The sequence below is a fragment of the Pholcus phalangioides genome, unplaced genomic scaffold, assembly GCF_987345545.1.
Source record: "Pholcus phalangioides strain wild (caught in Gottingen) unplaced genomic scaffold, Ppha-v1.0 ptg000010l_1, whole genome shotgun sequence".
Lineage (NCBI taxonomy): Eukaryota > Metazoa > Arthropoda > Arachnida > Araneae > Pholcidae > Pholcus > Pholcus phalangioides.
The window spans coordinates 4,552,398-4,606,568 of NW_028301603.1; the positions used below are offsets into that span (position 1 = coordinate 4,552,398).

Consider the following 54,171-nt stretch of genomic DNA (forward strand, 5'->3'; position numbering starts at 1 on the left):
AAGATAATTTCAGCATTAATGAAAGATAATTTCAGCATTAACGAAAGAAAATATTCTAGAATTAATGAAAGAGATAATTTCAGCATTAATGAAAGATAATTTCAGCATTAATGAAAGATAATTTCAGCATTAATGAAAGATAATTTTAATGAAAGATAATTTCAGCATTATGAAAGATAATTTCAGCATTAATGAAAGATAATTTCAGCATTAGTGAAAGATAATTTCAGCATTAACGAAAGATAATTTCAGCATTATGAAAGATAATTTCAGCATTAATGAAAGATAATTTCAGCATTAGTGAAAGAGATAATTTCAGCATTAATGAAAGATAATTTCAGCATTATGAAAGATAATTTCAGCATTAATGAAAGATAATTTCAGCATTGTGAAAGATAATTTCAGCATTAGTGAAAGATAATTTCAGCATTAACGAAAGATAATTTCAGCATTAACGAAAGATAATTTCAGCATTAATGAAAGATCATTTCAGCATTAGTAAAAGATAATTTCAGCATTAACGAAAGAAACTATTCTAGAATTAATGAAAGAAAATATTCTAGAATTAATGAAAGAGATAATTTTAGCGTTACTGAAAGATAATTTCAGCATTACTGAAAGATAATTTCAGCATTACTGAAAGATAATTTCATCATTAACGAAAGAAAATATTCTAGAATTAATGTAAGAGATAATTTCAGCATTGATAAAAGTGATAATTTCAGCATTGTGAAAGATAATTTCAGCATTAGTGAAAGATAATTTCAGCATTAACGAAAGATAATTTGGAACAGCTTTGGTATAAGGGACAGGTTGGCGATTTTCGGCGACTTTTTTTTCCCGGCGCCAAATATGTCAGACGGCCCGAGAAAAAGCCGCCAGACACTATGTGCGCCAGAAAAAAAAAGTCGCCAGCATAGAAAACAGTAAAAACCAATGGCATAAACAAAAATAAGCTGTGGGGTATTTAAAAAATAAAACTGGATAAAAAAATATAAATATCAGGGTTTAAATAAAACCCGGACCGTTGTGAATAAATAACGGTCCTGCTGTATAAATAAAAATATTCTATGTATTATAAATTAAAACCCGGACTCTCTTTCCGAGAATCCGGGCTCTTATAAATAATCAACGGTCCTGCATGTTGTATAAATAAAAATATTCTATTTATTATAAATTAAAACCCGGACTCTCTTTCCGAGAATCCGGGTTCTTATAAATAATCAACGGTATAAAATAAATAAATAAAATAAAAAGGATGTAGGGGCATCCTGCATGTAGAAAAGAATAAATATTGGAAAATATTAAAGGTACAACCTGAGGGAAAAGATGTCCAAAATAATTCCAATTAATCCGACACACACACTACATCATATATACGGAAGGAAGAGAAAATATGAAGAACTATCCCAACGGTTTTTCAAAACGCCGCGGCTATTAAGTGACGTCATTTGGAAGAAAAAAAGAGAGAGGATAGAATGAGAAAAAGAGAAAACCAGTTTGAAAATGGCAGTAAAACCCGTTTGAAAGACGCGCTAGGACGCTAAGAACACGGAAAAACAACAGTCAGCGCCACCGACTGGCAGAATTCTACGAACATTCTGGAAGAACGACAACCCAGCAGAACAACAACAAACCAGAGCGCGCCAACGATGGCAACTTATCGCCGGAAAAAAAAGTCGCCAATTTGGCGTGTCCCTTATACCAAAGCTGTTCCGATAATTTCAGCATTAATGAAAGATAATTTCAGCATTAACGAAAGATAATTTCAGCATTAACGAAAGATAATTTCAGCATTAACGAAAGATAATTTCAGCATTAATGAAAGATAATTTCAGCATTAATGAAAGATAATTTCAGCATTGTGAAACATAATTTCAGCATTAACGAAAGATAATTTCAGCATTAACGAAAGATAATTTCAGCATTAACGAAAGATAATTTCAGCATTAATGAAAGATAATTTCAGCATTAGTGAAAGAGATAATTTCAGCATTAATGAAAGATAATTTTAATGAAAGATAATTTCAGCATTAACGAAAGATAATTTCAGCATTAACGAAAGATAATTTCAGCATTGATAAAAATGATAATTCCAAAATTAATGAAAAAGAGATAATACCAAAATTAATTAAAGAGATAATTCCAGAATTAATGAGATATATCAGAATCAATGAAAAAAATAATTTCAGCATTAATGAAAAAAATAATTTCAGCATTAATGAAAAAAGTGGTTTCAGCATTAATGAAAAAAGTGGTTTCAGCATTAATGAAAAAAATAATTTCAGCATTAATGTAAGAAACAAATCCAGAATTGATGAAAGCAATTATTCCAGAAGTAATGAAAGAAATAATAATTATTAATAAAGGAAATAATTGCAGAAGTAATGAAAGAAATAATAATTATTAATAAAGGAAATAATTGCAGAATTAATGAAAGAAAATTCAAAAAATAATGAAGAAAAATCCAGAAAAAATAATGAAGAAAAATCCAGAAAATAATGAAGAAAAATCCAGAAAATAATGAAGAAAAATCCAGAAAATAATGAAGAAAAATCCAGAAAATAATGAAGAAAAATCAAGAAAATAATGAAGAAAAATCCAGAAAATTAATGAAAGATATGATTCCAGTATTAATGAAATAAATAATTTAATCTTTTTTCACCTTTAGATGAGTTCTCTATCCTTTTTTTCATCTTTAAAACCCAATATTTAGAGCCCGAACTGTACATTTATATGGACAAATTGTCAGTCGGGAACTTTGTTTCCACCGAGTCACGCGATTTCCTTGCATTTGATGTCGCTGCAGTCGCGGTGGCTGGATTCTCCCTCCAGTAATAAGTCCGACCAGTAATGTCGTCTGCTTCTCTGCAGGTTACTTGTTTCGGACTTCTCCTTGTGTCCTTAAAAAATAACCGAACTGGAAGTTCAAACTTCCAGTTCTGTTTGTGAGCTTAGCTTGTAGGGAACCGACTTCTTGTCTGTCGTCTGCTCATTAAGAGGTTCTTCGTTTCGGACGTCTCCTCATGCTCAGATAAAATAACCGAACTTTCAGTTTGAATTTCCAGTTCAGTTTATGAGCTTTGTTTATAAGGAACTGAGCGGAATAAAGAATATAGTTTTTTATTTTAAACTTCATCATCACCACATGAGTCACTTTTAAATTTGAGGCTAGATGGCAGCACATTACTAGAAAGTGTTAGTGTGGAAAAATTCATTTTTTACGATCTTACCAGTCGTCTGCTTGTGTGGATAGTGTTTTTTCCTTTGTTTTGGATGTCTCCTTGGGTCTTGCAAAAATTACTGAACTGGAAGTTTGATCTTTCAGGTGAGTTTATAAGCTTTATTTATAAGGAGCAAAGCTGAATGAGAGAAGGATTTACTTACTTTTTTTATACCTGAGCTTCGTCATAACCACATAAGGCGCTTCTGATTTTGAAAGTACATAGCAGCATCAATAATATTTTTAAAAATGAATGCCTTAAAGTATTCTGGAGTATTAAATTAATTTTAATTCCTTGTGTGAAAATTGTTAGTGCCGTTGTGAATTCGCTGCAAATGCTACAAGGCAAAAAAAAAACTGCTATTGGTGGACTGTGTAACGTTTCGAGTCACCTGGTATGTACGGGACTCATTACTTCCTAGATATAATATCTATAGGTCGTACTGGCCTGGCGGGAATATTGGATGTATTCATCACACGTACGTCCTGCAGCATGGGTTGCTAAGCAGGGATCTTTGTTGGGGGCCTTAGAGGCCAGATTTTTCACTGGTCCCTCGATAAACAATATATGGTATGAAAAAAAACAAAAATTATAAGAAACTAGGATGAAGCCTTTCAGCTCCCACAGAGGACGTGCGACCTGTGCAGCCACGTGAGGCACCTCTCTAGTAAAGGGTGCCAAATCCGAGTTGGAAGATAAAAGGAAATTGTTGAGCTGAGAAACGTCATCGGGGGCACCAAAAATGGATCTCGCACGGGCAGAAATTCATTTCTCTTTTCTGCCCTACCCATTTGTACATCAAGGCTGCCTTAACACTCCAGAGGACAGTCGAAGTAGCCTCGCTCCGGGGAAGTTATCATCTAGAGAAATCCATGCTACAGTCTACTATGGAATATCAATAGTGGAAGCATCGCCGAATGAAACTACAAACATTCACCTTGTGTGCACTATTGGTACCTCCAGACCAGATGGTAACTAGAGGAGGTTTCAAGGGGAAAAAATTGCTAGATATCTTTTCTAGTTTCCATTTTCGTTTGATGCTCTAAGTATGTTTATTTTAGTAATGTTTTTTTTTAGTGTTTGGTTAATATAGTCCTGTTATTCTTTAACGGCAGAAAGAAAGGACAGACTTTTTTAAGAAATACAGAATGCGACCACCTGCATAACATACACTTTTTCTTTTAGAAATAAGCTACTGCCATCCCTAAGAACGCTAAAAATAATATTGTTCGGGCTTTAAACTGAAAACCTCCTTTCACAGTCAATAATAGTTTGATGGGAAAAAAATTAAATTTTAATCAAAAATTTCCAAAGCATCTGCCGAGAAAGGAAAAGGTTTCTTGTGAAAAAATTGCGGCTCCTGAAATTTTACGGCCCGGTGGAACCGCACCTTTCGCACCCCCTCCCTCAAGTCTGGTCCTGATCGGAGACAAGTTGGGAAAGAACAGCTTAAATGAGGGAAAGAGGCTTGTCCTTTAGTTTACATGTTCTTTCCCAACTTTTCGCAGGTTTTTGTATTTACAACAATTTTCTAATTGGGTTTTTAGGACAGGGTGTCCATGTAAAATCAATTTTTTTTTGTGACACACTGTATTTTCATTCTCAAAACTGAAACAGAATAGTTTCTGGACACATTTTTAGCATTTTTCAAACTGGAACCTTACCTCTATGACAAATAGTTGATGAGATGAAGGGCGAATTAACAGAGGCCACCCTATATGGTAAATCCATGGTCCATCTTCGTCCAAAACATGAAAAAATTCGAAAACGTGCATTTTTGGCAATTCAAAACAAAAGGTAAAATTGGCATGCATGTCTCTTATCTTGCATAATTTAAAAAATTAATCTTTTAATAAATTTTTCATAATAATTTTTAATCAAGAAAAGTTGTGGGAGAGAGATTATTTCAGATCAAGCTGAATTTGGCGATGGAAAAACCAATAAAACTTAACATTGTAATTTCGAAGCCAGAATCAAAACACTAAAAGGGAAATTTAAAATGCGTTAAAGTAATAATAACGAAAAGTTAAGAAGCAAATAATGTGTTGAGGGTCCATTTCCCCGACTAAAGTATGTAAAAATATATGATGGCTCATCTCTCATTTACCTTTAAGTATAGACACAAATGTGTGGTAAGTAGCATTAGTTTTAAAGATGTTATCAAAGACTTTGAGCTAGAAAAAGTAGGAGAAATCTTTTAGATAAATAAAGAGAGTGCTCAGAGAGAGAGAGAGAGAGAGAAATATATCCAGACCATATATTCAACCTTAGACACAGTCACGGATCCACAGGATTGTCCTGTATTTTACGGGACAGGTCAAGTTTTACCATATCATCCGGAGTTTGGGAGGGGTGATTACTCCCCACCCTACTTCTGGGTCCACTGCTGGTCTTAGATTAGTTACTTCTGAAATACTAAGTTTCATTCAATGTTTTTTTTTCTATTGATAGATTCAACATTGCGTAAAATATACGTATAAAAGGAAGGGGCACCAAAATCATTTAAGCGCTTAGGGCCTTCAAACATCTTAATCCGGCCCTGAATACATCTCAGCAGTTGCGTACAGTACTTCCCTTTCACCACCATAATTATGCATAGATCAAATGGTTGCAAAACAGACGGGGAGGTAGGAGGCATGTATTCGATGTGAATGCACTCCAATTTTGAAGATGTGTGCCGTACAATTGGCGATAAGAAGCAGGATCTCTTTCTATTTTTTCGCTTCTCTATTTTCCATAAAACTTAACTAGGCCCCTCATTAACAATTATTGTGGTCATCACCCAAGCCCTTCGACTTGATTTCTAATTACAAGGCAGTGATTTCACGTTCTTCAAGCACCATGGATTCGCAAATTTTCCAATAACCATAACTTTTCTTTTTTCGATTCCGTTCATGTTGCAACGAAACAAAGTAGTTAAGGGTTGCTTGTAGTTTTTGCCACCAATGCACTTGTCCTTTTTAAATGTCAAAGTTTTGTTAGGTAGCAGTTGGAAAAACTTCCAACTTCCCAACTTCAAGGCGCAAATGCGAGCCGATCTCCCCGTTAAAAAGTCTCGCCACAGAGAGCAACAGTCCTACAACGGTAAACCATTCAACCATAACACTTCACTCATAGTTAGAAAAACTGGGGACAGATGACAGCACTACACATAACAAGCATTACACAGAAACAAACTTTACGTCAGGTTGCACTACACGTACACGCACATTCCCGCAAGTACCGATTCGTTGGGGGGTTCCGCGGGGGGGGGGTGCATGTGTGGTGTAGCAGTAGTAGGTAGGGCCTCCAAAAAATGGCTCGGGGATCCATGATGTTCTTAAGTCAGCCACCTCGTTGGGCAATTTGCCTGTTGTGGCGTCGTATTTGTATTTGTATAAAAAGATTCCGGCTTTGTCTGAGTTCAATACATCGGAAGGATCATATGACTTTATCACTCTCACTATTTCACCAGCTTTTCATTCATTCACATTTTTCATATCAACTGAATTTTCTTCCCCGCAATTCTGTTTTGCTACCACACCATACCGTTCTTTGAAACGATTCAGCCAGCTGACACTTACTTGAAAGTTTTCGCATCCAAAAGCACGTGCGAATTCCAAAACCTTTTCTCCTATGAGTGGACCGGTAACCACCACATTTCGGGAACCAATGTCCTTAAACCAAGTAAAGACAGCTGCATCCACATCTTGTAAATTCCAAAGTTGGATCTTTTTCCTAGGAGATCCTATAATCGCTGTTTGAATTTGCAATTTCAATTTCGTCCGATTTTTTCAAAAGCGTTGAAAGAGTACATGGAGATTGACTCCTTTGTTTTTCGGACACTTGTTTACGAGTTCGTTATACTGGATTTTTCATTTCGTTATACCGTAATTGAACAATATATTGTTGCTATGTAAATTGATTTGAAGGATTGGAAGAGCATTCGTTACAACGGTATTCGTTATAACGAGTTCCGACTGTATTTAAATTTTGGTTTTCTTTCCCCAGCCAGATGTATTTTCAAGGCAACATTATGACAGAATGACTTTTTTTTCATTACGTCATTATTATTAATTATTACTTTATATTATGGATATTAATTATTACTTATTACATTGCAATCTATAATTTTCTGAGGAAGTTGAACTTAATGATTTTTTTAAATGTTCGACATATATAACAATCTCTCAATACAGTCTACGTCGGTTATAACAATCCCGAGCGGAGGTCACGGTTGTTCTGGAGGAGGTTATAACGACCCCATCATTCCAATGAAAACGTATGTGATATTGGGAAGTCGTTATATCTAACGTTTAAAAAATCATAAAGTTTAGCTTTTCCAAAAAATTGTATATTCTCTAATGTAATAATTATATTTATAATATAAGTAATAATTAATAATAATGACGTAATAAAACATATTTCATTTTGTAAAAATGTTGCAATGAAAATGCTTTGGCTGAAAAAAAATTCAGTGCATATTACAGTACGAACATTGTATTTACATAAATACTGTATATGGCCAAAACCTGCATTTATTTTTAACTACACGCAGCGAAATACATGAATACATATTTTAAGTGGCTTCTAAAATTTTCCCGATAAGCATTATAACTTCCACATTGGAAATAAAATCGTACTTTCACTGCGGAATGTAAAATCACGGCCCTGAGCATTTTATAGTCCCATAACAAAACACATTGGCCGTGATGCCACTTGGCATCAAATGCCGGCTGCAACAAGACAATGGCATCACCCGCAGTGAAAGTCAAGAACCCCAAGATATTTCGGGTTGACCTGAAGCAGATCATGTTCGACGAGGTGACTCAGGATTTCCCCTGTAAAGGCTAATTATCAACCAGAGTGCGTCATGGCATTGAAAACGAAACCCTCTGAGAATTTTTCTTGTATTATTCGACTCTTGGGAGGAGAGATAGCACCCCCCCCCCCATTGCCCCTCACCCCGAATCCGTGTTTCCTCCGAACCTACCACACTCTAATTACATTTGTGAAAAGACCGTAACCACAGTGTCCAACCACCTCTTTTCCTGAAATATTAGAAAATGACATATACAGTCGAGGCCGTCTTTCAGTCCCCGAAATTTCATAAAATGCTGATATATATGAAATACTATGCATAATATTGTTTCATCACTTTGGTTCCCTCTGAAATATCAATTGTCCTCCCTCCGAATTTTTTTTTTTTGGCTACGGCCCTAATACAGTAATCTCGAAGAGGCATTTGCTTGCTTGCTTGTTTTTTTTTTATTTCGGCAGAAAAGGTTTTCGCACAGTGATTGGCGTTGTTATCATAATTAAAAATATATATGTAGTTATATCCTCACCTAATTAGTCACCTTTAATCTATATATAAAATAACATATCCTAACTGACTGATTGCGTGATTCATAATCGCCGAGCCGAAACCGCTGAAGCTATAAATTTGAAATTTGGTCAGCAGTTTTATAATATGATTCAAAGACCAATAAGAAGGGTTTTTCAAAATTCGACCCCTAAGATGGTCATAGAGGTACAAAGGTTATATAGAGAAATCACGCCAAGTCGAAACCGATGGAGCAATAAATGTAAAATTCGGTCAGTAGTTTTACTTCATGATACAAAGACTCACTAAGAAGGCTCGAAATTCGAAGTTCAAGGGAGTTATGGGGGGGGGGGTTATTTAAACCCCCAGTCTCACACCGATTTAGAACGACGAAGAGATTTCGATACCGTTCGACGTAGAAATGGCATACATTTGTCGACGTAGTTCGACATAGAGAAATTTGGATTATTTCAGAAGGGGATCAATTATCGTACAAGATATTCTACTTCGAAACGAAATGCTGTAAAAATGGGAGTAAAACTATTTTAGAAGAAAAAAATAAGATATTTTGGAGTTTATTGAGTGAACACATTTTTACTACACTGCTCAAAACAATTAGGGGAGCACATGGTTTTAACAAAATTACGCGAAGATGTATACCGATAAGTAACATAAAATGAATCATCCATAATTTAAAGCCTAGCAGGAAACGGAAGAAGAAAACTTCATATGCAAATCAAAGTTCATGACGTCAAAAACCAGAAAAAGGAGATAAGGGCAGAAATCGGGATGTTGCAGAAACGTCTGTTTTACTGCCGTAACTGTGAAATTCGATTGCGCAGTATTTCTTTTTTTTTTAGACAAGGTGACTTGAGGATGTCTCAACAACGTGATTTACCGGAATCCATGGCATGGCGTGTTATAGGCAGACTGGAATCCGGGCAAACACAACGTAGTGTCGCGGACGCTGTTGGAGTCGCCAGAAGTGTTATTGCAAGGCTGTGGAATCGATTCCAAGAAACAGGAAATGCTAGACGTCGACCAGGGCAAGGTCGGCCACGCGCCACTACAGCAACTGATGACCGGTATGTACGATTAACAGCCGTCGAAACAGAACAAAGAATGCTACGCAGCTGCAAAGACGGTTGCTCTTGGCAACAGGACGAAGGGTGTCCAGCCAAACAGTACGTAATCGGCTTCATGAGGGAGGGCTCTATGCACGTAGGCCAATGGTCTGCATTCCGTTGACCCCACGCCACCGTGCGGCCCGAAGAAGATGGGCTGCTGAACATCGAGATTGGGAGCAACATGATTGGAGCCAAGTGCTGTTTACAGACGAGTCCCGATTCAGTCTGGAGTGTGACACCCGACGTGTTCTGGTATGGAGGGACAGGGGCATTCGAAATAACCCCGCATTCGTTCGTGAAAGGTCACAATACAGACGAGCTGGTTGGATGGTATGGGGTGGAATCAGCATAGGCGGACGTACGGACCTGCATATCATTCGGAATGGCACTTTGACGGCCCGAAGGTATGCAGACGAGATACTGCGACCTCATGTCATCCCTTACGCTGGAGTCATTGGAGATTCCTTTGTTTTCCAGATGGTAATGCCCGACCGCATTGAGCTCGTCTGGTGGAGAACATGCTTGAAGCTGAAACAATACAGCGTATGGAATGGCCAGCGTGCTCTCCTGACCTGAATCCAATCGAGCATGTTTGGACGACGCATTGCTGCGCGACCAAGGCCGCCTGTTACTGTCCGAGACTTGCAGATTGCACTTCTTGAGGAGTGGAACAGTATTCCCCAAAGTCTGATCGATAACCTCATCGCATCCATGGCAAACAGGTGTGCAGCAGTCTAAGCTGTTCGAGGAGACCACACGCCCTATTAAAACTCATGCATCATGTCTAAACAGTACTTTTTTTTATCGTTTACATGTAACCAAATTGTTGCCCTAAATCATCTTTTCATGTTTTTTCCATTTTTTCAAAGAATTAAAGCTTAATTCCAAATTTTTTTGCGTCTTTTTTCTGTATTGCGCATTGATACGCGTGTACTATCCATTGTATGCCAATACGTGGCTGTCTCGACGGTTTTCTTCACTTTTTTGCTTGCTCCCCTACTTGTTTTGAGCAGTGTATTTGATTTTTTCATGCTCTACTGCTTTTTTACTTGCTCATGTGTATTAATATTTTTACGCAAATTTTTTAATACTGAATAAGATCGATGGGGAGGGATTTCCGATTTGCTGACTTTTGATGACAAGGGGGCAGGGAGGGGGGGGGGGAGGGTTTGGATAATGCTTGCGTCATCAACCTCTGAACTTGTCATCCAGTTCAATTTGCGAGCATCTTTAGTAATGAACTGAACAGAACGAAAATCATATTACCCTTTACAGCGTAATCATAGTTTTAAAAAAAGACCAACTCACCACTAAAGGAAAAAACGAAAAGGAAAATAAAGGGAAAAATCGCGAAATTCATCTGAATTTCGACACACCGTGGGCAGGGCCGCAAGTAGATGCTTGGTTACCCGGGGCAAGCACGCATTTTGATGCCCACCTACTAATGTTGAAGTAGAGATTTCAGAATGAAATTTGTTCCTCCTCGGGTCCAGCGCCTGGAGCACGAGACCCGCCTGCTCGCATCTAGTTACGACCCTGACTATGGGTACCGTCTTCAGTATAAAAATTTGACCACTATAACCAGGGCCGTCTTGACAGCATCGTCAGACCCCGGGCTAAGTGGTTTTTCTGAGGCCCTACCTTGTGAACTCTAGAAAATTTCAACCAGATCTCATTTTTGTGAGGCCCCTCTTCCTCTTCTCCCGAGGTCCTCGGACCGTGCCCGGGTAGGCCCATGCGTTAAGACAGCACTGACAGTCACGGTGACCGGGGATCCCACTTGGGTTGGGTATCCGACTTCCGATTGCTCAGATGAAAACCCACTTGGGTTGGTTACACAATCTTAATTCCCGATTGCTCAGCCGAAAAAAAAAAGTCTGTTCAAGTTAAACGAAGTGGTAAAAAGTTATTTACTCTTCCATAACGAATTCACGATTCAAAAATTTTTAGAGTGTTACTTCTAGCAAATTCAACAAATAAATAACGTAAATATTTTAATTTTTTAGAATTTTTTTCTTCTTCTAGAACTACTACACCCTAACTAAAATAGTTGGAGATATTGTTAATAGATGTCACAGGTAATCTCATAATTTGAAAGTGTTTCCCACAAACAACTTTTCAGCTGTCACAAAACGGTCTTGTGGCATCACCGCTCGCCGGGTCGTCAACAACTGTCATGGCCTCCGTCATGAGATTTCATGATTGATCATTTTGATAATGGCCATGGATTGACGCGGTCGTTTTTATTATTCAAAGCATTTGTCGGTAATTTATTGTAGTTCGTAATTTCTCCCACGTGCTCTCACTTGCATTCAACAGTATGTATAGATCATGTTCATGTCATAATCATGTTGGAAGACATTGATGGAAACGAGTTGCTAATTATTTAATTGAAACTTTAAATGTTTTGTTAATCATTCATTCGTTCAAATGACAATCTATTAATGAGAATTACGAAGCATTGAATGAATTTGTGCATTGTAGTCATGATCGCATATGTGTTCATAGCTTGCATAAATTACCATATATTAATGCTTCCCATGTTGTTGTTTGACATGTTTTCTTTATATGCCGAATCGAAACACTAAAGTATCTCAAATGCTCTCTAAGATGTATAAAGTTTGAATATTAATGTAATGAAAGTATGTGTATTTGATTTCTATTCCCTAGCGCTGAAGATGGTCTAGCTGTTGATTTGATTTGTGATATCTGCATTGGTGTTCGTGAACTTGGGTGTTGAGAAAATTGAAGGGAAGTGATAGCATTGTATTAATTTGAAGGGAAGCTTTGTTCGTTGTTATAGCAATGGCAGCACCGTCGAGGAAGTTATCGTGAGTATATTAGTTGACTTCTTTAAGGTTTTTTAAAGACAAGCTTCTTTTTTTTTTTTTTTTTTTAAATCTGGCCACAGTGAGTGATAGACCTTAAAAAGTTTAAATTCAGGTGGCAGTGCAGCAAAGTATTATGAAAGCATAAAGTGTGTGTACGATTTCATTGAATGTTATTCAGCTACCAATTCCCAGTATATGGATTACTGTTCTGTTGAATTAATTTTTTGCCGCCTTTGTTCATTGGACCTTGGCGATGGAAGATGCTAATAGTAAGCCACTTACCTTGTTTGAAGCAAACTCCTGTTGTACCTGAGAAGGATTTAAGGTGTGAACAGGAGTCAGTCTCTTATTTCAGAAGTTTCTCCAGAGGACTTCAACGTGATACGGTGGACTCTCGATTTTACAAACTTTCAATTTACGAGCTGGACATATTTACAAACTGATCTTTCGCTCCCAAACAATTTAATATTCGTTTGAACACCTTTCTCATTTACAAATAATTTTTCACTTTCGTATAGGTTGACTGTAGTTACATAACATGAAAATTCAGGTATTTACCATCTTCAGTTAAAGATATGGAAGACAGATAGCAGCAGGCTGAAGTTGGTTTTCTGTGGTTCCCAACTTCAAGGCTTGAATGCGAGCCGATCTCCTCTTGAAAGTCTCGCCACAGAGAGCAACAGACCTACAAACAATACAAATGTATTTCAATCATAACACATCACTCACTTCACTTCTGAAATATAGATGGCAGCACTGAAAAATCAAACACAACATTACATACACACTCAGACTGTTAGGTACACACACATCCCAAAGCAGAATATGCCGAAGAACAATCAGTTCTACTGCAGAATAGTCTGGAAGAATTTTAAGAAAACACTTATGTAAAAAACACTATTATGGGAACTTTTACTGCAGAACATTTCCAGTCAGCCGACGGCTCGTTGCAGAACTGCAACATTCTGCTTTGGGGCACACACACAGTTACACTTCCGGTACAACTCACCGGGTAGTAAATTGCCCATAAATGGTGATAGACCTGAGTTGTACTCTGTTTGAAAAAAAGAAAGGTAGCAGCAGGATGAAAATGTAGTTTAATTACACTTATAGGCTATAGGTGCCAAGACCTTGGGTTGCAACTTAAGTGCATCTTGAGGTATACCGTAGAGAGAAATAAAAAAGTTTTTTTACAGCGCGACTGTTTTGCCAACCTTTTTCCTGCATGGCAGAGCAGGAAAATGCTGTGTTTAATTCAAGTTAAAAATCAGAATCTGAAAAAAATACTTACAGGGCACACATGACACGTGTAATAATCCACAATGCACATTATAAATTGGAATAATCGACACAGAATTTAACGAACACGATATGAATACTAGCATAATACTAGCAAATTAAAAATTGTGAAAATTCGAAATTAACATTTTCCGGAAAAATGAACTCGGCTGCTTTTAAAATTGCCGGGCCTCGGCCCAACAGAAGCAGTTTGTTAATAATGGGGAGAAGAAACTGCTGAAATGCCATGGTAAGCGAAGTTCAACAATGCATTAGTGCAGAAAATGTTTTGTCCGATCTCTAACATTCGTGCATGCAAATATACAAATGCTACATTTGGCGACTTTCTAAAGGGTATGTAAAGTCCATGCTACTCAGCACCAGCCGTAGGATATTGCAAAACAAGCAACTTTCAAGATCAATATGTTAAGGCCATACACAACATGTTCTTGCATGTACAGATTCCTTAAAAAATCCACAGAAGAATTTGTACTACAAGATGCATGTCCAGTTATTTTATAAAGGGGGATTATTTTGCGGAGGGAGACGTAGCATGACGATAACTGTGGTGGAAGAGACTGGGTAAATACTGGAAAATGAAAGAAAATGCACGTGAAACAGCATCTACCAAACAAATTAAAAAATCAGCAGGCATTTGAGAAATAAAACCTCAAAAGATTTTTAAGCAAAAGTTTTAAATCAAAATGGCATTTTCATCCGCAGGCCTTTCAGAAAAAGAAATCGCATCATGAGTGCAATGTGATTTCACTTTTATTCTGTTATAAGGGCTCGCTGCTCATGGGGTCACAGGAAGCGCAGATTTGTCTCAACCTGCAGCAAGTGCATCAAGTTATGATCATCAGCACAAGTGGGACTCTATCACAATCAAGACATCAGAAGAATTTTCAGCGAGGAAATTATATCCATTTGATCATTACTGGAAAGGTGGGGAGGAAACCATCAGGGCAAGATTTACAGCATTCTATACCATGGGCTGAGATACGGTGGAGTCAACAGATCTAATGTATATGCGTCTATATGAATTGACAACATCGTTCCTTATCCCCAGACTTCCAAGTCAATCTCCGCCTATGTTCTATAAATTTCACCGTCCAATGGATCAGGAAGTGATAAAAGCACTTTGCTATCATTCAGGTCATAACTGCAAGAGAGCACAAGAAGAAGTGAAGTAGAGCATGTTCAGTGCACACAACTCACATTTAAAGGGAAATTCTGTGTCACACGTGACCACAGGAGCCAATCAACTTCAAGATCAATCAAATTTACATGCTGTATAATAGTATTGAAGGATTGTGACAATCAGAATCTGGCAACACAGATCAGCCGTAATTCGCCAGCACTCGATCATCTGCCCGGAAGCAGAATGTTTTGCATTGTCCTGCAACGAACCCTCAGCTGACTGGAACTGTTCTGCAGTAAAAATCCCCATAATAGTGTTTTCTTGCACTTTTCTTAAAATACTCCCAGATTGTTCTGCAGTAGCGCTAATTGTTCTGCGACGTATGTCTCAGATTTTGGTATATTCTGCTTTGGGGATCATCTGGACCAGTCCAGGAAGGCATGTCAGGGTAAGTATACTACTGAACCCTATACTATGCACCTCGTTCATATTCCTCTTCGGAACATCTAACAAGTTACATGCTGGAATGTGCATTTACGTGTTATGAACCAGATGGGAACAACAGGAAACAAACTTCAGCCGACCACCACCGTAGTGACAGTGGAGTTTAAACCCAGGTCCTCTCGATGAGTCCATCACTATGGCCATTCAACCACCACAGTGGCGGGGTAAGTATACTAAGAAATAACTATAAGTAGATAAGGGCTTCTTCACCAGAGGTCTGTAGATATGTTGCATTGGCAACATTATATGGACATTTCAGCAGTTTGGCAAGTTTGGTAAAAGTTTGTAAAACTATTTATTGGAACAAAGCCAGCATCATTATGAGAAGAAAAAAAACCTCACCAGGCGCATATATATCTGTTCCTAGAAAATATTCATAGCACTGTTGAATTTTGAATTAAATTGGTCTATACTAATATATATTGAACTTTTTTTTTCTTATGTAGAACCACGGGCGAGAGTTTATATCAGGTATTAGAAATCCAGAAGGATTCGAATCCGGATGCCATAAAAAAGTCGTATCGCAAAGTAAGTAGAGATTGGAGAGCACTTTTTTTTTCGCTGTCTTGCACATTAAGTGTACAATAAAAGAGAAAAACATATTTTTTTTTGTTTGTTTGAAGGAATCCAAAAATCGTATGATTTCAATATTCATTACTCATCCTATGCTTAGAATTTCAGCTCAACTTTAAACAAATTGGATATATGAAGTTTATTCGAAAAGTATCCAACCATAATTTTTTGTGTGTGAACCAATAAAAAAAAAAAAAAAGAGAGCTAGGGAGGCGTGGTTTAGTGCACGTCCTAGTGGTAGGTAGCAATTCTAGTGAGCATGCTGAAATTTTTTTTCTGCTTTCAAAAGTAGCTACTTACTGGCAGACTGCAGGTGAATGAGGAAGCGTATGTGAGCAACCTCAAATTTTCATTCTTTGTAAAATGGCAGGAAAAACTTGGAGCAATGCTACTGCATTAATTGTGATTTTGCTGCCAATTGCAACACAGAACCTCTTTGTAGTAGTCCTTGGTTGTGCTGTACGGTGTGTACTCATGATAAACCGTGCCACCGGAGTCACACAAATAAGACAATCAACATTTCTTCGACATTACATATCCTGAGGATGAAATTGTCAGCCAAAATACACTGCTGGCCACCGTAAATGCAACACCCTGAAGGAAGCATGCAAATAATATGAAATTTACAACATGCATTAGCGGAGGTGAGATATGCAAATGATTAGAATTTCAGCGCAGATGCACATCACGCGCGCCTGTGGCGCCACTTCAAAGCGCTATTTAAGGCTTGGAGATTTCGACGATTTGAAGTACGGCAATTGTGTTTTTCTTGTGGTTTTTTCAAAAAAACGATCAATTATGCCTCGTAGAAAACAGCGATCATCTTTTGATCAAGTATCCGAGTTCGACAGAGGAAGGATAGTGGCCTACCGAGATTGTGGATTATCTTACAGGGAAATCGGTAGTCGTGTTGGACGAAACCAAACAACTGTAATGCGGATATGTGATCGTTGGATGCAGGAGGGTACGACGGACCGACGTGTTCGATCGCATCCACCTCAGTGCACCACTTCATGTGATGACAGGCGTATTGTACGTATGGCAGTGACGGATCGCTCAGCCACATCACGAACCATAGCACAGCACATTCAGTCTGAACCGCATCATCCAGTGTCTGCTCGTACCATTCGACGGCGTTTACAGCAGAGTGGTCTGTCCGCAAGACGTCCATTGCTTCGTCTACCCTTGACGCAGAACCACAGACGTCTCCGCCGCCAATGGTGCGATGAAAGAAGGATGTGGACGGCACAATGGAATGAAATTGTCTTTACTGACAAGTCACGCTTCTGTCTGCAACACCACGATGGTCGGATTCGAGTCTGGAGACACCGTGGAGAGAGGATGCTGAACAGCTGCGTTATGCACCACCACACTGGTCCTGCACCGGGTATTATGGTATGGGGTGGTATTGGATATCGCTCTCGCACTCCTCTAGTACGCATTGCAGGTACTTTAAAAAGCCAGCGCTACATCTCCGAGGTGTTGGAGCCAGTTGTCCTTCCTTACCTTCAGGGCTTGCCCACAGCCATATTTCAACAGGATAATGCGCGACCACACGTGACACGCATTGTCCAAAGGTTCTTCGTCAATCGCCAGATTGAATTGCTTCCCTGGCCAGCTCGCTCTCCGGATCTTTCGCCGATAGAAAACATGTGGTCCATGGTTGCTCAACGATTGACCCAGATTACATCCCCAGCTGCCACACCAGATCAACTTTGGCAACGCGTGGAAGCTGCTTGGTCTGCTGTACCCCAAGAACACATCCAAAGTCTCTTTGAATCAATGCCGAGGCGTGTGGCAGCGGTGATCTCCAACAATGGCGGCTACTCTGGCTACTGATTTTGGCAGGAACCACACTTCACAGAAGTCTATAAATTTAATCATTTGATGCTTGGTCAACATGTTATCTACAAAATAAATATTGTTGCGATATCTCTTGTCTTTCTTGGTGTTGCAATTTGGGTGGCCAGCAGTGTAGAATGAACGGATCCAATGCTAATGCTTGCCTTGTTCGCAAGCTGTCGCATCACCAGAGTCCTCACTTGCTCAATAACGATCTCATTTCTTGATGTTGAAGTCCTACCAGGGCACACTTCACTCTCTATTGATGTGCGGTATCTTTTAAGTGGTTGTACCATTCCTTTATCAGTGTGGTGAGCATTTATCATCTCCGAAGGTCTGTTGAATCCTGCAGATTGTTTCCACTCGAAGAATCGCCAAGCTTCATACAAAATTTAATGCAGTAGCATTTTCAAGTTTTTCCTGCTATTTTGTCAAAAATTAAAACATGACCGCACTCACATTTGCTCATTCATCAGCAGTCTGCCTGCCAGTAAAAATTAGAGCATGCGTGTGTGAATCGCCTACATACATACACGAAACCATGCCTCCCAAAGCTTCGTTGGCTTATACATTGAAAATTATGGTCGAATACTTTTTAAACAAAACTCATATACAGAAGAGATAATGTTAGATCCATCATTATCTGTAGGCCTGCTTCAAGATGACATACCAATTATGTTTACTTTTAAAGGTTTAAATTGTTTGCTATCTTTCAAATACCGTATATAACTAACTTTTTTAAATCTTACAGTTGGCCTTGAGGTTCCATCCGGATAAAAATCCAGATAATCCGCAAGCTGCTGAGAAGGTTTGTTATTAATATTCATTTAAAGCTTTTATGTGACTCTATTGTCTGAATTTGACTGATCAATTTTTTGCTGTCAAAACAAGTCATTAACCATCACTCCGAAAATATCCTAGAGGCCTATTTATACTTTTTATTACGAATTACCTTGAAAAAATACAGTTTTCAAGCTAAAAGTATGGAAATGCAATGGTTAATATTGAAAGAACCACACATTCTTAGCTATAAAAGCACTGTGTTTTTCATAGGGTATTTCTTCAAGTTTTTGTATCCAAGATCACATTTGCACTTTTGACAACTGCTTTGAGATGCTTTTCACAGTCAGCATTTAAGCGCCACAGCAAGAGGTTCAGTGCATGCTTTGTTTAGCTGAATTTAAATCAGCTGCACATGTTAACCCTGGAATACTAACTAAAAAAAGGCTGATCAAAATTGTATGTTAACTGCCTATACCCCTACATCTCTTTGATGTAGCATTAGTATTCTAGGGTTAAATGCTGCGTACGAACTGAGTGGAATGTAGAGCTTTTCATATCCATATCAACAACAGTGTGGGGATTTGAATGACACTTCAAATGCTATTAAACACTCCGCAAGAGATCAAGTACCATTTGGGCATCTGCATAGCCACTAATGGTGCTCCCGTTGAACTATATTAACCTAAAAATAAATTTAAGGGGGTTGCCTTCTGTAATTGAAACTTTATCAAATCATTGGTGGTTCTGTCACTATTAGCCAACATTTTAGGATAATTTCAGACTGGACACCCAGTATATACAATTAAATCTAGATTTGCCAAATATTCTGAGACAAAACTAAAAACGTAACAAAAATAATAACTGATTAGTAAAAATCGGTAATATATTGCACTATAAAAAAAAAAGTGTTGAAAAAGAAGGAACGAAGCATCAATATATATTCAGACCTGCCAACTCTTCAGATTTTTGCCTTTTTGGCCTCTGGCTCTCCAGATTTGTAAAAAATTACTCCGGAAAATTTGATTTGGAAGAAATTCTTTTTATTTTAGATCAAAATTTTTTCAATTTTCCTTGAGCCTTCATGATGTCGTGGCATCAATGACTATGGTTACCGTTGGAGAAAACCTATAGAAGGCAGCTGTGGTTCACGCAACCTACCTGTACGGTTGAAGGCATCACTTCCATTGAGCAGCCATAAAAAAAGTATTGGTGACCGCATTTGAGCTAACTGGCAATGACTCGACTTTGGTTGCTGATAAATGCTAAGTAACTATTCATCAGACGATGGTTTTGATCCCTGTATAATTATTGTATTCTATTAACAGCCATGCGGCAAACACAATAATATTAATTTCACACCACGTGATATCTGATAACACTGGAGCTTTTTTCGTCAGCAGCCTTATATTTCGAAGTTTTGTTTGTGTTTTCTCTGATCAAATGTCTTCAAAAAGAAACTATGCAATTGCTTTTGAGAGCTTACATACGTATCAAAAATGCATCACTGATAGCATCCATGATGATAATATTCTGCTCATGGTTACCCAGGACCTTCCTAGGGGTGCGGGCGAACACTTTTTCTCAATTTATTGAGAAGATACCACAAAATTTTTTTGATCTGGTCCTCAGGGGTGGGGTACTCCTCTTGGGAGAATCTCCAGATTTCTGGATTCCAAAAGTTGGTGCATCTGTGTGTCGGTTCTTATCATGGGAATAAAATGACAAATATATGACATGCAAAAGTATGTTTGCCATATTTTCAAGTAAATTGCTGGATTTTTGTGAGAAAATTGCAGGATATTTACCTTTTGAAGGTTTGCAGGTCTGTATCTTGGAATGTTACTGCATTGAATTGAATATGTTTACGACTTTTTTTGTTAATCCGTTTTGATCTTTCCAAAAGTTTGAGCCCTTGAACTCTGAAATTTTCTGTTTATCGCCCCTGTGCTCAGAATTTTTTTCCCCTCATCTCTCCCTCCCTTAACAATCCCATAGGATCCCATATTGTGCCTGTAATTATTATTGTCCCTGGCTGGTAAGTCTTGTCGTTCCCAGGAGTTATACGTTATTATACCCAGGAGTTATACGGAGTTATTGTCGTTCCCAGGATATTACATACTTTGGAACATGTTACTTTTCGTTATAACCTCCCACTTGGCGACGACTGCTCGGACCAATTGATGCATTTCTGTCGTCGAATTTGCACCACTAGTTCGGCTGAGCTTCTTTCCGGGCGAGTTTTTTCTAGGTCAGAGTTTTGTTACTATTTGGTTGAAACCATACTATTCAATCATTACACTTTATTCATAATTAGAAAAACTGATGGCAGATGGCGGCACTACACATAACAAGCATTAAACAGAAACAAACTTCCACCAGGATCACAACACATACACGCACATTCAAACATGTAGGCCTACCAATTCGTTAGAAGTTCCACAGAGGAATGTGACAAGGTGCATGTGTGGTTTAGTAGTAGTTAAAACCATAGTTATTTTCCTAATAACGTAACTTATCTCTGTTGTGACCTTAAAGGTGTTACTTGATTCAATGGAACTTTGTTACTACTGATGTGAAATGAAGTGTCAGCCAAAGGTGTATTATCTTTGATACATCTTTCATTTCAGTAGTGCTGGTTTACATTGAGATATTCTGATAAATTCTGCTGAAAATTTTTTATACCATAATGTTCTTGCTAAATATTGTGCTAAGAAGTCTAAATATTGAATCAACAACCTGGTATCACGACAAACGCGTGCGGAAAGAATCAAGCCAAAATGTGTCAATTTGGTGTCGAGAAAGTGTATGGGTGGTTACAACAAGAAAAGTACCTGGAAAACACTGGTTTACATTTTCAATTGTTTCAATTTCAGATTCGTACTTGAAGGAAATCTTGCGCTGATAGTGTCTTGAAATTTTGAAATATCACTGATGAGGTATTTGGAGGAATGCAGTAGTTTTTGGCTTTTTTTTTAAGATTAGGATTTCTTTCCATTTTACAGATAATTTTTTCCAAATCGGAAGCTTTAAACCTTTCCTTCGAGATCTTTGAAACCTGGGTGCAATCATGGTTTGTACTGATGCTTGAACACTGCATGCACTCATTATTGAAAGAAGCGTGGCCAGATGTGCAGCAAAAGATTTGTAAACATAGGTGGTTATGCATAGCTCACACCTGTAGTGCATTACTGGGGGTAAATTTTATTCCCATCATGTAACTTCAGAGTTGGGGAATTATAACGTTAGAATCAGGGCTTGACAAATCTATGTCGCCATGGTGACATAGATTTGTCGAAAGATATAAAGTTGCCATTGGAACCTAAAATTTTATATGTGAGATTATTGCATTGGAGTCTGAGCATCATATCAGCATCTCTACCAACATCGAGATAGGTAAAGTCCGAGACAATTAAGAAAAAATGATTTTCCATCATTTTTATTGGCGAAAAAAAGTGCTCGTTCCTAAGAAATTTTGGTGCTTAAATTATTTTCAATTTGTCAAGCCCTGACTATGATATTGAAGGTTCGGGGACTATGCGAAAACTTTGACTTAAACTGACACTAGGTTCATCTGAGTTTGACTTCTTGCGATTTGATGTTTTGATATGTACAATCAGACACATAAGAAAAGCACAAGCATGAGTTGGCTATAGCCATAGTACAATGGCCCTTTGATAGGTAATTCTTAAAGATAAGCATGCCGAATGTTTTTTGATGAATTTTTTGAGCTTCTGCATAATGTGGACGGAATGTCACAGTGTATTTTATAATGTGACAAGAAAATTAAATGTTTACATGGCCTATTGCAAAATTTCAAGTATCGGAAACGCTACCAATGTTGTTTTAGAATTTCTAGTGAAATTTCAAATGTATCAAGTTGTAGTTTGATATGTCGGTTTGTTCACTAAATGCGTGTTTCCTCACTATAGTTCAAGGACATAAACCGTGCTCACTCCATACTGATTGATCCAACTAAAAGGAATATATATGATAGCTATGGCTCATTAGGTCTGTATGTAGCCGAACATTTTGGAGAGTCTAATGTCAACACGTACTTCGTCCTTACTAGCGGCTGGTGTAAGGTATGTGATGAATCCACATTCCATTTCTTCTTTTTTTTTGAAACGCTCAATTTGATGTGTTATTCTTTCTGGGAATTTTATCTTTCAGTTACTTGTGATGTATTATCTTCAATCAAATATTGATTTTAAACTAAATGTACTATTGATTTTAGTCATGAGTGTATTTTCATATAAACTGCACATTCTATGTCTCTCTCACACAAAAAAATCATCGCAAGTGATAGGATGTGAATTTTTCCATTCTGCAAGAAAGAATAATACAGTCGACACTCTTCATAACGACCCCATCTTTCCATCAAAAACAGATGTTGTATAGGGTAGTTCTTAGATCGGAAGAAAAACATGGAATAGTAATTATTGAAAAAAAATTTGGGACTTATCCTATTGATAGTTGTAATAGAATGGGCTCTAATAATATGTAACAATACATAATGGGTGATGGTCCTTATAATGAGCATAAACTGTATTCATGTTCAGTTTTGTGCTGTCTACGATTCTATAGTCACAATGCTGGTGGGAAGTCCACAGTATAATCTGTGATTGTGGTACAGTAAAGCCAGGGCCAGTGCATTCCAAAGTTTATCATGGGGCGAGTAGAGTAGCAGCTCCACCATTGACAATGATAGTCAAATGTTGGAGGCTGGAAGGTATTAGAAGGCTGGTCGAAAAGAACCACCAGGACCTTCCGGCCCAAATCAAAGGAGCCGCCTTCTTTCCAGATCTTATCTGATTATCCAATCAGTCTGGCAATGCATTGATCGAACAATGCCAGCAGTCATGATATGCATTGGTGGGTTAAATTGTTCTGGAAGCAAATATTGGCTAAGGAACATTGAGCCAGTGTATAGCCATCTTATGCTGCTGCTTTTTAGGCAAATCAGAGGAATGCAAATATTTGCAAATGACTATTGGGCCAGGCTCCGAGATGGATTAAGGTCGGTTGAGACCTTTGGGTTCAGAAGAAAATATTGATTCCTCTTAATTAGTAAAAAAATATGTAAAGGGAGTTTGGGTTTTGGGGGGGGGGGCCTGTATAAAAGTCGGGGTCCTGTGTGCCCACTGTTAAACCCGCCTCTGGCCAGGCTTAACACTAGTGTGACCTTGGCTTAAAACCCTGCTAATCCAAACAGATTGGGACCAGAAGATATGCAAAAAAATTCAGATTACCTAGGTTCATCTTTCGAGCATTATTTTTTAGATATTTAACGACGGATGTTCATATGAATTAAAACTGCTTTTTTTTTTGATTGAGTTTAACATTGACTGGGGGGGGGGGGTGGTCAATAGATCAACAGCACTTTTCTTTTTTTACTATTAACAGAAAAATTTCACTTTATAGATGAGCAAAAACATGCATGGGGTGGGCCTCAACACAAGTGCACCCTTATGGATATTGTTAATATCAATTACGACAGTTGAATAATTTTTCATTCAGAATTAGAATCAGATTATCAAATCTGCCTACGGACCACAGGTTGAGAAATGCTGTACTAGTGTATTTTCACTTCAAGGGTTATATAGGTCAAATGAGGTTTAAATATATTATGCCATATCATATCATTTATATGTACATATTCGGCTGAGCGATGCTCCTGTCCCATCAGATGGACACTATACAGGGCAGCTGTTTGCAGATCCATGCAAACCACATTGAGTAAACTTGTATAAACATAACTAGTGCTTGATGTTGTAAAAAATCTTTTTAATTTGTTACAATCTATTTTTCATGTGACTCGTAATGATATGGTTACTGAATATGAATTCAAACTTTGGTGGCCTGAAATTAAAAGAAAAAAATTATAATGATAGATTCCCTCTTTGTAGGCTCTTTGTTTGTTTGCGGGTTTGATAACTGGTTGCTTCTGTTGCTGCTGCTGCTGTTTCTGCTGTTGTTTCAACTTCTGCTGCGGCAAGTGCAAGCCGGAACTGCCAGAAGACCTTGATGATGTTGAGAAAGTAGTAAGTTTTTGTTTGAGAAAAAAAATCATACTACATGAATAAATTATCTTGCATTTCGGATGTTTTGAAATCAATTCATAAAATTTTGTAGCATGTAATTCATGTGCCGATAATTATGATCTTTCAGCTTACATATGTCTCAATTTTGTTATTTTTGATTTTACATAGCATTTTATCAGTTAATTTAAAAGCTATTTACTGTTCATTTATACTCAGGATGCTGGAGGAAACGAGTCTGATCCAGAAGAAGGGACCAGCCAGGCTGTCGAAAATGCAGAAGTAAGAAAATTTATGTCTTGTTCCTTTTTTTCTTGTTAAAAATTGATTCAACCCCGTGAGATGTTTTTGTTGCTACATCAGCGTTCAAATATGTATCTTGACTATGTTTGTTTGTAAAGTCTAGATGTACAGTGAAACCTCACTGCAACGATACTCGATATAACGATAAATCCCTCTACAACAACATTTTGTCAAATCTTGTTTGCAACTGCCTGTAGTCTAATGTTAAACACCTCTTGATACAATAATTTCTTCTACTAAGATAAATCACTCTATTTTTAAGAGATTTTGAAATCACTGCAACGATATTTTCTTATACTTTGCTCAAAATCATCTTGAATTAATTATAACTTTGTAACTTGTTTTCGTTCTTCCAAGAGCGTCTAATAGCATCAGTGTTTTGCACCACATGATCACCAAAACTGTTGGTAAAGCTGTTGGTGTTGCCACTTTCTCTGTAAGACACAAAAGTGCAATACGGTAAACTTCTTTAAAGGGCAATGCATCTGGAATGAACTTCATTAAACAACTATTTAATTAGTTTTTTGCGATGAATAAATATTTCAAAAGTGCTTTTTCTGATGGTACTAACAAAGACTTAGGAAAGATGCCAACAACAGCATGAATTTGGTGGCATGTGATAATGTTTTCTCTCTATAACATTAATCCCTCTACAACAATTTTTTTAAGGTCCACAGAATATTGTTATATTGAGGTTTTACTGTAATCAAATTTATGCCCTTGGACTGTAGGATTATATGTAGTTCATGAAGGAGCAAAAAAAAAAAACCCAAAATTTTTGTCCCCACTTTTGCTGCAGCGTTGTCATCCCAATGCAAAAAAGTATATCATAACCACTGTAGAGTCTCGAACACTGAAAGCATGTCAAAAAACATTTAAACCAGTAAAAAGAAAAAAAAAATCATTTGTCTTAAAAATGTGTTATTTTCTGTGATCAGAATATTTTTGTCAGAAAACAGAGTTGTGCACATTCATTTAGACGGGGTGGTTTGGGCCCCCCGTGCCATTAAAACTGCTTGGTGAAACAATGGGGGACAAGTACTTGTGTTTGATATATCAGGGTTTGCACATCCTTACAAACTCTTTAAAAAGTCCTAACTTTTCATTTCCCTCTAGAAGGGCCCTTATAACTCCTTACTTTTTGCAGCCACTCCTTAAAAAGTCCTTATTTTTTTTCTCTGAAGGGATGATCTTTGTTAGAATAATCATTCCCCGTGGTGATGAATAGCATTGCCTAGAAAAATAAGAGGAAGCTTCCCCCCCCCAATATAACGAGGTAGAAAAGAGAAAAAACAACCCCTTCTCATTTGTAATAGGAAATGTGAAAGCAGGGGATGGGATTGGAACATCCAATGGTCGTGCAAACCTGCCAACCGTTAAGATTTTGTCATATTTAGTGCGATTGATTATACGCTTTTGCTTCTAAAAATATGATTTTTTACAGAATCGTTAATTTTGATGTTTTCCTGCCTATGTCACAAACTGGTCAGCTTTGGAAATCAATGGTCTGTTGAACGACATCACTCCGCGTAAACAGTAGCCGAAAATTCCCCCACACCCAGTCGTGAGAAAAATTTGAACACCGCGGGGAGCTTTATTTGCTGGTGTGGCTTATGTGGCGCAACGATGTATTGAGCCACGTATACTGAGTGCAGACCGTGCAGCACTCCTATTTTTCCTACTATTTTCTTACTTTCTCCGCAATCACCCTTTTTTACCGCAATTCTCTCCTACTATTCCTATTTTATCCCTCCCTTCTTTTGTTTACAGCCAATATCTCACTACGAGAATTCCGAGAAACCTCAAAACGTCACTGCTTTCCCCAGTTTTTTTGACGTCCAGTGGGGAAAGCGAATTCGTTTCTTGCCGTAAATAAAAAGGCAAAAAAAAAAAAAGGAGGGAGGAACAGGCTCTATCCACACACCAGAGATTCCGTGAGAGACTAGGTTTCTCTCTCCTTGGATCCGGTAATGAGCGTTCATCCCTGAAGCCAGGTTTTCCTAGAAGTAGGCTTTTTGCGCCTCATGAACCGAACTGGATCATTTTGCGTCTGCAGAAATGTGTTACAAAATCACGTTACACATTTGTGTTTTCCAAGCGTGGCGCTTCAGCTCAGGACAGCTATATATGTAGAATATGACATTGGCGTCAGCTACTCTATCGGCTGCATGCTTCGGTTGAAGGGAAGAGAGACAACACGAAAATGAAGAGAAGATCGATGAAACGCCAGACACACGACGCTTCCTCCAGAAGCAGTCCGCCAATCACGCCCGACGTAAAGCGCTGTCGTGAGCCGTATTGTGCTCTGTAGGAAACTGCTTTTCTTATTGATGAATAGACGGCGTGTCGCGATGGGTGATTCACGTTGCACGTGGCACAGAAAACCTGTTTCTAGGATAACCCAGCTTTAAGCACTACCTCCTATATACAAATACAGTGCTTTAAGTGACACAGCCCGAGCCACGTCTGGTTTTAAATGGGGGGGGGGGGGAAGACATGCCGATCAGCCGCTAGTTGAACCCTTTTTTTTTTTTAACTTTCAGAAAATAACTTTCGGTATCTTTATGTTAGGGGTCATTCAAGTATTAAGTCAGCATCGATGGGGGGGGGGGAGATTTTCCGGAATAGTGCCACAGGTCACTTGAGCGATCTGTAAATGTGTCACTTGGTCCATTTTTACAAAAGTAGATTTGAGGTGGAAAGAGACGGTGTAAAGAGATCACAGGTCGTCATGTTACAACGGGACACATCATAACCCCAGGGCCACATTTGGTCCTCACAGGTCAAATGTTTACTGTGGGTCAAGGGTTACCAAGAGCTTAGAGGTAGGGTCGCAATGAATTTCTTGAGCAATTTTGAGTTCTTAGCCTTCAAATAGCATTGAAATTAACAAATTGATTATAATTAATAACATATAAAAATAATTTATTTCGAAATTTTAATTCTTTTAAAAAAATATTTTTTGCATTAAAAAAAAAATTTCTGATCATCTGGGGCGATCCCTCAACCCAGATTCCACCCAGTATGTCTCTGATCCCACCAATAAGCGTTAGGAGGAAGGGGACAGAGCGATGACGAAATTTTGCTGACTTTTTCTGACGATGGGGTGGGTCAAAAATTGCAGAAAATTTGCTGACGTAATACTTGAACAGCCCCTTATTTTAAAGCATACATGTGCCCATGACCTATATGTGGCCTGCCTCAAGTGGCCCGGTACACTTACAGATAAATTAAGTTTCTCGCGGCAAATTCTTACCTCATTTAAATGACCTGCAGCATATTTCCAGATCACTCAAGTTGCTCGTGGCGAATTCTTACTTCAATTGAGTGGCCCGCGACACATTCCCAGATTTTTTGATTTCCAGGGCCTATCTTTCAAACAGCACTATTTAGGTCTCTCACCATCCATGGGCAATTTACTACCTAGTGAGTTGTGCCGGAAGTGAAGCTGTGTATGTGTACCTAACAGTCTTGAGTACGTATGTAGTGTTGGTTGATTTTTCAGTGCTGCTATCTATATTTCAGAAGTGAAGTGAGTGATGTGTTATGATTGAATTACATTTGTACTGTTTGTAGGTCTGTTGCTCACAGTGGAGAGACTTTTCAAAGTGGAGATTGATCGGCTTGCACTCGCGTCTTGAAGTTGGGAACCACCGAAAACCAAATTCAGCCAACCACCACTGTGTTGACCGGGGGGGGGGGGGGCTGAATGATCTCTTTTTTGTTATATAACATTGTAAAATTTGCAACAACGGAAGCCAGAGATAAATCCAGCCAGGTGGCCCTGGAATTTATTTGTTGTGCAATTAATGCAAGTGAAAAATTTTCGTGACTCTCACGGGGGGCGGGGGGGGGGGGAGTTGATATGGCTCCAGGTCAGGGGGGTCCCCGATGAGGAAGTTGACAGGTTTAATTTCTGGGGCCCTGGATGAATCTCATTGTTTTTGAACTTTAGCAGTAAAAGTTTGCTATAAATCCATGTATCAGGCCCATATAAAAATCTGCATATTGACTTCCCACTCCTTGGTTGGGGCTCTTGGGTTTTAGTCGTTGGTAAAATGAATATGAATTACAATTTTTTGTGGTGCTCATGGGGGGGGGGTACAACAGGGCTCCAGGCTGGGAATCCTCATGGCGGAAGTTGACTGAATTTGGAAGGGTGCTTGATGAATCTCATTGGTTTTTTTGGTTGCTTTAAGATTGTAAAATTCCTCGGTAAGCTGGTGCTTTCACAAGCCACTTTTCATATCCCTCTGATGAAGTGAGATGAAATAAACAAGATATGTGAAGAGAAAAAAAGGTTGTTGCCACCAAAGGGTGCAGGAAGGCTTTTTTTGCCCCCCCCCTCCCGTATAGCTATATTCATTAACTTTTCCCCCAATATTTAATTTTTAATAAAAAAAATTTTGACTCATTCACAAGTGCAGATCATGTGAAGCTGTCATGACTTGTAGAAAAAGAAACTGGATGAGTTTTCTTAAAAATAAGTTTTGTGGTTTTTTTGAAAAAGAAAAACAATGTATATGAAAGGATTTGAAAATGAAAAATGTTGCTAGTTATTTTGTAGCTTATGAGCATATTTTCCTTAAACAGTTTACAGTGATTTAACTCTTATTTGGTTAACATTTGTTATATCTCTATTTTTCATAGAAGTGGCCACGGCTTAAGCAAGATAAAAACAAAATTTATTGCAAACTCAAAACATCACTTCCGATTTCTTTAAATCATTTTAATACTACTATCGTAACTCTCACTCTCTTCTTTCTTACTACACTTCTCAATACCTAATCCCGATCATCATCCTATGTTACTGTTCGAATTTGTGTTCTCAAACAGTTGCTTGTTACTTGTGCATACAGTCAGGGCATATCTCATTTCCAGCAGCTGAAATTCCTACCCATTATACCTTTCATTCTGAAAGTTGAAATCTTGAAATAGAAATCAAAAAAAAAAAAAAATGGAAATCAATCCGCATGTGGGCTTCTTTTGTTTTTAGTCTAGTGGTGCAAATTTTTTTTCTGGAGGGGGGGGGATGTGGCGGCCCCCATGACTCCTTAAAAACTCCTTACTTTTCATTTTGAAAACTTTGTATGAACCCTGTATATACTACAGTGACATCTTGATAAACTGATACTCGACATATGATAAATCCCCTCTATAACGATATTTTTTAAGTCTTGTTTGGAAATGTCTGTACTCGAATGTTAAAATTCTGCCTCTCAATTTAATGATGATTCCTCTACTGCAATATTTTTCTTGGTCTGCATGTTATATTGAGGTTTCACTGTATGTCATTTCATTCTGTGGCTGTTGTTCCGTTTTTACTTAAGCCTCCCTTATACAAAAAAATGATACAGGTGTCAGAAATTTAAGATTAAATCACTTTTCATTTCGCATGTCAAAAACTCAGCAGAGCATTTGGTTGAGAAGCGCTGATTCAAATATTTTCATTCATTCTAATGAAATAGGACAAAAAATTAAAAAAAACTTATCAAAAAAAAAAAAAAGTCTATCGAAAGAATCCAAAAAAAACAACTTAGGGACATTTCTTTACCTGTTAATAAATGAAATATAGTCGGCAATGAAGCTTGTTAAAAATTCATGATGGAAAAATTTAATTTAAATTTAACCACATTAAGAAATTGACAAATCAGACGAAGCATTTTGCCTGTTTCTCAGTATTTAATTTGATATTCTTCAAAATCGCAACATGATCTATGTATTTTAGCAGTTTATTTTCAATATACAAGCACTGATACTCTGAATAATTTTTTTCGTCAATTGTATTTTCATTTTTGTTTCTTGCTCTTTTGTTCATCAATTTTATGGGGACAACAGATTTCTAATTTGTCTCTGTTTTGATGGAGCATGAGTTGCTTCTCAAAGCAATCTTTAGATGAAACATTACTGCAGCTTTTTTGAATGTTGTGCAACCAAGAAATTTGGATTTTGTTTACCTTTTTTCTCCTTAATTTATGATCAAACCTTTCTCCTGGTTACTTAATGTCTGGAGAAAGACATTTTTACATATTTTGCAACACTGATCAAATGTATTATCAAGTTGTTACTTGATACATTTGTTGCAAAATATGTTCTCTACCATCTGAAACACATGGTAGAGTGAAAATAATTTTCAGTTATACATTTCTCACAAAAAAAATAGCCAGGAAAATACATTTAATAAAGACACTCGCCTCTTTTTTCCTGAATGGATCTAATTTGTGAATTAAGTTACAATTGTAATTGATTTAAAACGAGGTTCAAGTGTTTTCTTAACTGTCTCAACACAAAATTAGATAGGTGGCAACTGGTTTTGCAAGAACCAATTTAACCAATGTTTTTCTCAAATCTCACAAATTAGAAAAAAAAGCTGGGGGAAATTTTCATTTGGCTATAAACTATTAATAAAAAATATTTTAAATTGTAAAAAAAGATGAAATATGAACTGGTATTCTGACTAAAGTATATATTATTCAGTTTTTTTTTCTGTTTTATGATAGAAAGTTATTTTAAAATTTTAAAAATGCATTATGGACAGCCAGGAAAAAGAACCCTTTAAGCGGCAACTAGAAATCACCAAACCCCTCTTCAAAATGTCACCTTTTTTAATGAAATAGGCTTTCTTTTGATTTTCAGCATGTGCAAACTAAGGGGGCCTGGGGAAAAGTTTTCCATTGAGAAATCATTTTTACAAAATATCAGCACTGTCAGCTCTAAAATAAGAGGTGTTTATCAGGACGAGATATCTTGCCATTTCTGCTTAAAGGATTAACAAATGGAAAAATTAAAAACAGCAATGACTTTTCAGAAACTGGATAGAGAAAATAGAGAAAAAAAAGTTCTGTCTCAAATGTATTTAACTGCTGGGAGCACACAAATTAGCCAATTTCATGAAAATCACCCACAACTTATTCTTAGTGCAAAGTTAAGAAAGTTATAATACAATGATTTCCCAATTGAAGTTGTATCTAAACGTGCGAAACAATGCGTTGGGTAATCAAGTCCTGCTGCCAGCTCTGCTTTGATTGAAAATACTCCTATGAAACCCTTAAAAAAAGATGAAATATTGAACGTTTAAAGCAACCCTAAGCTGTACAACCTAAGATCAGAAACTTTCAAGTGAGAATAAATGAGTTTAATTAGTGTATTATATAAGAGATGCTGCGTGAGAATTTTTTATTCAGAATGAAATTTTGGGCAGATCAGAAAATTCAAAATGTAAAACCCTTTAATCTACATAAAAGTAAGTTTTTTGTTATTTGACATATCTATCAGGTTATAAAAGACTATTTGATAACATTGACACTAAGTTTTTGATTGGTTTAATACTGAATAAGTTTCCGTGATCAAAAACTTGATCCTGTCATATATTTTGAATAAACAGCTCTCTATTTCACTTAGTAAACTGAGCACAGGTAATCGGAATTTTAGGTAAAATAAACCATGACATTTTATATTATCTGCTCTAGACTCTTTGTATGTTTAAAATGGCAAATTATAGTTATTTTGTTTTAATTATTGTAATAAATTAGTGTTTAAAAGATAAAACATTGTAATGTCCAAAAAAGTAACCACCTCAGCAGGTTATATACCTTCTACTTTACCGCACACTAACTCATCATATCGCGATTTCTAACTAGAGTTTGGTCGGAAATAAAGGCGCCATCGATTGGTGGTCGCCCCGGGTTTGGTCGGTAAAAAAACTTGTTTCTGATGTTCTTTTGGCTAGATCTTGATGGCAACCTTCATAGTGGAACACGAACATCTTACCACAGTACCACTCAGGTTATACACTGAAGATCTAAAAGTCATGAAATACCTCTATATCGTGTGGGATTCCCTTTTACCCAGCAAAGTGCAGCAACTCGACGTGGCATTGGCTCAAGTCGTCAAAACTCCCCTGAAGAAATATTCAGCCATGCTGCCTCTACAGCTGTCCATAATTGCGAAAGTGTTGTCTGTGCAGGATTTTGTGCATGAACTGACCTTTTTTGGACATGTTTCATACATGTTTGATGGGATTTATGTCTGGCGATGTAGGTGGCCAAATCATTCGCTGGAATTGCCCAGAATGTTCCTCAAACCAATGGCGAATGATTTTGGCACGTGGCATGACGTATTGTCGTCCTGGAAAATTCCATCGTTGTTTGGGTACATGAAGTCTATGAATGGCTGCAAATGGTCTCCAAGTAGCTCAACATAACCATTTCCAGTGAATGATTGGTTCAGTTTGACCAGAGGACCCAGTCCATGTCGCGCAAAAACAACCCACACCATTAATCTCCACCAGCTTGTACGGTGTCTTGTTGACAACTTCGGTCCATGGCCTCGTGGGATCTGCACCACACTCAAACCCTACTATCAGCTCTTATCAACTAGAATCGTGACTCATATGACCAAGCTATGTTTTTTCCAGTCATCTAGGGTCCTACCGATATGTTCACGAGCCCAGCAGAGGCGCTGCAGCCGATGGCATGTTGTTGGTAAAAACACTTGAGTCGGCCTTCTGTTGCCATATCCCATCAAAGCCAAATTTCGGTACACTGTCCTCATGGACATTCCTGTCATACGCCCCACATTGCATCGATTGTTGCTGTTATTTGGCGGAGTGTAGCTTGTCTGTTACCACTGACTACGCAGGAGTCGCTGGTCTCGGTCATTAAGTAGACACGGTCGACCACTGAGTTGTCCATGGTGGGAGGTAATGTCTGAAGTTAGGTATTCTGAGCACACTCTTGATTCTGTGGATTGAGGAATTGTGAACTCTAACAATTTCCGAAATGGAATGCCCCATGCATCTAGTTTCAACTAGCATTCCGCTTTCAAAGTCTGTCAATTCCCTTCGTTTGGCCATGATCATGTTAGAAAACTTTTCTCATGAATCACTTGAGTACAAATGAAAGACCTGACAGTGCACTGCCCTTTTACATATTTCTTGGGTGATGCTACTGCCATCTGTATATTTGCATATTGCTAACCCATGGCTTTTGGCACTTCAGTGTATATACCTGTATATCATACCTATTGTGTTTAAAACGTTATCCAAAAGCATTTATAGGCTTTTGGCAGTTTAAACTACTTTTGATGCTTTTCGTGTCAAAAAACCTGATGAGTATGTAACATACTGTATCTGTTTGTGTGTGTATTCATGTATCTATTTTTTTGCTCCCTGCAGACCAAGGCCCTGAATCCTGTAGTCACACAGCCAGCAAGCAACTCATCGAGTGCAGCTTGTGCGATTCCCTTGCCCCCGCCATCCGATGTAGAGCCTTCTGAAAGCACTAGTCTAAACATTGCTCCGCATACAAATTATTCCACAACCGAGAAAAGATTAGAGACAACAGATTAGTCTCAAATATCGGCAAAAAAAAAACTATTTAGCGGAAAATTGAAAATAATGAAAAAAATATGTAACATTTATTTCCACGCTGGTTATAAAATCACTGTGAATTTATCGTAATTTGAATGTGTAATTACTATGTTTGAATGTGTTACCAAAGCAAATCTTTAGAAATATATCGGCAGTTTATATAAATTGGAGGTGGGGGAGTGGAAGCTAGTCTTTCTCTTGCAGTTTTTCCATATCAATGATGAATTATTTCTCCCACGTGTCGCTTATTCTTAACATATGCCGTTATATATCGTGAAAATGCAAACTGTGTTTTTTGACACATTTCTTTGTATCGCAATTTAGCTCGATTAGTTCAGCTTTTTTTGCAATTATTATATTTTATGATTTAAGGCTGTATTTTTTCACTTTATATGTTATACCTTTATGCATTTTTATGGCAAGCTTGCACTGTGATCATATTTAACATTGATTCATTTCTAGCTTTATGTTCAGTGTGCATTGTGCCCGGAATCAGTCTGGTTCTGTAGTTTTGTTTAAAATTTTAATTTTTGTATACATTATCCGCCAAGATATGAAGCTATTGTAATTAAGAAGTGAGACTGTCCAGTTCTGTTTCGAAATTATCATAATTTTGAATTTAGTGTCATTCAGAAAGATGAATCTTGTGGTCGGAAATATTTGAAGAGCGATTAGTCAATCAGTGAGTGTAAATTTATAATGTAAATTGATTTGAATCGTTGAAACTGATTCTACTGATGGGCTATTAAGAGTAAAACACTTCACAGCAGTAGTCTAGTTTTATAATAATGCAAGCATTCTCGATTTCTTATGACAATTTGATGAAAATGCAATCTATATTTTGTTGTCTGCTGTTTTTTTAAATATATTTTAATGCATTTTATTTCGAATGTTTCATGCATTTTATCTATTTTCCGAGATGCCAACTATTTAGCGTGTTATTCATGCATATTTTTTGCTTATCAAACTTGAAAACCTCAGAACTTGCCCAGAATGACTTGTAACTAGTAGCAGTTTCATTCACTCTGGCTCTTTATTGCATGTAACATGAATGACTGTGGCGAAACAACATTGTCATCGCCTCATAGCTCAGATCAGATTAGTAAATAATTCTATTAAATGCATGAGTTATCCGAAATTTCCCTGCAAATCCCAGAGTTAGTACCATAAAACATGTTTGATGTATGGAGTATGTCTTAAGATGAGAGTCTTGTCTAGTAATTTGTGATGTATCGTCAATAAGTTAATGTTTGAAGTTATTGCATGTGTAATAATTTTTCCTGTCTTTGTAGTTGTAAGTTCTAGTTATAATAGACCAGGGGTCTTCAACCCAAGGCCTGTGGTCCAGCCAACCCTTTTGAGAAAAATAGCTGCTTAAGATAGAACAAAAATAATTTACGAGCACTTGGCTGTTGAAATTTATACCGCGGTATTTAGAACTGTGAGACATTTTTCAGGTTTAGTAGTAATGATGTGCATTTAATTCATTAAAGCCCTTTTTACATGTGCGAAGATCGGGTGTTGCTTTGGTGATTATTTACTGCATGGCGACTTTTTTGTCTCACCGTGGAGGAAAAAAAGGAGGGACGGAGATCTGTCAAAAGAGGTCCATCTTTTTTGTGGAGGAATGGTGGGCGAGTCCGACCTCTTCCATAATTTGTGCCACCGAAAACTACTCTAAGCTCCTTTGTTAGCCATCTTGAGCCCAGCGTTCAACCCACATGACCAGTGACGACTTCTGGAAAGAGGTGGGGGGGGGGGATGAATACCGGCATGTAGCGAAAATCCCTTTCGCCAATAACTTCACTGGATGATTTATTTCCCATGTAAACAGGGCATTAAAAAGGCCTTTGTAACGAGTTCGGGGAGGGGGGGGGGAACCTGGAGCCGAAACACTTTTCTAAGATCTACAATTGTGTATACATTATTTCAAGAGAGAAAATTTTGCACCCGAAAGGTATACATAATTACAGAAATGCTGAAAAACACCTCCATGAAAGAGAGAATTTTAGAATTATTGAGTAAATATATCACAGACACACACAGAGTTGTTAGAAGTATAACAATTCATGAAAAAAATTAAGAATTGATGAAATAAATTTGTAATTAACGAAAATTCAGAAATGATGAAAAATTTTAGAATTAATAAAAGAAATAACTAATTTAAAAAGAAAACCATTATCGGTGGAAGAAGTTATTTCAAAATGAATTAAAATGCAAATATATACTGTAAGAAATCATTTTCAGAATTTGCAAAATTGTTCAATAATTTGGGGAACCAATAATGCGGAATACAGTGGCATGATTTGCTGGTCCCTGGTTGGTTGGTCTGAAAGGTTGAAGATTCCCCCCATGATAGACACTAGTGGTTCAGCTAGTGTTTTGCCTCAATTTCTGTTCACGTTTTCAGATTGTAATGACAGCTCTCATATAACTGAAGCATCTAAAACTTTTGCAAGTCATCATTTAGTACTGTCATTTTAAGTCACTCATGTGAGTGCCAGGCATCTCGGGAACTCATTACTGTCAATCATCATGTAAAAAATGAATGATAGCCAAAAAAAGTTTTCTTTTCACCAACTGAGTATTTTGTTAAATATAGCTTGATCCTGTGTTAGCGTTGCTCTTAAGTCGAAATTTTGTAATAATAGGTTATAGCACGTAATAGCAGCGTTTGTGTGAACAAAATGACTGTTTCCAATTATGTATTTTGTAACAAATTGATTAATTGCTTTTTCTGTTCATTTGTTTTCCCCGCTCTGTCAGAATTTTGGTAATGTATGAAATAATAAAACTATTTTATATATCCTGTAGACTAGATAGATAATATGTAATTTGTATACATATCCATGTTATATCGCAAGTAGAAAAGAGAGAATATACTTTGGAAACTGCATCCTCATAAAATAATGGTCACTCCCCAGGACTGGACTTTGGCCAGTGTGATTACTGCTGGCAACATAACCGGAATTTAGTTAATTGGTTGCATGTGCAAGGTTTGTTCAAAAAGTATCTGACCATAATTTTTTGTGCGTGAAGCATGATTTAGTGGAGGTATGTAGGCAATCTTAGTGCCTTAGAAGCTGCCAGGCACCAACAGACCACTAATGAAAGGGAAAGTGTGATCTGTCTGGCTTTTTCGTTTTTCACAAAATGGCACAAAGAACTTGAACAACGCTACTGTATTAATCATGATGGAGCTACCAATTGTGAAGCAGAACCTCTGTTAGTACTCCTTAGTGATGGTTGTGTCGTGTAGTGTATACTCGTGATTAACAGTGTCACTGGAATCAAGAAAGACAGTTTGATATTGCATCTTCTGAAGACCAAATCGTCAGTTGAAATGGAATCAATGGATCCAATGTTAATTCTCTCTTAATCTGCAAGTTTCTTGATTGTGATTCGATGATCCTGCATCACCATAGTCCTCACTTGGTCAATATCTCATTTCTGGGCATTGAGAGCCTACCAGAACAGCCGCTGTTGTGGTCAAGTGGTCATAGTAATGGACTTGCATTGCGAGGACCCAGGCTCAAACCCCACAGTCGCCATAGTGGTGGTTGGCTGAAGTTGATTTACTGTGGTTCCCAACTTTGAGACCCTTATGCGAGTCTAGAAAGTTAAAAAGTCTCGCCATGGAGAGCAGCAGGCCTACAATGGTAAAATCTTCAATCATTACATTTCACTCATGGTCAGAAAAGTTCATGGCAGATGGTATCACTACACATAACAAGCATTACACAGAAACAAACTTTGTTTGGTTCACAACATGGGGATGCGCACATTCCAACATGTACCGATTCGTTAGAAGTTCTGCAGAGGAATATGGACGTGGAGCATATCTTTTTTAATAATAGCCTACCAGAACGTGCTTCACTCTCCATTGATGTGCAACCATTGTGTTAGAAACAAAAATGTGATGGCACTCACACATTTTCTTATTCATCTGCGGTCTGTCGTCTGGAAAAAATTCAAGCATTCTCACTAGGATTGCCTGCGTACATGCACCAAACCATGCCTCCTTAGCTTCATTGATTTTATGCACGAAAAATTATGGTCGGAGATACATTTTCAACAAACTTTGTATGTACACAGTGCATAGAAGTCGTCACTTTATCCTGCAATAACACCAGAACCGTTGATCCTAGAACCATACTTCCACTAGAAAACTACTATCAGATATGTCGTTCATGTTGCGAGGGATTGCATAGTTATTGTGAAATAAGAAAATCAACTTTTTATATGCAGGACACTGTCCATAAAAACCCAATTAAAAAGTTGTTGCCCTGTCTCTCCATAAGCCAAAAATAAAAATCAGAATTTCTATGTGCAATATTCTCGGATATATTTGAATTCAAACATACTAGGAAAGTTCGGAAAGAACATTATGAGCTTTTTGTCAGTGTATACTGTTCTTTCCCTCATTTTTCAGGAAATTTTGAATTCAAATATCTAAGCGAATATTGCACTTTTCAAAATTTTTTTTGTTGTCTGGCTCAGAAAAGACAGACAACAATTTTCTAATTAGGTTGTTGAGGACGACGGTGTCCGTATAAAGTGAATTTTTTTATTAACTATACAACCCTGTGCAAAATGAATGACGTACCTGCATTCTATAATCGTTACTTGGATACTTTTTCTAATTGAAAATATGCTTCTAGGATCAACTATTTGGGAGTTATTCCAGCGTAAAAAGGAACTTTTTCCCTACACACCCTGTATACTAATGGTGCCTTGATTTCCAACCGCATCCCAGGCTTAGACTTAGCAAGCTCGTATTGATTTTCAAACTAATTTGAAAGATTGGTTTTTGGGGCGCCTCCCATGATTTTTACTCCTGTTAGCTTCCGCCACGTACTGCATTAGGGCACAGGTGGTTGCCACTCCAAGAGATGAGCATCAGTTCACTTCTCTTAGTGCCTTGAGCTCCTTGGTCCTGCCAACAGGCTCAAAACGCCAACCATCTTAATTTAGAAATGTGTAAAAAAACTTTTTTGTGTTGTAAACTGAGGCCCTTCACACCTCTGATCTATCAGGTCGAACTACATGTTAAGACAGCAATGCTTACTGAACCCCTCTGAGACAGGGTTTTCGATTTCCTCAAGCAGGTGGTGCTGTTTTAATGCATAGATCAACCCAGGTGCATGCTACAATTTCTGATAGCAAATGCTTAACCTGGCAGGCTGGTAATTCCTAATAGAGGCATCACTAGGCCAGTCACCCACAATGTTCTTGAGATGATCTTAACTGGAGTCCGACCTTTAAGGGGTCCCAGTGAATTGATTTGACCAGCTTGGAAAAAAAAAAATAGTAATCCTATGGTCTAAAGCCGCCTTGCATCCCTTGCTAGGTGGAGCTTGTTTGCATGAAGGTGGATCAAATGAAAACAGAACAGTTATAATTTGGTTTATTTTTATAAGAGTGGCGAGACTTTGTATAGAGATAGAAGAGATAAGGAAAGCAACCCTACTGCAGAATGGACTTGCTCTAGGTAGTCGTGTGGAATTACACGATATGAGCTAGCGGCCGGCTCATAGTATCATCCAACAGGCAATGTTTCTTTTTCATCTGCGTCTGCGGAATATTTGCGAGTATAGAAGAGCAATGTTGTTATTAGTTTTTTAGTGGCAGAAAGAGTTGGAGTTCGCGAAATGCATCAGCAAATGAAGGCAGTGCATGGTGAATATGCAGCGTCATTGACTTGTGGGCAGGACTAGCACAAGCATTTCCACAATGCACTCACTTTTCTGTAGTGAAGTTTCTCTGCAATGATCAGAAACAAAATGTAATCCCACCACCTTGTTGATGTCCCTTATTGTGTGTCGTCTGTTTGGGCTGATTATCTGGTTGACTTCTTCCACCAAAACGTGACCAAGTTGCGTATCATCATTCAAAGATTCTTGTTCCTCATGGAAATGCTTGTGCCAATCTTGCATAAGAGTCAATGACAGTGCATGTTCACCGAACACTGCCTTCGTTCGCCAATTCATTTCGTGAACTCGAACTACTCGTCACTAAAAAAATTAATAACACTACATTGCTCTTTTTTACTTCCTAATATTCCACAGATGAAAAAAACAATTGATTGCCAGTTAAACGATACTGTTAGCCGACCACCAGCTTAGCGCACATCATGTTTGGTGTGACTACCTAGAATAAGTCCATTCCACAGGGGTTGCCTTCTTTACCTCCCGCTCCACCTTCACACAAAGTTTTGCCACTCATACAAAATAAACCAAATTATAACTGAACTTCCATTTTCATTCTCCATCTACCCTTATACACATTTTAGAGAACCGCAAAATAACAGTCCAGCCCTGGGTCACTGCTACATTTACAGGGTCGCAACTGGATACTTGAATGTTCGGTAAAAGCAAGAATGCATTCGGCACACCCCTCCTCTTTTTCAATGTCGAAAAAGAGATCAAAATGTGAAGCATAAATTTGTGGCTAGTTTCGGCTCTGCACGTGCTTAATAAAAGTTAATTAAATTAACTTTCATTATTTTTAATGCGTTTCTTTAATGCTTGAAATTGCAGGAACGATATGGCAGCGGCAACTTCTATTTCCAGATCTATTAGCCGCCTGTATGAATACCCTTGCAATCGCCAAAGCTCAATTTTCATTCTTTGGAAAATGCATATTTTCATTTTGCTTATTCTTGAATCGCTTGGACCCGTGGACCACAATCGGTATATAACAATGTGAACCTCCTTTAACGGATTGTATTTTTCCGAGAAACTTCCTTGCAAAAGATTTATATATTCATACACATTCGTGCATATATCTACTTTTCCGGAAGTACACACTATTGAATCAACATATATATATGCATTTGACTATTTCTCATCCTGTAGCCTCAAGAATATGATGCCATGATTCTTTTTGTCACGAATAATAATGCGGCAGATATATGCTTTGGTTGTAACGCGTATAGACAAGTCAATGGCGATTCGTAATTTGATTCCACACTGTGTAAATACATGTATATTTCATTATTATACAATACAAACATGTATTCTTTTTTATGAGTAATATTTTGTATTATCGTCCTTTACTGTTGTACAATTAATAATTAAAAGAATTGTCTTTTTTATGCATTGACTTCTCAATTTGTGGTGGTCTGGAGTGTATCGCTTTTTATGTGCATCTGTAATTCGCGATTATTTCGGGTTTAGAAATTATAAATCGGAAGGCACTGCCAGTCTGTGGTGGATTCTCGAAATAGCCACAGATCTCTATGACGGAAATGCTTCAAGCTGTTTGGCCACTGTGGATGAGCAGCAAAACACTAATACATCAGTTATGTTAACCGGGGGGGGGGATAATCCCATATTTAAGCAGTTGTCTCCATGCTTGCAAACTCTCTACAGTCATTCCCACTAACCCAGTCCCTCACTCTCTCGGCAGACCTATGGTGGGCTGCACAATTTTTTTTCCGCCTTTCTCCCATTCTACTCATTTTCTTGGCCACTAATTCTTCAAATTTGTCAAATAAGCCCCCCACCCCATAAATACGCCACTCCTCAACAGGTGTTCGTATATATTGCAACAAAATCTTGATAATTTTACAGCTTTCGTAACTAACAGCTACAATGTTTCCTAGATTTCCCTGACTGCTATTGTTAAGGCTTGGGTTCACACATGATGGAAACCTAGCATAGTCTGGGAAATCTAAGAAACATTGTACCTGTTAGTTACGAAAGCTGTAAAATTATCAAGATTTTGTTACAATACATACGAACACTTGTTGATGAGTGGCGTATTTATGGGAGGGGGGGGGCAGCAAGTTCTGAAGAGCGGCAAATTTGAGGGATGAGTGCCAAAGAAAATTAGTAAAATGGGAGAAAGGCGGCAAAATTTGTGTAGCCCACTATAGATCTGCGTCTGCATAGAGAGTGAGGGGACCAGGTCAGTGAGTGACCATAGAGTTTGTAAGCATGTGAATGACGAAAAAAGTGACCTAGACCATGTGCAAACATGCAAATGAATAAAACTTTGCTCATTGACTCAACTAAAAAGCAAGGGACCAGGTCAGCGAGCAACCAAAAGAATGACCTGGAGAGTGTGAGCGTTGGGACTGAACAAAAGAGGGACCGGGAGTGTGTGCAAGCATGTAATGATCAAAAGAATGGTGGGCTCAGGTCAGTGAGCAACAAAAAAAGTGATCAAGTATGTGAGCATGAGACAACAAAAGAGTGACCTAGAGAGCAAGGAATCAGGTCAGTGATCAACCGAAGAATGACAATGTGCAAGTACGCATGAGTGACAAAAAATGAAAACATGCAAGACCATAAGAGTGACATAGAACAGTGTTTCCCAACCACCGGGCCCTGCCATCAGTGTGCTTCTCACCATGTTTTATTTTTCCTTATTTATTTTACATTAATAGCGTGTATGACCGGGCCTTGACTCACGTAAAAGAAATCAACCAGGCCGTAGGATTCTAAATGTTGTGAATCACTGACATAGAGGGTGTATGTGTGAGAGAGAAAAGCATTGTGCAAGCTTGTGAATGACCAAAAGAGTGATCTAAAAAGTATGTGAGTGACCAAAACAGTGAATTAGAGAGACATTGGTGTATTTACGGGAGCGGCGATCAAGTGGTTTATAGCAAAGGGCGAGGAACGAGTGGGTCAAGGAAATTAGAATGGGAAAAAGTCGGCATAACCATAAATCCACCTCTGCTGTTATGACAATTTTGGCATTGCTGTGGAAGGATTGGTCATTTGAGGAATGCATCAGTGCTTGTCGTTAATGTTTCCAGAGAAATATTTGAGTGAAATATTGTGAGAGGAGCTTTTGTGGCAGACATAAGAGATGATAACAGGGTGTTGAGAATGGCCTCCACGCGCTAGTCTAGGAGGCTCAGAGAAGAGGTCAATGTACAGCATTTGATATTTTTGTACGATATAATATCGGGCAATTAAAAAATAATCTGGTTTTAAAAAATATAACTTGAATCATATAAATTTTACTGTTTAATGGCATTAGGAAGCGGAGGTTAAATTTTTATTCCCACACATTCGATATTCCAAAAATGTTTTGGGATGTGGGATATTTTCATAGCTTGTTTCAGTGCGCGCCGAAGAAAATATGGATGACAATCGTCATCCCATCAGATGAACCTTTGTCTTTTGAGCTTTTTCTTTTGGGGCTTTCGTTAAAGAAGCTGTGTACGTGCCTTTTTGAATGAGCTCAAGAACAAAGTTACTACTGCTTTTACGAACATCAATAGGCTACTGACATACAGTGCATATGTGTGCCGCGGAACGAAAAGAGGATACGTAGAATACCTATAAGTAGTGAAAAAAAAAACAAAAAAACTTTGAAATGTCTCTGCTGCTTGCGAAAGTATTATCCATCTTGCTATCTGTAGTACTTTTTGAAATATATTACTTTGAAACTCGATGATTATTTTTCTCAATTACCGAGTAGAATAAGAATAGCAGACAGATTTCTCAAAATAAAATCACAAATAACGAACAATATATGATGTATATATTTCAACAGCCATGAAACATTCATGATAATACATCGAAAATAATAGACTTTTCTTAAATGAGGAAAAATCGTACATAAAATGATTAGAATATTCAATAACAAAGCACCATCAATAACCATGCGTTTCTAATTAACATCCAATTTCTAAATTAGGATCATTAATATAACATTTAATCATGTTTGTTTGGCACACACTCATAAAATACAAATTTAGTCATTGACATGGACAGAAAACATCGAACACACACATTTTATAAGTATGGATATATTTTGTTGAATATGTGAACACATGTAAAACACCAGAAACGGGACAAACAAATTCAGTCTTTCATGTAGGTTATGGCAGGTCACTTTGGACGTTGGCAGTAACATATGAAGGGATAACGCGAAATGTGCATATTGTACGAGTGTATTCTACGGAATTTATACAAGAGAGAATAACGTTGTGGATGACATATCGAGAATATTACGTGATTTATATAATAGTTGATTGATTGATTTATAATGATTGACATAATATTTTTCCATGTTAGAATTGGAAAATCTCAGGTTTATTGTTACTAGGTTTACAAATACCACTAAAATTCCATAATCAGTACTCGTTAAGTTTACCGCGAATTCGTGCAAACACGCTGGCAGCTTCATTTGCATAGTCATAAACTTGGCCGATACCTGATCACAGCGCCCCCCCCCCACAAGGTTGGGGCTGGCAAGGGTCCAGCTCAGTCAAATTTTATTATTTTCAACACTAAAATTCACTATTGAAGGGCCCACACTGAATATCTCAGCCTATGGGACCCCACGTCTTTGCTTATGAAGTCGTATGTAGCCAATTGCAGCGATAAAATTTAAACAGTCAGATTTTTCAACTAATTTTGAGAATGTTATTGACAGATGGCTGTATAACATGCTGAAACACTGCCATATAATAGATGAGTCCGTGCAAATCTTTATACAGTCGAAAAAACAGGAGTATGATAAAATTTTCATGATAGAATTCGAGTAAACTCATTATTTCAATGATAGGATTATGACTGCAATAATACAGATACAAATTTTGCAATATTGTTTAATGTGATTACCTACTTGCAAACTTTTATACATGTGACGACTAACAAACTTCAACTGTTGAGACAATCTTTCAAGTGAAATATTATATGAGGTGTACAAGATGTGTTAAGCACGGTCTCCGTGAGATGAGAGGCTGACAGGATCTGGGGTCTCCTCAGAGGGAGAGCTTATGTACAGTATTCGGTAATGGGAATATATTAGAGTTGATCAATGGTTAATGAGAGTTTCTGATGATAAAATATATTTTAATGAGCCAGTTAAAAGTAACGGCATAAGCTTGTAGGCAGAGATGTCATTGCTTTGTAAGCCAAAGAAAGGTCCAGACTGTAACAGCAATTAATCCTTTATAGGGCAATATTATCAATTGCTTAGGTACTTCTCAGCAAAATTTTGGGAGAAGATTAACTTTGGTGAGCATAGGGATGCCAGATGTCTTGTGATTCGACCAAATGAGGGCATGCTCAGTGTCGTCTGAAAGCATGGGCCCACCTGGTTAAGGCCCGGGAACCTCACAAAAATAACTGGTCAAAATTTTCTAGAGTAAGCGTTTCATTTCCCAGGTAGGGACTCAGAAAAATCACCTGGCCCAGGGGGAAGACCTATGATGCTCTTAAGCCGGCTTTGGGCATTCTTGCATTGCACGTTCATAATTATTGAGGGAAGGAAGCTTGAGTACTAGAGGCACTCTGCTTTTGCATATTTTGTGGTGTACATCCCATGATTGTTACAGCCAGACCCCAATACACCACTTGTAATTTCAGTGTTTTAAAGGGTCTTGTTAGCATAATCCATAGGCAGAGATGATAGACTTGGAAGTCTGGGGGGGAGGGGGCATTATGATGATGATATCAATTCATCTATACAAATATGCATTAGATCAGTCGACTTCACTTTTGATACTGGGGGCAATGCACGCCCCCCATATCTCCGCCCATGGCATAATCAGTCAATTTGGTTTACTCATAATTAAGTCCCTCACCACCCAGTCATTTTTATTTGGTTCATAGAGTGCCATTATACTGAGGTTTGACTGTGTAATCATAAACCTATATTGGTACAATATAATCCCTGTTTACATGTGCAATATTGTGGTAGCATAGGGGAGTTCTAGAACCCCTTGAAGACTTTCTCCCTCATAAGGAATGAAATTGAGAGCAGGAATTAGAGAGAATTCTTGTAGCGGGTTTTAAACCCACTTTTCCACATCCATAAAAATGAGATCCAGTTGAAATTTTCTATAGTTTACCAGGTATGGCCTCAGAAAAATCACTTGGCCTGGGAACCCATTTTGCTCGTAAGACTGCCCAGGTACTTGGCACATATAAGCCCTGTTTACCAAGCACCTGGGCAGTCTTACGAGCAAAATGGGTTCCACGGCCAAGTGATTTTTCTGAGGCCATACCTGGTAAACTATAGAAAATTTCAACTTGATCTCATTTTTATGGAGTCCCTCTTCTCCTGAGGCACCTGCGCCCATGCATCAAGATGACACTGCCAGGGGCATATCACAAATCATTTTTATATTGTACTTGACACACCTAGCAGACGGTTAATATTCTCCCATCCAGGGGTGTTTATTTTTCAGCACCATAATAAGCGAACCCTATGAATAAAAATTGTGAATATTTTTTCATGATAAGCATCAACAACATGGCCTCCACATTTTGGAGCAGAACCCCTAGGGAGGGATCAATCTTTCATGAGCCCTTTTATGGTGAATTTATAGCCAGCAAAAAAACCCCATAAAATGATTGTAATTGTTCTGTGAGCCCCATCAGTCCCACGCTTGTGGAGGCCATGAATAACAAATGCGAGTGATTAAAAGCAAAGTTATATATTGTTTTACATTGGGCACCAATAACTTAGCACATTTAGAGGCACCATTTGTTTCAATATAATTGGGAAACCAGAAAAGCCCTGCTAATCCAAACTAATTATGTGCAAAATTTTTTCCTATTAGCAAAAAGTTTAATCCATCCTTCAAACCAGTGCTTCTGCAACTTTTATGGTCCACGACTCCATAGTCATGATTCATCCACGGCTCCTCAAAATAGTCAGGTAGATAGGTTTGAAGACATATGATTTGGGTTGAAAGGGGAAAAAATTTAGTAGATAATCTGCATCCATAAAAGAACCACTTCAAAAAGCACTGAGAAAAGGAACACATCAACATCCCCCGCACGCCATGACGCATACTTTGAAAACCCCTGTTCCCGAACATTTTTTTTTAAATTCCATCACAGATGGCATCTCTACATGTTCTACAAGACTCACAGACCTGATAGTAGGACAGTCTTTTCTCCCATTCTCTTTGCCCCCACCTTTCTTGCAACTGTTTGGATCAACTAGGTTGGAGAGATGACGTCACTCCCCATTACAAGTGTAGAAGAACTGAATACAAAATGTGGAGATAAAATTTTGGAAGGAAAATTTCCCCGCAGAGGCTTGTAAATTTTCCTTTAAAAATTCCACACACTGCATCCAGTTCTTCTATACCGGATAGGGCTTGACACATCGCAAAAAAGATCTAGGCGCCAGAATGATTTTTTTTAGGCACCACAAATTTTTTTTCAGAAAAAACTAGTCAAAAATGACATTTTTTTTTTTAACTTTTCCACGACATAGTGACTGCCTTTGGCATTAATAGATACACTGATATAAATTCCAAAAATCCTGTATCGTCCACAGACTCCAATCTAGCAAGTACACATAGAAAATTTCAGGCGCCAATACTAATTTCTTTGTTTACCTGGCACCTCTCAAGCCCTGTTCTACACTTGCAACTGGGGTTTGGTTTAGCAGAACTTGTTAAGGTTGTTTTTAAGTAGTATCACATGATATAGTTAAATACTTCCCCAGCTGAAAAAAATATTCAAGAAATTTCAGTACTGGTTTGATTACAGAGACGACAACCAATTGGCAATAAAAGAAACAGCCAAGCCTTATATGTGATTATTTTTCATTTTTCAATTACATAAGCCTTTCTTATGTTGGAAGATAAAATCAAGTCCTCGAAAAGTAAAACAGGTTTTTCTTGAATAAAAACCATAGTTGGCTCGCAAGAAATTTGGTTGGTATCTAATTATTTTTCTGATTTGTTTCAGCTCTGCAGATTACTATCAGCAGCTGTGTTATAAATTGCTACTTGGGAAAGAGCCTTAATGGTTGTCTTAATAGCCAATCAGCACCAAATTTTGCACCAATTTCAAAAGTTAGATAGATCAAGGAACTTGGTGAAGTGAAATTTTCTCCCAAAAACTAAAAGATCTGGCAATAATACGTAATAGTGGTACACCGTTTAACTGCTACAATTTGATAATAAGTACGGATATAATAAAAAGACAAATGAGAATAAATATATATGCCGTCACATAATGAAGATTTGATCATAATCATTTGATCATTTTTGTTGCATTTTGTTTTAAATTTATTGCCGATTCCGAACGGCAGGCTTGTTATGAAGATTTGATAAATACACTATTGTAACATGTATAAGGAACCATTTTTTGCTGAAAATTAAGTTCCAAAAATAAGAGGGCTTCTTATGCAGTAAAACCCCTTTTAACAGATGCCCCTCTATTACGGCCAAAATAATAATTTTCCCTTGTAAAATAAAAGAATGCTTTTCAAACACCTGAATTACGGCCACCCTCTCTTTCACAGACGAATTTCTTTGTTCCACTGGTGTCCACTAAAGAGAGGTTTTACTGTACATGAAAAGATATATTTAATAATACTATTCAACTCTTTTTTTTATCCAAATTTTAAACCCAAAAAATCAGGGGTTCCTTGTATATGTTAAAACATTATATATACAGAAATGAAACTGAAAAATAAAATTTCTATCGATATACAGTCAAACCTCGTTAGTGCGTCACCCGGTTAACATGTCACTCCGCTTACCGGATCACTTTTTGGAAGTCCCAATTGTCCTCAGGCAGGAATTGGCATAGCTATGGCTTACTCCGTTTAACGAGTCATTCCGCTTACTAAATCATATTTTTGGTCTCCCAAGAGTGACTCATTAACGAGGTTTAACTGTATTACAAAATCAGGGAGTAGGGCAACCACTATTTCTGTGTGAAAAGGGATTTTCCCAATCTTCCATTTCTATTACCGATAATCATCTTCTCATTTGAGGAAAAGTATACACATATGAACATTAAAAGATACTTATCAATTATCCATAGTAACATTCTCTTGGCAATTTTTTTGGCCGCCTCCTTTGCATTATCTTCAACACAAGATTAACTTCTTGTTGCCAAGAGAGAATATCAATAGCTAAAACCGCAGCTTCAATGTTCAGGTTACTTCACCATGAGGGAGGGGGGGAATAACTGATAATTATACATTAAAGTATAAGTTCATGAAGAGACCATCTAGCGCCAAGTATATAAATTCAGAACAACGACATTTCACTGGAAGCCCTTATTAGACAATTATGAAACATCAAACTAAAATTGCACAAATAGAAGTTGCATCTCACGCGGAATGCATTAACATGAGCTTCAGTTTTATAAATCAATATAGCATTCTCTCACAACCAAATCATGCACCAAAGACAATACGATTATCAAATACATCATTTAGCAGCGTTAAAGCTCTTCCCAAGATTCACAAACCGGTAAAAACCATCAAAATTCATTAAAAGTCCCTTAATATTTCATTTACACGATCTAAAAATATATTCGCATGATCAGGTCTGAATATCAATGCAGTGCGTACCCGTAGGGTGCTTGTACCGCTGCCACCACAGTGCACACCATTCCTATGCAGCAACTTCACAGCTTTATCTCTCGCTTGAGCGTTAACAAAGTCTATCGCACAGAATGTCCCCCGGCCTCTAGCATTGGAAATAGAGTTCGGGTACTTACTCTGGACATCTTTCAAACCAGTGAGTAAAACATTCCCAGTCACTGCCATGTTCTCCACCAAATTCTGTCCTTTGATAACTTTTATGATAGCGGCCAGTAAAACAAGCTTTGAAGGATCTCCTAACCATGTATTAAAGATCCTATATCCTTCCTTCGGGCGGAATTCATCTCTATAAAAATAACCACCTGTTGTCATCTTCTTACTGAAAGTGACTACATCCGGTGGTGTTTCAAGACCCCAATGTTCATGGGCCCAAAACTTACCCGTAGGTCCACCACCAGTCTGGACCTCATCGCATATGAATGCTACACCTTTTGCCAGAGTCAACTTGCGGAGCTTCCGGAAATACTCATCCGACGCATGATTATCACCACCCTCAGCCTGTATCGGTTCGACAATCAAACCAGCGACCGGTCTACCTTTCTTCTTGTACACATCAATCAACTCCTCGACATGAGCTAGGGATTTCTCATCTTCCTTTCGGTTTTCTGCCACGTTCTCGTCAAGAGGGTACTTGTACTTCGGGAAATGCGCTATCGGCCAATCAAACGAAGGGACGTCCAACTTATGGATCGGCTTGGAATGAGTGGTAGCTAGAGCACCGAACGTACGTCCATGGAAACCACCAATAAACGACATAATACTCAGGTTCGGAGCCCCTGGTGGCATATTCACCATAGAGCTCTTAAGCTCCTCTTCGGTTGGTGGCTTGTTACCCCTCTCTCGGTACATGTACCAGAAACACACCGCCTTGAAAGCGTTCTCATTGGAGCACGAACCACAGGCCATTGTTTGAACCTCTTTCAGTCCTGGTGGGGCCACTGATAGCAACGAGTCACTGATGCTCTCGACAATGTCACCAGGTGGCAATATGCCCAGTGCTGGCCTATTGACGAAAGAGTCTATATTCTGTGGATCCTTCACGGTCTCATGTAGGACTGGGTGGTTGTATCCCAGAGGGAGCGACGATATCTGATTGTAGACATCTAGAAACATGTTGCCATCGACATCGCACAAATAGTTACCGATGGATCTCTTGTAGTCCACGAACAGCTGTACGGTGCTGGTGCTCTGGATCCGGTTCAGGGCATCGAGCAGGGCTGCGGACTTCGGGCCGGGGATCCGATCGGTTACGACTCTCGGTAGCTCCGGCTCTTTGACCTGGGCAGCGGCGGCGGTGGCGGTAGACGTGACGCTCCGGCAACATCTGAACGTCTTTAGTTTCTTGACTCTTTTAACAGCGAACAACATCTGTGTGTTGTATTTTAACAATCCACAGAACCTTACATTCGTGGATACGTAGGCCATTTTCGCTGTTGATAACGATAACACACGCAAATTATCAGAGATGCTGTTCGACAGTCGGCTGGCGGAAGAAAAATAAGTAAAAAATCTCACTCTCTTCTGCGCGTTGTTTACATCCTCTTGCGCGGGCAGGAGCAGACGACAACCAACTCCGGCAGCCAATCAGGATACCCTAACTGCAATGACGTCAGAGATCAGAGCCACTGTTGCCATGCCGATAATGTAAATGATGTCCAGAAAACTTTCTGGGTGGGCGGAGTTTTTTTTTTTTTTTTTTCCTGCATGACATCTATTTTTTTTTCCTTTTAGAATCATCTCATCTTTAAAAAACAAAACAAAAATATAACAGCAATTCTTTTTTTATTCCTATGCAAGGTCATTTCTGTTTCTTTTCTTTGCTCACAAAGTTAATAGACTCTTCACTTCACTTGATGGGGAAAAAATAACACTTCAAATGCAGTATCTAATAAAAGTTATCTTACTGATAACTTGTTAGATGTTAACTTTCCAGAAACAAACACGGGAAGGACGTGAAAGTGTGTGGTAAGAATTGAAGAATTCATGTGAAAATCCAGACGAGAAGTTCGTCAAAGGATCAGTCAGAGTAGCCAGAGTGGTGATTTTCCTCGCCAAATATTGGGTTGGTTTGGAAAAGATTCAGCAAGAATATTTTTTAGCTTTGGCGGATGGTGGTTTTTTATTTTTTATATATATGCAAAGATATTTTTTTCATTCACTTCAGTCCTCACTAATTCGGATTTTTCTTCTGGATGGCGGGGGGGGGGGGAGACCCGTGAAAGAAACCCCATCCCCAACATATAACGGTGTCCTGACAGCGCTCCAGCTCGAAACAATTTTTAATTTTTTTCTTGTTTTTCACACTTTAAATATGCAAGGGCCTGTGAAAAATCTGTCTAGGACCCAACAAAAGTTCACAGATTAGGGGTCCTGCTGCAGGATGCGGGAAGGGGGGGGCCGTCTCAAGAGTATCATGGGCCCCCGGGCCAAGTGGTTTTTCGGAGGCCCTACCTGGTAAATCCTAGAAAATTTCAACCGGATCTGATTTTTGTGAGGCCCCTCTTCTATTGAGGCCCCCGGGCCATGCCCAGGTGGGCCCATGCGTTAAGACGGCACTGGGGGGGGGGGCATGAACAGAGACATCTCGAGCTTACTTGCCTCCCAGTTGCGAATCCTCATGTGCCACTCCCTGAAAGCGACCCTGGCCGAAGACCAACGGGGGGCTCCAATCTAGGGGACCTCGAGATTAACCTATGATTTTTTTTATTTTTTTTTTCAGAAGAAAGCCGCACACCAATTGTTTACCGTGTAAAATATTCGTGATCATACTTTCCTCTTTAAAAGCCAATCATTCGTGTGAGGGAACCAAAATTCATACTTGCCCCTTGGGAAAAATACAGGGGAACCTCTTGGGTCATTGGACCCATTGCTGCTGCACGGTGCGCCATTTAAAAGAGGGTGCTATATCCTAGGTGAATCAGGGCCGTCTTAAGAGCATAATGAGCTGTAGGACAAAGTGATTTTTCTGAGGCCCTACCTCGCAAATTCTCGAAAAATTCAACTGCTTCTAATTTTTCTGAGGCTCCTGTTCTCTTGAGGCACCGGGCCGTGGTAGGCCCATGCAGACGGCACTGAGATGAATGGTTGAAAAAAAAAAAATAAGAAAAAAGTTTTTTCTTTTTTCGTTAGAAATTATAGAGATAAAATGCGAGAGAGAGAGAGGTATGGCCCTCCACAAGAATAAGGCTGACGGGATCCAGCCTGGGGGCTCGATACAATTCTCCCGCATAGGCGGAGATAGACTTGGAAATCTGGGGAGGGGGGGGTACGGTCATTATTACTGGGGGGCACGATGATGATGATGATGTCATTTCATATGTACGCATATACATTAGATCTGTCGACTCCACCTTTGACGATGGAGAGGGCAATGCCCCCCACCAAGGGCGTAGAGGGGACAATGTGAGCGTAGCCGAAATGTGAGAAAATGACCAAAAAAAGGGGAAAAAGATGGCCAAATCTATTTCCATCACTTTGCCCCCCCCCCCGCGAACGAAATTTCGGGCTACGCCACTGCCCCCCTGTATCGCCGCCAATGACCGAACCCCTTGCAACCTCGCTTAAGCAGCCCTGGCCATGAAAGAAACAAGCATTTGAGCGAAAACAATATATGGTGGAAAAAACGTGTGGCCGCGTTTAGAATATAATACCTCTACAACAGACAGGGCATAGCTACTTTAAAACATGCGAGCATAAAAATGAAACCATAAATAGTTTTCGATTGCAGTCATGCAAATCGACTGGCACTTACAGCCAAGTATGGGGTTGGGTGAGAAAATTACTTTTCCCGGGGTCCATGGTGCCCTTAAGAGAGAGAGAGAATTCCCTATCCAGAGAGGGGATCAGAGCCGTTTCAACAAGACCAGCCCCCCCCCCCCCCCCACCAGGCTTCTGGAAGTGCTTGTCTTCTAATTCAGATACCGTACTTACTCTTTGAATTTATTGTACCAAATTTCATTTCCATGAGAGTCCTCCTATGCACTTACGACCGTGCGTCATGGGCGGAGATACGGGAGGGGAGCATGGGGGATCCAGCGTCAAATGTAGAGTTGACTGATCTAATGTATATGTGTATATATGAATTGACATCATCATCATCATCGTGCTCCGCGCCCCCACAGACTTCCAATTTTATCTCCGCCTATTCCGTGCGTGGGTGGATCTTTGCCTTAAAATGACCCAGAAGATTAACTGATTGATGACCGCTCACGCCCAGAGCTTTTGTGCAAGACAACTTCCTCTCTTCACTTCCTGGTAGGCTGGGTCGTGTCTCGGACAGCATCTATTTATTCAACTAATGAAATGCATTCTATGAAAGCAATCTCCATAAGAAAACATTGAACACGATACAATCAGGATTATCATAAGAGAAAAATTATGCTAATTAACTTTAACTATGTACATTTACATCTGGATGCTGTAATTGGGATGTAGACTGTAGAGGGTATCTCCGAGGGAGGAAGGGCTGACTGGATTGATCTTTCTTTACTCCTGAGTCTTGTGATCATGGGATGCTGGC

General features: G+C 38.4%; 2 protein-coding genes across 2 annotated transcripts; one reads left to right on the plus strand and one right to left on the minus strand.

Annotated features, from left to right (window-relative positions):
* Positions 1-11,804: 11,804 nt before the first annotated feature.
* On the plus strand, positions 11,805-41,415 carry LOC149080778 (dnaJ homolog subfamily C member 5-like). Its single transcript, XM_089237468.1, has 8 exons — positions 11,805-11,974; positions 12,327-12,487; positions 15,857-15,938; positions 18,577-18,633; positions 22,538-22,690; positions 24,515-24,649; positions 24,866-24,928; positions 34,125-41,415. Exons 2-8 carry the CDS (start codon positions 12,462-12,464, stop codon positions 34,296-34,298), a joined length of 690 nt encoding a protein of 229 aa, XP_089093594.1. The 5' UTR covers positions 11,805-11,974; positions 12,327-12,461; the 3' UTR covers positions 34,299-41,415.
* A 2,388-nt stretch (positions 41,416-43,803) lies between these two features.
* Gabat (4-aminobutyrate aminotransferase) lies at positions 43,804-51,221 on the minus strand. Its single transcript, XM_089237469.1, has one exon. It carries the CDS (start codon positions 51,075-51,077, stop codon positions 49,539-49,541), a length of 1,539 nt encoding a protein of 512 aa, XP_089093595.1. The 5' UTR covers positions 51,078-51,221; the 3' UTR covers positions 43,804-49,538.
* Between the last annotated feature and the right edge of the window lie 2,950 nt (positions 51,222-54,171).

Bases quoted from the DNA above. Each gene is read 5' to 3' on its own strand.
- LOC149080778 (XM_089237468.1), top strand. From the start codon at position 12,462: ATGGCAGCACCGTCGAGGAAGTTATC. The intron at 12,488-15,856 runs GTGAGTATATTA...TTTCTTATGTAG, and splicing joins GCACCGTCGAGGAAGTTATC to AACCACGGGCGAGAGTTTAT. The intron at 24,650-24,865 runs GTAAGTTTTTGT...ATTTATACTCAG, and splicing joins TTGATGATGTTGAGAAAGTA to GATGCTGGAGGAAACGAGTC.
- Gabat (XM_089237469.1), bottom strand. From the start codon at position 51,077: ATGGCCTACGTATCCACGAATGTAAGGTTCTGTGGATTGTTAAAATAC.